The 72,089-nt window shown below is 33.4% G+C and overlaps 6 protein-coding genes across 6 annotated transcripts; 3 read left to right on the top strand and 3 right to left on the bottom strand.

Annotated features, from left to right (window-relative positions):
• Window positions 1-8,688: 8,688 nt before the first annotated feature.
• On the bottom strand, window positions 8,689-10,538 carry LOC149373191 (protein lethal(2)essential for life-like). Its single transcript, XM_089597706.1, has 3 exons — window positions 10,182-10,538; window positions 9,074-9,133; window positions 8,689-8,940 (listed from the first exon to the last, which is right to left on the bottom strand). The coding sequence occupies exons 1-3, from the start codon at window positions 10,362-10,364 to the stop codon at window positions 8,695-8,697; spliced, it is 489 nt and encodes a 162-aa protein (XP_089453832.1). The 5' UTR covers window positions 10,365-10,538; the 3' UTR covers window positions 8,689-8,694.
• Window positions 10,539-29,900: 19,362 nt separating this feature from the next.
• Window positions 29,901-31,750, bottom strand: LOC106645480 (protein lethal(2)essential for life-like). Its single transcript, XM_089597705.1, has 3 exons — window positions 31,394-31,750; window positions 30,286-30,345; window positions 29,901-30,152 (listed from the first exon to the last, which is right to left on the bottom strand). Exons 1-3 carry the CDS (start codon window positions 31,574-31,576, stop codon window positions 29,907-29,909), a joined length of 489 nt encoding a protein of 162 aa, XP_089453831.1. The 5' UTR covers window positions 31,577-31,750; the 3' UTR covers window positions 29,901-29,906.
• Window positions 31,751-42,115: 10,365 nt separating this feature from the next.
• On the bottom strand, window positions 42,116-43,287 carry LOC149373190 (uncharacterized). Its single transcript, XM_089597720.1, has 3 exons — window positions 43,012-43,287; window positions 42,876-42,935; window positions 42,116-42,342 (listed from the first exon to the last, which is right to left on the bottom strand). Exons 1-3 carry the CDS (start codon window positions 43,177-43,179, stop codon window positions 42,139-42,141), a joined length of 432 nt encoding a protein of 143 aa, XP_089453846.1. The 5' UTR covers window positions 43,180-43,287; the 3' UTR covers window positions 42,116-42,138.
• An 11,027-nt stretch (window positions 43,288-54,314) lies between these two features.
• LOC149373189 (uncharacterized) lies at window positions 54,315-55,981 on the top strand. Its single transcript, XM_089597758.1, has 2 exons — window positions 54,315-54,397; window positions 54,634-55,981. The coding sequence occupies exons 1-2, from the start codon at window positions 54,315-54,317 to the stop codon at window positions 55,979-55,981; spliced, it is 1,431 nt and encodes a 476-aa protein (XP_089453884.1).
• Window positions 55,982-56,014: 33 nt separating this feature from the next.
• Window positions 56,015-57,932, top strand: LOC149373188 (uncharacterized). Its single transcript, XM_089597757.1, has 3 exons — window positions 56,015-56,736; window positions 56,793-57,867; window positions 57,912-57,932. The coding sequence occupies exons 1-3, from the start codon at window positions 56,015-56,017 to the stop codon at window positions 57,930-57,932; spliced, it is 1,818 nt and encodes a 605-aa protein (XP_089453883.1).
• A 10-nt stretch (window positions 57,933-57,942) lies between these two features.
• LOC106640730 (uncharacterized) lies at window positions 57,943-59,931 on the top strand. The gene has a single exon (XM_014354854.2). It carries the CDS (start codon window positions 57,943-57,945, stop codon window positions 59,929-59,931), a length of 1,989 nt encoding a protein of 662 aa, XP_014210340.2.
• The last annotated feature ends 12,158 nt before the right edge of the window (window positions 59,932-72,089 follow it).

Genomic DNA, 72,089 nt, shown 5'->3' with positions numbered 1-72,089 from the left:
AGTAAGTTTTTTTTTTTATTGCCGTCTTAACGATTTAAATGATGAAAATTGTTTCGAAACAGCCGAAAACTAGTTTTACACCATCTAACTTTTAAACAGCACATTTTTAGACAAAGTGTTCAATATGAAAACTGTAGATCTACTAAAAATACATTTTTTTGCACTGACCAACTTTACTTATAGTGTTGTTACAAAGACACATATTATTAAAAAACGATCTAAAATGGCTGACAAAAAATTTGTCTGTTTAAATTTAAGATAGTGCATTAATACCAACACGAAGTCAAATATTGTAATGGGTTATCATTTTTAGAAGAAAAAATAAAATTTTTCTTTTTTTACGTAGCATTGTAAGCTATGGAATAAGCTTCGGAGGTCCAAGCATAAAGAAGATTCAAATGCTGATGTTTTCGAACTGACTAAAATAACAGTAAAGCCTCATGTTAGCAAAACCAATAAAGGTATTTTAGTTAAACCACGTGAGCACGCAAAATTACACGGCGTACAAAAAGTACTTCATTCCAAAAGTGATCGTTTACAACATTTGAAGGTATGAAGTAACATTTAAATAATTATGTGTATATTAGGACTTAAAAAATAGTGAAACACTCATTGCATTTGCGGCCTTTCTTGGCACCTTCATTTTATACATTAATAAATGATACTATGTGTTTACATCGATTAGAAAAAAAATAAAAATAAAAAAATTGATACAAACTGTATAAAATAATTTTTTTTTTATCATTACATTATTACTAATTCATACAGTTTTTATATAATATCTTGATAATATTACTTAGCTTACCATCGGTATGTGTCTCAAAAAAAAATTAAGATTTTCATTTTTCAATAAAACGTCCATAAAGTTAGAGATAGACTTTTAAACCTTTTTGTAATAGTTATGCTACCGGTTAATTTTGTATTATTCGTAATTTTATGGCTAATTGTCGTTTAATTTAAACTTTTAAAATCATTTTTTAATATCCTATGCCCTTATATACACCCTTATAAACTTTTCAAAAACGTATTCGTTAGTGCTGCTTCTGAGACAATTTTTTCACCCCATCTTTTTAGAAAGTTAAATAAGGTATTACGAAGCTTTTGATCGAATTTATCGGCGATCGATGTTTAACCGTCGGTGTGCATATATACGGTATTTTCGTTCTGATGAAATTTTTTTGCTAAAAACTTTTGACATAGCATTGTTTGTTTGAAAAAGATTTTCGGGAGATTCCTTTTAGCTATTAAAGCACTCAGAAATTTAATAACACACTATTAAAGAAGCGAAAATGTTATCAGAGTTTCTGATTTGATAAATCAAACCTTAACATTTTAAAAATTGTCTTTTCATTTTGGGTACAACTTATTTAAGGTGTCATTGTAACATTAATTTTCTCATTACATCACTAGTTATGATTTAACTAACAAATAATATACAGTCTTAATACAGTTTTACAATAACACTTCGAATCGTTCTTAATTCTAGATATAAAATGATCATTATATTTTCAGGTGTTACAGTTATTGCAATCAATAGAGAATCAAAGTTCGAATGAGAGTATTTGCAAACCAACCAAAGTGGCTTTACAGGCCCCATTGCCATACATAGAATAATATATTTTTTAAGTATAACTATTGAGACAAAACAATTTTCAAGTACTTAAAGTGTATATTCTTAATTGTTAATATTATATAGTACCAAAATTCTCATAATGTTATGCTGAGTACTTAAGTAACAAATGTACTGAGTTAATATGCACGTAAATAAATGACCAGAAATCAGAGTTATTTTGTTGAGGATGTGTTTTTTTTATTGTAACTGTCTTACATTTGTCACTTACAGCCTATTAGTGCTAAATTAAATTGCTTGAATTGTGTAAGTGTCATGGTGAAAGCATGTTGGTATTACTTATTATATTTGTTAATATATAACGATTAATAATAATGAAAAGAAATGTATGATATACGCACCTTCAATTAACTACAAGAGAATTTATTCGACTTGTTTATGTTTTAATTTGTGTAAAGTCTTTTCTTAATGAGTTATTTGACTTGTGTCGATAGATGAATAGACTTTATAATAAATCTCAAGGGCTCAGCTAGCTCACTGGTTTAAGTTCTTGTTTGGCTACCAATATCCGACTCAAGTGGCACCCAATGGTAGAATTTATGCAATAAAAAGAGAGGGTTTATATAAAGTTTAAAGTATCACTTTTAAATTTTGTCAACTTAGGTAATTACTCTTGTGACTCGAGACAAGATCCAGACGTCCACAATAAATCTAAGTTTTGAATAAGCGAAACTTACCTGGTTCCCTAGGTCACGTGCTGAGTCTGATAACGGCTGTAGGTACATCCCTCAAGCTGATCTGGCCATAGAATGAACCACTCGAAAAGGATACCGTGGGCTCCAGCAGCCAAAAGTCTTGCCTTGTTATTATCATTACAATGGCCAGAGACAATGAAACGTACATTGATTCTTGTAATTGTTAGCATCATCTCGTGGCAAAAAGTAGAAATGATTCATATTTCTACTTTATCTTTCTATACATATATTGCTGTTATCATTGGAAACATATAGCAGGGATACTAATTTGAGCATTGGCCGTTTGCTATGTCAATGCGATTAAAAAAGTGGTGTTATAGTTTGCCTAATGTTGAGGTCTGACAGCCCTTGATATTATAATAGTGTTGAAAAAAGTAACGGATAAAAATGCAAAAAACTCTGCTGCCAAATTTGATTAAGCAACCCTTAAGTAAATGTATAAATAAAAACATGGAGGCTTTTACGTCCAATTTTTATGAATAGATAAGACAGAAAAAAATAAAACAGAAAGTGATTTTAAAATTCCATCGAACGATATATGGATAACATTATCAATGCATAAGAAGAGAAGGAGAGAAAGATCAGTACTTGCACCATCATTCTCTACTGTCTCTTTAGGTAAGTATGTTCGTGTATGGCATTTCAGTTTATGTAAGACGCGACCTTGAAGAAACAAAAAAGAGGAGAAAGAAGAAAAAAAAAAATGTGTAGAGTGTAAAATTACCTTGCCTCTAAACATCTGCATTTGGTATGTCTTCGAACGAAACGAATAAAATATAATTGATCGAACAAACGAACTTACCTGTAAGTGATGTTCTATCGTTATTATATTAAAGAGTCTCATTCGAAGACGTACCAATCCCACCCATAAGTATGATGAAAGATCATTAGCTACAACCTAAAGAATTGGGCGAATTAAAAAAAAAAAAAAAAAACTAATTATTTCTAATAGAAATGACGTACCCCACAGGCGACCTATCAGTGCAGGGCCCTGGGGCCTTTGGTGGAAAAATTAAGTACTAACTCTAAAAATCGTGATGTATAGCAAGAAAAAAAGAAAAATGCATTTGGTATGTCGTTGAACGAGTCTCTGTAATATAATTACGATCGAACATCACTTACAGGTAAGTTCATTTGATTGATCAAAAATATGAGATCGGAAAATTTTCTACTAATTGTCAAACTAAAAAAAAAGTGTCTGTTGCTGTATATGTGTGTAAACGCTTCCGAAAAAAAAAAAGTCCTTCTATTACAAAAAGGGGGTGGAGAAAGAGTAGGTATCTTTGATACAAGATGGTCGCCCAGCCCCTTTTCAAGGAGCATTAGAGTGTGGTGAAAAAACTGTGTTCAAACATAAACAACCATCTTTCAGGATTTACTATATTAATTTCAATCTGCAAAACAAGAAGTCGACTATCTATTAACTACATATCTTAGATTTTTAAATTAATCGTTTGTTAATGTTCTGCTTATTATTTTACTGACATCCTCGAAATTTGTCATGTTTTCTGAAAAAAACGTTATTCTATATATTTAGACCTCAAATATTTTGTGAATGTGTACGAGAAGTACTCGAACAATACCGTGCAAAATGATTTTTTTCCATCAGTTTATAACTGACTTTAGTCACGTGAAGCATTGGTACTGTACACGTATATGTTAGAATTTTTCTGAAATAAAGGATACATTTATAGAGTTTTGACAAAAAATAAAGAAAACTACAAGCCTTCATGAATAACTTTAAATTATTTGATGAAGGTTTGATTATCATTGTTTATTTTCAATAGTAAATGTTTATCATTGTTTTTTAAAATTCAATTTTCATTCAATTACGTTAAATTACAGATTCAACTTTGTCTTATTAGTCTTACGTAATTAACCGATGGCCTTTGATCACAAGAAAAAAATTGAAATTTTACCCATTATTGCAATCAAAAACTTAGTTGAAAGTTTAAATGAAAGCTTTTTAATACGTATTGTATTGTAACAAAATATTTAAAATTTAAACATTTTTTAACCATTATAAATATTTAAATTTCAGTAACCTAAGTTTAATGCGGTTTAAGTTACTTTAAAATTCCGACCCCATAAAATTGGTCTGAGAAAATAAGAAAAAAAAAATTAAATTTTAAGTCTCTAAAAACCTTACACTAGTTAAAATATACATCACTTAATGGCAAAAGTATATGGTCTCAAGTAATTTTTTCGTTGAATTCCGCTTAGCTTTTATTGAGGGAGTTCTTTATTTCTCAGTCTATTCGTTGATTAATGTGTTAATTGCTTGCGTTCAACATATAACAGTAAGACCTGTTCCTTATAATTTGTTACCTTCTAGTCTTTCTCATTATACATAGAAAATAATTCATAAACCTCCTATCCTCATATCCAAATCGCAGAAATTTCTTTGAAAAATTTTGTTATCAATACATTCCTTTCGGTTATCACAGTTAGTTATTTTACAAATGATTTTTGAAGAGCAATAAAAGCAGCTCTACAGAATAGTTTGAATTTGTTTGATTCTTCATTATAAACTGGTTGAAAAAATAATATTCATTATACACTTATTAAAATTCAAAGTTACTTGAGCCGTTTACAATAAAAAAAATGATTATAAATAGATTAACTTTTGATTGTGGTTAAGGAAATGCTCCTGTCATGAATTGGTGGTGGAAAGATATCTAAGAATTTTTTTGCTGACTCTAGCTTTCCCTCAGGATCTCTGATCCAAATCCTCTATCTGTGTACATCACCGCATCATAAACGAATACCAACGATGCCGTATTGTTTTATTTTACGCTTTTGTAACGCCTTATCTGTGATTTAAAGCAATAAATTACAAATATACGATGGAATGTGTATGGGCCATTGTGCGTAATAGCATAGTAATTACTTTAAATTATTTATCAATTCAAAATTTTTCTTTATCGTCGTTGTGAGCAGTACCTCCAATTGGGTGCATGTGTGATTCTCCTACGTGTTTTCAAAGTAATAACTAAATATCGTAAATTTTTTTATCGCAAGAAACGCTAGTAGAAAGATAGTCTAAATGATAATATACAATTTTTAATTGATTATCATATTCAAGTCTCATTGCTTATACAAAAGCTGCTACTTTTTCGGAATTACTTATGTCTGTTGAATCGTTTATTGTTCATTCTTCTTCGAGCGATAATAAATATCTAGAAAATAATACTTTATACTTGTTAAGTACAGAGAACTCAATACATTTTTGTTTAAGAAAGGGCACTAGTCTTTGTACTTAATGGCAAAAGTGTTACTTCCAGAGCAAAAATCGTATTATACGATAAAATACGGACCACGATATTTATAACTAAAAAAACACGAAATAAACGAAGCCTTGTATAATATTCCGGCGTTTTACGCGAGACAAAAGTTCTTTACAATACCCACAATTACAGAGCAACGCTCACTTTAATTTTTAACGTTGAAGTAAATCAAGCGTAGATATAAACAGCTACTGCTATGCAACTCCTCCATACTCTTTAATAATGCGTACCTCTTCGTGTTAAAGATACAGAGTCACACCCAACGAATTTTCCACGACTGTGCTGCTCGAGGCACATGTCGTATTAAACGTCATATCTTTTTTCATCCAAAAAATATAGTCTTACTAGTATGACATCAAGGCTGTTTGCTCTATCTCTCACCGACAAAACAGTGCAGGTATCTTCTCCAACTGACCAACCCTGGCTTACTCATCTTTGACATCATTCTACACGTGTACGAAACAAGTTGGTTTCCACGTCATTATAGTCAGAGAACACAAGCGAGAAGAAAGACAAGTATTATATAATTAAAAACCAGCATTATCAGCTTCATTTATTATTTAAACAACACTATACCCTTGTACTCTCCCCACTTCACAGTGGACAGAACTAGATTCGAGCCATATACTTGGTGATTTTGCCTCGTTCTTCATCATAAATATTGTATACTTGTATAAGCGGTTTCTGGGTATACGAATGTTATTATTGAGTCTCTGGAGAATAAAAATATAGCCTTACTTATACTCTCTTGTTTCTGCTTGGATTCTATCACTTTCAAAATTGTATACTTAAAAGCTGATTACCATTTAAAACTGAAGTAAAACGATAATTTTTTATCTTGCTATGGCCCACTCGTTACAGCTTCCAAAAATACTAACCTTCTGCATTTTTATTCATAAAGCATACGATGACATTCAACATTTTTATCAACGTTTGATGACAATAGCCATGGTAAGAATTACTCTGTTCAGTTATTTTATAAAGTCCAGTCGTAAATGACTTTATTCACGATCTTTAGACGGAAAATACGTGTTTGTTTCATGAGTTTTGAGAGAAAATAAAATTAGATTTGAAAAGAATTACTTACGGTAATTCTTCAAATTGCAAAAAGTTTAAAGTATGGTGTTAGAATGACTAATATTAATGGCAAATACGGCCGATGACTATATAGCATATTGTTAGAGCCTACTTGATATTTTATACTAATTACAAAAAGTTCATGCATTTACTAAAATTTTTTGTGTATAAAAATGAAGTAATCTTTTGTTTAAGTTAAACCACCTGTGTACGCTAAATAACGACGTACATCAAATTCATATGATTTCCCAATGATTTAAATAATTTAAAATTGCAATTTTCTTTGAAGAAATCATCTTTTGTTTTTTGTTTCCGTACAATAAATTTCACAAGGTTCATCAGCCGATGAAAGAGTTTCAATTTGTAAAAAATAACTCCTTTTTCTTCCAAATATGCAGCCGATTTTTTAATGCAGTATAGAAGGTGACTGTCACCTAACGTTGGAAATCTAGCCACCAAAAAATCTAAAAATACCTCTGTATAATTTGTATATTTATATATAAAAGCTCTAGTTAAAAATGCATCTGGCAGTAAATCAGTATCGGGAGATCAACAACTGTACCCTTTACCCCTCATTTCTTAGAAACCTAACGTATGAAGTCTAGTAATGTTTTATTTTTTTTAGTTATTACAGCATTAATGATGACAAGAATAGTAATTATATGAATATTAAAAAAATATATTGTACGAGTAATATATATTTAAATGATAAAAATAATAATAACTAGTAATAATGTTGATAATCTTTCTCTCGGGTGTGCAAGACCTTGACGGAGATTCCGCTGCTGACAGCTTAGATCGTGTGAGGGGGCGTCAAACCAAATAGCATTCTACCCCACTTTGCTTAAGAAACAGTGACGTTTACAACTTTTCCACCAGAGCATTTACTACACTGACACACTACAATGACATATAATAGCTTTACTCACAAGCTGTTCTCTGGGGCTGGCCATGTGCATCGTTCCTTTCCAGCGCGGTGGTTTTGGTAAAACTGTCAAGACAGACTATGAGGCCTGAGTAATAGCAGGTAACCGTAACTCATGGGGCAGTACAATTCTATTAAAAACATATGAAGAAGAGTTGCGACTTCAGTCTAATCTAAGAAAGAGGGGACCTTATTGGCAACAGGAAGGCCACTGCACTGAAATACACCCTTTTCCGTTTTTTAATTGGACAAAAAAAGCACTGTCCTTTATCAAGTAGCGCGACACACATAGAATCACAAAAATCAATTATGGAAAATTTTAATCTATGGAAATCTGTCGTGCAAGAGGCATCAAAACCTTGAACCTCACCAATAGATTTGCTGGGGGGAGGACCGGCGTCGGCATTATGTAACCGCACAGATAGTGGTAGACAAGGCCATCCCTTGTCATGTTACATCCTTGTACCATAATATACATCTTATAATCTTGTGAAATTATTAAAATAATCTGACCTTGTTACCTCACTTAAAATTCAATGCTACACTTTCAACAAATAAGTTTAGACTACCTGTGCTGTTGACTTGTCATTTTTGCCTCAGGATATAATGTACGCATATTATTATATTTAAATGTAACAGAAAGATTGTATGAATTAGTTACTTTGTTATTGCTCGCCTTCATTTTTTTTCTCATGTAAAATATTATAATTAGTAATATTTTAGAAAAATATCTGTTGCCTATTTTTAGATAAATCTTTCAGTGACAAGTATTAGGAACGTGTGATAAACAATTTTTTTGCAACTACATGATTATGTCAAATATTATATACAAATGAAATCGGAAAGAAATTAGTCGTTTTGCTTTGCTAGAGGACTTATCAATACACACTATAAAATTTTACCATTTTATGGGAGTGTATTTATTGCATGAAAGTGTGTATACAAATGACATAATATGGTTATATATATATCAACAAAATAAAAAATATTAAATTCTTCTCGTAGTTTTTATCATTTATTTGAATTTTTAAAAAGATGAAGTTATGAAATACCATTAGAATATTATTCTTCTAACTGAAATTATATTTCTTCAGTTGGTTCATTGTTGTATGGACTTTTGATGGTACAGTTCTCATCCGCTAATGGCTCAACCTTACAAGGAATGTAGATAGTTAATGTACCGTCCAAGACTAAGGTTATTTTAGCATCATTCAAGTCGTAGTTTTCAGAGACGGGAAACGTCTTTGACAAATTTTTGTAGACATTACCGTGCTCATCTTGCAACTTTTTATGTATACCCTCGACTACGATTAATTTGTCTTCGACCTATAAATGAAACAAAATTTATTGAAAATATTTTTTGCTATTCATATTATGTCATTTTTATTAATAATTTTTTTTGTATTTTTATCCATCATTTAAATTATATGTATGACGAATAAAACTAAACGATACTTACGAATACGTAAATTTCTTCCAGAGCAAATCCTGTGCAGTCTACCTCTTTATAAAAATCTTCCTACAAAAATCATCGATCATTAAATTACAAAGAGTTCATTCTAAAAACCAGAGTGTAGGACTTGGAGTCCCTCTTTTTCTCGTGGGTTACGGTGGTATATTTATGTCTTTTCTGCACATTTTTTATGAATAAGAGGCTCAAGGAATTTTTTAAAATAACTTTTAAGGTTATTGTTAGGCAAAAAATGAGAAATAAATCCTACATATTTGTAAGAATTCTGCAAATATGCTTTAATTTTCTCACTATTTTTCCATCTTGATTTTATAAAAAAATATTTAGAGGCCGGATATTTTAGGTAATGTCTTTACATAACTCAACGCCTATTTTTTTGTGTGTCACAATGCTATTTTCCTCAAAAGAGACCCGTAAAACTCGATATTTTGGCTCTATCTTATTTCCTTTTGAAGATTTAGCGTATTTTGTAATATTGGTTGGTTATACTATTTAACAATTACTGATTTTATCAATACTGACTATATACATTGATCTGCCATTTATGCAACAATTTTTTAAAATGTTTTTTATTGGAATAATTTTATTAGATAGTGTATATAGTATTGCTATTTTTTATTTTACTAATTTTAATATTTTATTTCGCCACCAATTTTCTACTGGTAATGTGATTATAGCACCTGAGCTTAGACGGGTATAAGGGTCGTGTTGATGCATGTCAACCAGAAAAGTTCTCCTATTCATTTAAATAACATTCGGTTGCCAAAATTCTTATTGCATTTAATTCGTAATCACATTATCTTCAATTTATGTTTTTTTCTTCAGCCAGCAAAAATGGGAGTGCACGCTTTTTCCTTAATCTGTCTACGGCTACCCCTCTCTTTCTCTCTGAGTTACGTCTACCCTCTGTAAAAGTGCACCCCCTCTTTAGAAGTGCGTGATTTTTTCTTACACTTATTGCCTGATGAGTCTCCGTTTCCAACGATTCTTATACATAGGAAATACACGGGAAGTCCATATTATCCCATGGTAACCCGCGATAAAAAACTTCGTTCTAAAAAAACAGTAATAATTCAATATAGAAATGGTCTTTTACCTTGTGTGGCTTAACTTTGGAGGGACTGTTGTCACCGTAGCTCTGATTAATTGGTAAGATGAGGCTTTTATTATTAAAAGTTGCACGGGGAAGAGATCGTGGAGCCGTAAGTCCCCGTATACCTTCTTCAATGGATGCGAGTACTTTTTCGTCGGTATATGTCGGTATTTCCGCAAAAGTCATGATAATTTAGAACAAGAAATTCGAGTACAAATAATCGTTCAAACTGCCGCTTCAACAGAGTCGACAACGACGATTGAACAATATCGAACTGATTACTGTATAAATTTGATATGCGCTCTGTGTGCTACTTGTACAGCTGAAGGTGCAACAATCACTGCTTGTACTAATACTAAACGCTGTCGTTGCTTACTGCAGTTGGACTATTCGAGTTAATGACTAGCGCTGCGCGCACTGTTATGAAAGAGAATTGGTGGGGAATACTCCTCCAGGTACAGAAGAGCCATGCTATCATCGCTCTATTGTAGTGTCCCTTTTCCACCTAGTAGAGCTGCTATCTCACCGTAGACAAGCAGCTTCTCGAGAGTGTCAAGGGGCAGCTTTCCTTACTTATTAAGTTGGCTTGGGCGATTTTTATCAAAATGATTAATACTTCAAATTAATAAGGCACACTTTATTTACATGATTTCAAAATTTTAGAGACTTTTTTCTTTTAAATTAAGCTTTGACATTTATTTAGTTTTAATTTTTTTTTCTGTTACGAATGAACCGGTGACCTTCACGTGAGCCTAGTATTTTACGAGCTATTTCACTATTAACGAATCCTTTAAGGCTACTTCTGACTTTTTGTCATACTGTGGTTTGTAACTTAAGTTTAATTTACGATTCACTTTCTGTTTGTTTATTGGATCGGTTAGATAAAACGAATAATATCTGTTGGCATATTGATCAGTAAGTTAAAAAATATTCTAATCCAAACAAACCTTTTTTTAGTACCAGCCAATTTACACACACATACACACACAAACACACGCACTCATTTTATATGTATATTTATTAAAAAATGTTATTTAAGTTTTTTTTATTATCGTGATTACATAAATAATTCTTCATTAAATTTTTCAAAATTTTAGTTTTTTTTTCCAAGTATTTCGACGAAATTTTTTTAATAAATTATAATATTTAATATGTTCTACTCTCAAATCTTGTTAAAAGGTCTTCAGTACGGGGGTCTCTTACGAAACAATTTTTTAATAGCGTCTTATAAAAACTTTACCGTATAGATTAAAATATATCAAGTAAGGGTCTCAGATTTTGCAGAATATTTTTCAACTGTCACCTAAATAACTTTTTTATTTGGTAATATAAATGTGATACTACTTTAGAAAAGCATAATCCTATATTTCAAACTTTGTGTAACTAAATTATACAATGATAATTTTCGAGACTAAATTTAGACACAAATTGTTTCATTTAACAGAAATGTTACCTTTCAAAAAACTAGGCACCTGTCAAAATAATAACAATTAATTACCACATTTTGGCTCTTTTATAATATCTGAATAATCGTTGAAAAGCTTTATTAGCAAATTACGAGTGCTAAGGCCTTAATTCTTTACATTTTATGCTTTGTTTTCGTAGAGATATGTCTTAATGTTATTGATTATTCTCTGTGGAAAGCACAAAATTTTTACAAATGAAAATTAAAGTTTTCTTTTAGCCGTAATATAACAATGGATGCGAGCTGATCACGACATCACCTTAAAATTACGTAAGGGCGGGGGATAAAAAAATCGTGCTTTATATTTTATTACGTTAAACAATACAAAATACGATCAAAAGAAGGAGCACATTTATTTGATCTTTTTATTTTCCACTGACATATTGAGTTTATCACTGAGAGGTCTTAATTATATTAAAAATTTCAATGGGAGTTTCAAAAAGATGACGAGTATTTGAAAAGTCTCTGAAATTAATTCAGAAATGTATGATAAGACAATTAAGATTATAAATTTCATGAACCTAATGGTGTAAATTTAAAGAGAAAAATCAACAATTTCGAAAACTAAAGTTATTGTTGACACCAATATGAATGGTCGACTTTTGGAATGACTCGTCCATGTTATTGATTGTTTTCTGTGAAAAACTCAAAGTGCCCACCAATCAAAAGTCGATTTTTTGTTTTGTTGGTGAAAAAACAACCGCGTCATGCAATAATCAAGCCATCAAATTGACCTTGCGACAAAAATACGTTTGCTTGAACAAAACCATTTCTACTTGAGTATGCAAACGCGAGAAATCGATAAATGGCTTGGTCCTATACAATACATAGGCAGTGCCTGATTAAAAAAAAAAAATAAAAAGACAAAACGAATGTTAAACCGAAATATATACAAACTGGGTACGAATGGCTACGAATTACTTTTATGGATAGCTTTACCTCAAGGGGGTAAAATAATATTGCTGTTATACACATTCCGAGCATTATTTTTCTCATCTGTGACCAAGTAAGAGAATGACCCGTTTCTTGTTTTACCATAAGTTTTGTATATCACATGTAAAGTGATGAAAACTCTTATTCAAATTAAATCCTCAGCTTAGACTATTTTTGTAAGAAAAATTATAAGCAATTAGCAGTATGTAATATCTTTCCTTCTAAAGCCATTTTTCGTTTGCTCTGATATGAACGTACTTTTATGTGAACACCAACTTTTTCCGTCGCTTACATACATGAATATAATATATATTATTCTCATTGTAGATTTGTTTTCCTTAAATCGTAAATTATTCCATTATAAGATGTGGAACTGCAAAAATTTCTTAGAAATAATGTTTATCGTTAAGTGTTACTTAGATTTCCTCGGCTATTTATAATAAGTCAAGACGCAAATTGGAGTTGAATTGACTTTAATACACTTGTCTGCCTTTCAACTTCAAAATAGCACCTTCGCTGCTTAATTTGGGGCTCTCAGGCGAAAAAATATTATACAAAACTCGTTTGTAAAGGCTTCTTTATAAGCCTTGTTACGGTCTTCACTTTCAGCTCGTGCCGTGAACCTCTCGATTCGTAAATCAAAGCCTTGCAAACGCGTACGTAATATACTATTTTATCATACTCTGATGGCAAAATCGCATTTCCGTCCTGATTTCAGGCTGGGAAATTATGCATTCCTGACCAGCCCGGGAATTTTTTTTGTTGTAGACTAACGTTATGCGCAACTTTCCCCCAGTTACTTTACCGTGTCAGTCGTCAACTACGTATGTGTATATAGCTATAGTTAACAATGAACTATACTCAGCTGACGAAAACTAAAGCAATCGAATCATAACCTCAATACTTATGCCATGCGAATATGTAGATTGCAGAGTGTTAAATTAATGATTTCAGCCACTAAGTAGTGTTGTACTTAACAATTGAAAATAATTAATTATTTAGTCTCTGTACGTCTGAGTACTCGAAGTGATTCTGTGACTATATAAATGAATTTCAGAAGCTTATGTATTTGGTGGCATACCTATAGGTCAGTTTTGTTTCCAAGTACATTTATAAACTATTATCGTTTCCATAGTGCTGGTATAAAAATACACGTAAACGGAAATGTTTTACTTCCCTGCCTCGTCACGTAATATACTAATTCTTGTTTTTAAGGAAAGCTGAGAGTGTTTTCCCTTTGTGGGCCTGAGCCTCTGCTTGCTGCTTATCGGCAACGCAACTGCAACACCCTAAACGCCTGGCCTTTGCTGTCTAACTCTATTGCTCATCGTTAACTGTTTCGCCTATACCTACATGAGACCATAGTTTATAGCCTTACTCGTTGCTATGCAGTTTCGGTGTCTTGATACTCGTGTCGACATTGTACGTGACGTAAGTATCCGGTCAAATATATTTATATTTTTTGAAATACTTCAATACATTTTTGTAAGGATATGATTTTTTAAAATCATGATGTACAAATTGTGCTAGGAACAAAGTTAATTGATCTGGTGTTATAAAAATAAATGAAAAACACTTTTATCATTACAAATCATTAATCATATAAAACAAGGAAATCTTTGTTGTGAAAGGTATAAATTAAAGAAAAAAATTTTTTCTGCAGTCTGGATCTTTCTCTGAAACTCAATGTTACACATTAAATCTTTTTTGATAGATAATAAAACATTTTGTACAACCGTATAATGTACTAAAAAATTCTTATAGTAACACATCAAAAGAGTAAAATGATTAAATAGATTTCTAACCAACAAAGATGTTGGTAATACACTAATTGCTTAAGAAATTTTTTATCATTTATTTTTGTAGCTTTACTTGGTAGTTTCAATTAAATAATTAAATTAAATGTAACAAAACGTTTATTCCAGAATTGTTAGAAGTGTTATGTTTTTTACATATATTAGTTTTGAATATTGATGCGTGCATTAATTGTGATCACTTCTAACTCCAACTACAGTCACAATGCGTATTTTTCTTACTTTTCGACAATATTTTTAACTTATTTTTTTAGCTTTCTTTACCTTAAAGGTAATTAAATTTAAAAAACATAAATACCAAATAACGAGAAATATGTTGAACTTGAACAAAAATAGTTTATAAAAAGAAATCAACAATATTAATTGTAGTGTTAGCATAAAGAAAAATTTTAACAATATATGAAACAAGATGTGTTTAAAGTGCTCTGCTTCGCATAACTGGCCTTTGTTTCTAAATTGAATTCGTTTTTCTTTAATCTAAATATAATGTTATTACAACGGGAACCTAATGGAGAGCATCAAACAAATATTTTCTACTGTAGAAATGGATAATGTTATTTTCATGTGCTGAAAACTTAAAAGAGTCATCAAAACTTATTAGTTATAGCAGTACATTGGTTGTAAGAACTCAAATTGTATACTTTAATTTACAGTTGCTAACAAGCTAATATGGATAAGAAAAAAAAGTTTCTTCATTTTATTAACGTTATTATTTAAAACTTTTTAGGATCATGGAAGTAAAAGTACTTTTTTAAGTTTGTCTAAATTATTTTACGTACTCCGTAGTATAGTTCTAGTACACCGACGATAGTTTCTGTACGTGTACATTCCAAACAGTTTTTGTTTGCATAAGTTTTATCGGATGTTTTTTCAACATCAATAAAAGTTTCTTAAATACGTTTTCTATTTGTTACATCTATAATTTCAATTTTGTAACAATCTAATGAAAAATTACATCAAGATTTTAAAGTAGATCGAGTTTTAACAACTATCTGTATGAGAACCAAAACATGAGTTTTGTCGATTCTTTGATGTGAATTAAAAAACAACAGGTTTTGAAGATCTGTATATATTTTTTTTTTTTTTTTTTTTTTTTTTTCATAAAAATCTTTGTTCTAACACGTCAAGATTCATTGGAAAATAACTCTTCAATCCATAAAATATTTTACCCTTTTATTGTATACCCTATGTACGTAGAAACATACATAGACGCATACAAATTTATTTATACACATACCTTTTCGTACATTTCATTTTATACACGTAGTACTGCTTGCTCTGTCGAAAAAGTACATTGGTCAAGCTTCAAAATTTATTATTAAGTACTGCAATATATTATTCACGAGAATCGATACAATTCATAATTCAACACGTGGCCACTGCTCTTCCCCAATCCTAACAATCCTGGTACATGAATATCCGATCAAGCAGTCGAGCGAAGGACTTCTTACAGTTCACAGGAATCAAAACAAGTCAATAAAAAATATTGTCCTAAAATTTAAATACAATTGACAAGTATCTTAGTTTGAAGACTCCACTATCTTACAACTCGTTTTTGCAGTACAGTCTTTCAGCTGCAATATTAAAAATACATCAATTCCTGTTAATCTTTGTTTTCATCATTACGGATTAAAAATGGTCTCACCAACGTTTTTAGTTTTCATTCTTTCGGTTGTTTCGTTAGTTTCTAGTTATGATTCAACAAGTGATATAAATAATTATTCGAATTTAGTAATGGACGTAAAAGAACTTTACAAAACCAACAGTGTTGTGATCGTGTATTATGGTTTCGAAAGTAAGTAAAAATATATTGATTATTAAAATGATATCAAGCATGGAATTTTTCTTTATTTTTTATTTAATAGGTATGCATGTTGCAACGGGCATGATGAGGCAACTTTCAAAAAATCACTATTATTCCATGGCAGTCGCAGGATTAGACTTAAGAATAAAGTATTACAGTATGTGGAAGAGTTCAAAGTTACTATTCGTCATTATGCTAAAAACCGAAGATGATTTTGAAAATTTCATGAATTTTACAACGAATGAGATTATTGACTCTCACGTCTGGTTATTACTATTTGATACATCGATGTCGGAGTCATTGAGTATTTTCTGCCAAAATCCTCAAGATAATCGACTGGGCTTGAATTATCTTGTAGAAATGTTAGTGAAATGTGGGAATGACTCCGACATAAAGGAATGGTTTTCCACAGGATCGAATAGTAACACGATTCAGGTACGCGAATACCTTCAGTGGAATCCAACGACTCGTCTTAATGTCAAAGATAAACACATTTTGTTTGAGAGGAGAAAAAATTTGACCGATGTTTCGCTGAAAGTGATATTTAAAAAAGTATGAAAAGTACAGGTTTTAATTTTTGAATAGTTTGTTTTATGTTTTAACACATTTTTTTGTTCATAACACATCAGGACAAATCCCATCCAAAACAATCAAATTATATCTACAATTACGATTTACCATCAAGAATTATGGATGAATTGACGTCCGTGATGAATATAACTACAGAGCACCTGCAACTGTTACGAGGTAGTGAAGCTAAGAATAAAAAAACTGCAGCAAGCAAGGGAAATTCTTCTTTTACTAATACGTCAATAGCTACGAGTTTTGATGTTATTGCCATAGAGGCATTTATGGACCAAACTTTTTTAAAAGAATTTGATCTTACGATTCCTATCGAGTCCCAATTGCACTGTTTGTTTATCAAAATGCCGGACAATTCATTCATACCTTGGAACGCATACTTAAAGGTAAGAAATTTTTTCTCTCTGTATTCTAAATATTGACAAGTGTCTTGTTTTGTTTAGTAAACAAAATTCTTACTAGAGAATAAAAAGAAAAATAAAAATAAAAAAAATAAAAAATCAGAGTGAGGGACTCCAAAACCCTCGGTAAGAACAGGTTTTTCGCGTGTATGTAGAAATTACGTGTATATTGTAAAATGTAAGGTTCGTAAATACATGCGAGTTCAATATGTATTTTTTTTGCGGGTTACAGTGGTATACGTATGTCTTACCTATGCATTTATCATGTATGAAAGGCCCGGGAACTTTTCGTTTTCCATTGACATTATGAGTTTATCACTGCGACGTCTTAACTATATAAAAAATTTCAATAGGAGTTTTGAAAAGATTACGAGTATTGAAATAGTCCCTGGAATTAATTCTGAATTATATGATAAGATAATTTAGTTTACAAATTTTATAAACCTTATTGTATAAATTTAAAGAGAAAAATCAACAATTTCGAAAACTAAAGTTATTGTTGACACAAATATGAATAGTCGACTTTTGGAATGACTCGTCCATGGTATTGATTATTTTCTGTGAAAAACTCAAAGTGACCACCAATCAAAGTTCGATTTTTTGTTTTGTTGGTGAAAAAACAACCGCGTCATGCAATAATCAAGCCATCAAATTGACCTTGCGACAAAAATACGTTTGCTTGAACAAAACCATTTCTACTTTAGTATGCAAACGCGAGAAATCGATAAATGGCTTGGTCCTATACAATACATAGGCAGTGCCTGATTAAAAAAAACAGATAAAAAGAAAAAACGAATGTCAAACCAAAATATGTACAAACTGGATACGAATGGCTTCTACGAATTACTCTTACGGATAGCTATACCTCAAGGGGGTAAAATAATATTGCTGTTATATAGATTCCGAGCAGTACTTATCTCACAATAAACATTTGAATGTTAAAAAAAGCCTGTGTCAGGAAATAAGATCTAATTTTAAACAAATATCTCTTTTTAGTGGTGATAACCGGGAAAACAGAATACTCAGACTGCACGTACGGCACTCGTGCTGGCTTTGTTCGTAATGATTGTAAGCATGTGGTCTTGAAAATTCTATACCCTTTCTTTCTATATGGGTGCAAGGATGCGCAATTTACTATGTGACTTGAAAATAAGCGACAATCATAACATCTTTAAGGCTGAGATTTTTGTTTGATTTTTTTGAGCAAAGTAAAAGTTAACGTACTTATTAATTGAATTTACTTACCACGTTAATTATTATATTATTTCTTCATAACATAAGATTTATTTTTGAATACAAAAGTACGTATAAAAGATTTTATAATTATTATCGACGTAACGAACGTTGTCGTTGTCGTCGTCGTTGTCATATCTTAATTTGGAATATATACTCTTATAATAATTGATCTTTTATATATATAAATTTTTTAAATCTTTTCAATAATACACTCTTTTACACACAAAAACAATGTTAATTTTTCTAAATTGGTTACGGTCAAAAGTTAGTCTACTTTATTATATGTAATATTGTTATAATTGTTATAGACAGATTTTTTAAAATTATATGTATTTTAAATGTTTAAATTTTTATAGAGAAAAAGAAAACGTAGGTGGTACGTTGAAAGTGTGACACTCTATATAGTACTTGGTCATATACAAATATAAACATAAAAAAATCTTATTCATCATTAAAATGTGAAAGTAAGAATGGATAACTGAAGTCTTTGGAAATTAGATTTTCAGCAAAGGTGCATGGATTAAGCTAGCTATTACTGTAGTTATTTTGACAATTACATTGTCTTTCATTAACATGAAATTGCAAGACAGAACACGTTCAAGATATGCCATTTTGTTGGAAAATTGTACACAAATATGGGGCGTATTCTGCCAGCAAGGGTTGTCAGGTGAATTTTGAGTACCAAAATTTGCGACTGATTCTCAAACGATTATGAATTTCATAAATATAAATTTTTCAATTTATAGATGCTTATGTTAACCGTACGTCATTAAAGTTGGTTTACTTGATAGTACTATTTTGTGCATTAGTCATCTACGCGGTTTATTGTGGATCTTTGACAAGTTACTTGACAGTTGGACTACCCACAATGCCATTTAATGATATATCTGAGTTCACGGAAGATGGTAGTTACCAACCTATTGCTGTAAATGGCTCCGGTTCCTATGAATTTATTTTGGTAAAAAAAATACAAGTTTAACTGACAATAATGTTAGAATTTCATTTCATACATTTGTTCTGTATATTTCAAGGCATCATCTGAAGATCCCGTTTATAATAAAATAAGCCAAATGATTAAAAATTCAAACAACTTGCTGGAAAATATTGATGCAGCTCTCGAGCAGGTACATTTTGGAAGTCTTGTTTGAGTGTATGTATGTAAATGTATATATATATTAGTAGCGATATTAAGTCATCCTTACTGAAAAAATTGTTGAACGCCTACACAGTTTCTTGCTCTATTGTTGAGTGGCGATAAAAATCGTAGAGAGCAAATTTCGTGTTAATAGTAAGACGAAAAAAAAAAAAAGATAAAAATAATATTTTTAATAGTTTAACTTGTTTATGATCCTCCAGATCTTTACACATCTCCTTCGTCTATCAGGGATAAAAATTTGCAGTCTCTGTATTAAACTGTATTGTTTTTAAATTTCAGGTCTGCTCCAAAAAAGTAGCCTTGTTTGCACTATCATCAATGTTGGATTATATAGACAAGGAGCCACCATGCAAACTAGCAAGTGTTCCTCTGGGCAGTAAGGCGTATGGAAGTCTAAGAACAAAGAAACATCATCCAATCACTAAATTCCTTAATCATCAGTACGTTTGATACAATAATTATAATAATGACAACAATAAAAATATGACTAATACTCACAATTGTGGAAACAATAATAACGACAATACTGACCATGACGATTACTTTAATAAATAGTACTTGTATTTGTATGCTAACAAACTTTGTTTAGTATCCACAGGTTTAAGGAAACTGGCATCATGCAAAGAATATTTGCTAACTACAGGACCAAAATTCCTGATGAAAAAAATGCATTTCATTTCATTGGTTTACAAGATGTATTTCCTCTATATGCCATTTTAATTTGTGGATACATCCTAACTCTTATTATACTACTGTTTGAAAACCTTCATTTTGGATGTTACCACAAAAATGGTACAAATCTTGTGCGTCAACGACGTGCCCATATTAATCCACGACGCAGACGCAATGTACATCACCACCGAAGCAGTGATTCGAAACCTTTGCAGGTATGAAGCTTCTTTTCCTTGACTGTGTGTGATAAGACCTATATGAAAGTGAGACACTATAAAATTTTGGCTATTAAACATCCCTATGATACTATAATAATAACCTACTATTACGGATCTTTGTAGAATTAAAATAAAGGTAGAGAATGTGTGTATTGGATCGTAACATTAATTTACTATAGCATTTTAGGCACGACCAATGTATTATAGTGCTTTTCAATTTTGTCAGAGCAAAAAGTAAAACCACTAATGAATTGTCTATTTCTAGTACAAAACAAATTCTCAACCCAGTACGAGGGTGATTTCAGTTGGTCATGAAGTGTATGTGTGTACGTCATTAGGTTTTTCAACTAAGTATAGTAACTATGATTACAATGGGCTGGAATTTTGTTCGTAACTTCAATTTGGATGTCTAAGCTGATTGCTTATATTTAGACAAGTCTCATTTAATTAAAGAGTTTTGACAGAAAATTTTTAGAGTAGCGCTCTAAGACGCAGAAATCAGTTTTTCAATAATATATCTTATCACATACACTTTTTACCCTTCGGCTTTTAAAGACAAAGTTGTAGAACTTGTTAAAATACAAATTTTTGGTAGTTTACCTTGCTCAATACCGTAACGATGCTCCATAGATCAAAATATATGAAAAAACAGCAAAAGAATCGCTTTTCGCCTGTTACAGAAAATTCTAATTTTACTAAAAAATTTTCAATACAAAAGATGTAGAGTTCATTAAATTAAAACTTTTTCGTACAGTAAGTTTTTTTTTTTATTGCCGTCTTAACGATTTAAATGATGAAAATTGTTTCGAAACAGCCGAAAACTAGTTTTACACCATCTAACTTTTAAACAGCACATTTTTAGACAAAGTGTTCAATATGAAAACTGTAGATCTACTAAAAATACATTTTTTTGCACTGACCAACTTTACTTATAGTGTTGTTACAAAGACACATATTATTAAAAAACGATCTAAAATGGCTGACAAAAAATTTGTCTGTTTAAATTTAAGATAGTGCATTAATACCAACACGAAGTCAAATATTGTAATGGGTTATCATTTTTAGAAGAAAAAATAAAATTTTTCTTTTTTTACGTAGCATTGTAAGCTATGGAATAAGCTTCGGAGGTCCAAGCATAAAGAAGATTCAAATGCTGATGTTTTCGAACTGACTAAAATAACAGTAAAGCCTCATGTTAGCAAAACCAATAAAGGTATTTTAGTTAAACCACGTGAGCACGCAAAATTACACGGCGTACAAAAAGTACTTCATTCCAAAAGTGATCGTTTACAACATTTGAAGGTATGAAGTAACATTTAAATAATTATGTGTATATTAGGACTTAAAAAATAGTGAAACACTCATTGCATTTGCGGCCTTTCTTGGCACCTTCATTTTATACATTAATAAATGATACTATGTGTTTACATCGATTAGAAAAAAAATAAAAATAAAAAAATTGATACAAACTGTATAAAATAATTTTTTTTTTATCATTACATTATTACTAATTCATACAGTTTTTATATAATATCTTGATAATATTACTTAGCTTACCATCGGTATGTGTCTCAAAAAAAAATTAAGATTTTCATTTTTCAATAAAACGTCCATAAAGTTAGAGATAGACTTTTAAACCTTTTTGTAATAGTTATGCTACCGGTTAATTTTGTATTATTCGTAATTTTATGGCTAATTGTCGTTTAATTTAAACTTTTAAAATCATTTTTTAATATCCTATGCCCTTATATACACCCTTATAAACTTTTCAAAAACGTATTCGTTAGTGCTGCTTCTGAGACAATTTTTTCACCCCATCTTTTTAGAAAGTTAAATAAGGTATTACGAAGCTTTTGATCGAATTTATCGGCGATCGATGTTTAACCGTCGGTGTGCATATATACGGTATTTTCGTTCTGATAAAATTTTTTTGCTAAAAACTTTTGACATAGCATTGTTTGTTTAAAAAAGATTTTCAGGAGATTCCTTTTAGCTATTGAAGCACTCAGAAATTTAATAACACACTATTAAAGAAGCGAAAATGTTATCAGAGTTTCTGATTTGATAAATCAAACCTTAACATTTTAAAAATTGTCTTTTCATTTTGGGTACAACTTATTTAAGGTGTCATTGTAACATTAATTTTCTCATTACATCACTAGTTATGATTTAACTAACAAATAATATACAGTCTTAATACAGTTTTACAATAACACTTCGAATCGTTCTTAATTCTAGATATAAAATGATCATTATATTTTCAGGTGTTACAGTTATTGCAATCAATAGAGAATCAAAGTTCGAATGAGAGTATTTGCAAACCAACCAAAGTGGCTTTACAGGCCCCATTGCCATACATAGAATAATATATTTTTTAAGTATAACTATTGAGACAAAACAATTTTCAAGTACTTAAAGTGTATATTCTTAATTGTTAATATTATATAGTACCAAAATTCTCATAATGTTATGCTGAGTACTTAAGTAACAAATGTACTGAGTTAATATGCACGTAAATAAATTACCAGAAATCAGAGTTATTTTGTTGAGGATGTGTTTTTTTTATTGTAACTGTCTTACATTTGTCACTTACAGCCTATTAGTGCTAAATTAAATTGCTTGAATTGTGTAAGTGTCATGGTGAAAGCATGTTGGTATTACTTATTATATTTGTTAATATATAACGATTAATAATAATGAAAAGAAATGTATGATATACGCACCTTCAATTAACTACAAGAGAATTTATTCGACTTGTTTATGTTTTAATTTGTGTAAAGTCTTTTCTTAATGAGTTATTTGACTTGTGTCGATAGATGAATAGACTTTATAATAAATCTCAAGGGCTCAGCTAGCTCACTGGTTTAAGTTCTTGTTTGGCTACCAATATCCGACTCAAGTGGCACTCAATGGTAGAATTTATGCAATAAAAAGAGAGGGTTTATATAAAGTTTAAAGTATCACTTTTAAATTTTGTCAACTTAGGTAATTACTCTTGTGACTCGAGACAAGATCCAGACGTCCACAATAAATCTAAGTTTTGAATAAGCGAAACTTACCTGGTTCCCTAGGTCACGTGCTGAGTCTGATAACGGCTGTAGGTACATCCCTCAAGCTGATCTGGCCATAGAATGAACCACTCGAAAAGGATACCGTGGGCTCCAGCAGCCAAAAGTCTTGCCTTGTTATTATCATTACAATGGCCAGAGACAATGAAACGTACATTGATTCTTGTAATTGTTAGCATCATCTCGTGGCAAAAAGTAGAAATGATTCATATTTCTACTTTATCTTTCTATACATATATTGCTGTTATCATTGGAAACATATAGCAGGGATACTAATTTGAGCATTGGCCGTTTGCTATGTCAATGCGATTAAGAAAGTGGTGTTATAGTTTGCCTAATGTTGAGGTCTGACAGCCCTTGATATTATAATAGTGTTGAAAAAAGTAACGGATAAAAATGCAAAAAACTCTGCTGCCAAATTTGATTAAGCAACCCTTAAGTAAATGTATAAATAAAAACATGGAGGCTTTTACGTCCAATTTTTATGAATAGATAAGACAGAAAAAAATAAAACAGAAAGTGATTTTAAAATTCCATCGAACGATATATGGATAACATTATCAATGCATAAGAAGAGAAGGAGAGAAAGATCAGTACTTGCACCATCATTCTCTACTGTCTCTTTAGGTAAGTATGTTCGTGTATGGCATTTCAGTTTATGTAAGACGCGACCTTGAAGAAACAAAAAAGAGGAGAAAGAAGAAAAAAAAAAAATGTGTAGAGTGTAAAATTACCTTGCCTCTAAACATCTGCATTTGGTATGTCTTCGAACGAAACGAATAAAATATAATTGATCGAACAAACGAACTTACCTGTAAGTGATGTTCTATCGTTATTATATTAAAGAGTCTCATTCGAAGACGTACCAATCCCACCCATAAGTATGATGAAAGATCATTAGCTACAACCTAAAGAATTGGGCGAATTAAAAAAAAAAAAAAAAAACTAATTATTTCTAATAGAAATGACGTACCCCACAGGCGACCTATCAGTGCAGGGCCCTGGGGCCTTTGGTGGAAAAATTAAGTACTAACTCTAAAAATCGTGATGTATAGCAAGAAAAAAAGAAAAATGCATTTGGTATGTCGTTGAACGAGTCTCTGTAATATAATTACGATCGAACATCACTTACAGGTAAGTTCATTTGATTGATCAAAAATATGAGATCGGAAAATTTTCTACTAATTGTCAAACTAAAAAAAAAGTGTCTGTTGCTGTATATGTGTGTAAACGCTTCCGAAAAAAAAAAAGTCCTTCTATTACAAAAAGGGGGTGGAGAAAGAGTAGGTATCTTTGATACAAGATGGTCGCCCAGCCCCTTTTCAAGGAGCATTAGAGTGTGGTGAAAAAACTGTGTTCAAACATAAACAACCATCTTTCAGGATTTACTATATTAATTTCAATCTGCAAAACAAGAAGTCGACTATCTATTAACTACATATCTTAGATTTTTAAATTAATCGTTTGTTAATGTTCTGCTTATTATTTTACTGACATCCTCGAAATTTGTCATGTTTTCTGAAAAAAACGTTATTCTATATATTTAGACCTTAAATATTTTGTGAATGTGTACGAGAAGTACTCGAACAATACCGTGCAAAATGATTTTTTTCCATCAGTTTATAACTGACTTTAGTCACGTGAAGCATTGGTACTGTACACGTATATGTTAGAATTTTTCTGAAATAAAGGATACATTTATAGAGTTTTGACAAAAAATAAAGAAAACTACAAGCCTTCATGAATAACTTTAAATTATTTGATGAAGGTTTGATTATCATTGTTTATTTTCAATAGTAAATGTTTATCATTGTTTTTTAAAATTCAATTTTCATTCAATTACGTTAAATTACAGATTCAACTTTGTCTTATTAGTCTTACGTAATTAACCGATGGCCTTTGATCACAAGAAAAAAATTGAAATTTTACCCATTATTGCAATCAAAAACTTAGTTGAAAGTTTAAATGAAAGCTTTTTAATACGTATTGTATTGTAACAAAATATTAAAAATTTAAACATTTTTTAACCATTATAAATATTTAAATTTCAGTAACCTAAGTTTAATGCGGTTTAAGTTACTTTAAAATTCCGACCCCATAAAATTGGTCTGAGAAAATAAGAAAAAAAAAATTAAATTTTAAGTCTCTAAAAACCTTACACTAGTTAAAATATACATCACTTAATGGCAAAAGTATATGGTCTCAAGTAATTTTTTCGTTGAATTCCGCTTAGCTTTTATTGAGGGAGTTCTTTATTTCTCAGTCTATTCGTTGATTAATGTGTTAATTGCTTGCGTTCAACATATAACAGTAAGACCTGTTCCTTATAATTTGTTACCTTCTAGTCTTTCTCATTATACATAGAAAATAATTCATAAACCTCCTATCCTCATATCCAAATCGCAGAAATTTCTTTGAAAAATTTTGTTATCAATACATTCCTTTCGGTTATCACAGTTAGTTATTTTACAAATGATTTTTGAAGAGCAATAAAAGCAGCTCTACAGAATAGTTTGAATTTGTTTGATTCTTCATTATAAACTGGTTGAAAAAATAATATTCATTATACACTTATTAAAATTCAAAGTTACTTGAGCCGTTTACAATAAAAAAAATGATTATAAATAGATTAACTTTTGATTGTGGTTAAGGAAATGCTCCTGTCATGAATTGGTGGTGGAAAGATATCTAAGAATTTTTTTGCTGACTCTAGCTTTCCCTCAGGATCTCTGATCCAAATCCTCTATCTGTGTACATCACCGCATCATAAACGAATACCAACGATGCCGTATTGTTTTATTTTACGCTTTTGTAACGCCTTATCTGTGATTTAAAGCAATAAATTACAAATATACGATGGAATGTGTATGGGCCATTGTGCGTAATAGCATAGTAATTACTTTAAATTATTTATCAATTCAAAATTTTTCTTTATCGTCGTTGTGAGCAGTACCTCCAATTGGGTGCATGTGTGATTCTCCTACGTGTTTTCAAAGTAATAACTAAATATCGTAAATTTTTTTATCGCAAGAAACGCTAGTAGAAAGATAGTCTAAATGATAATATACAATTTTTAATTGATTATCATATTCAAGTCTCATTGCTTATACAAAAGCTGCTACTTTTTCGGAATTACTTATGTCTGTTGAATCGTTTATTGTTCATTCTTCTTCGAGCGATAATAAATATCTAGAAAATAATACTTTATACTTGTTAAGTACAGAGAACTCAATACATTTTTGTTTAAGAAAGGGCACTAGTCTTTGTACTTAATGGCAAAAGTGTTACTTCCAGAGCAAAAATCGTATTATACGATAAAATACGGACCACGATATTTATAACTAAAAAAACACGAAATAAACGAAGCCTTGTATAATATTCCGGCGTTTTACGCGAGACAAAAGTTCTTTACAATACCCACAATTACAGAGCAACGCTCACTTTAATTTTTAACGTTGAAGTAAATCAAGCGTAGATATAAACAGCTACTGCTATGCAACTCCTCCATACTCTTTAATAATGCGTACCTCTTCGTGTTAAAGATACAGAGTCACACCCAACGAATTTTCCACGACTGTGCTGCTCGAGGCACATGTCGTATTAAACGTCATATCTTTTTTCATCCAAAAAATATAGTCTTACTAGTATGACATCAAGGCTGTTTGCTCTATCTCTCACCGACAAAACAGTGCAGGTATCTTCTCCAACTGACCAACCCTGGCTTACTCATCTTTGACATCATTCTACACGTGTACGAAACAAGTTGGTTTCCACGTCATTATAGTCAGAGAACACAAGCGAGAAGAAAGACAAGTATTATATAATTAAAAACCAGCATTATCAGCTTCATTTATTATTTAAACAACACTATACCCTTGTACTCTCCCCACTTCACAGTGGACAGAACTAGATTCGAGCCATATACTTGGTGATTTTGCCTCGTTCTTCATCATAAATATTGTATACTTGTATAAGCGGTTTCTGGGTATACGAATGTTATTATTGAGTCTCTGGAGAATAAAAATATAGCCTTACTTATACTCTCTTGTTTCTGCTTGGATTCTATCACTTTCAAAATTGTATACTTAAAAGCTGATTACCATTTAAAACTGAAGTAAAACGATAATTTTTTATCTTGCTATGGCCCACTCGTTACAGCTTCCAAAAATACTAACCTTCTGCATTTTTATTCATAAAGCATACGATGACATTCAACATTTTTATCAACGTTTGATGACAATAGCCATGGTAAGAATTACTCTGTTCAGTTATTTTATAAAGTCCAGTCGTAAATGACTTTATTCACGATCTTTAGACGGAAAATACGTGTTTGTTTCATGAGTTTTGAGAGAAAATAAAATTAGATTTGAAAAGAATTACTTACGGTAATTCTTCAAATTGCAAAAAGTTTAAAGTATGGTGTTAGAATGACTAATATTAATGGCAAATACGGCCGATGACTATATAGCATATTGTTAGAGCCTACTTGATATTTTATACTAATTACAAAAAGTTCATGCATTTACTAAAATTTTTTGTGTATAAAAATGAAGTAATCTTTTGTTTAAGTTAAACCACCTGTGTACGCTAAATAACGACGTACATCAAATTCATATGATTTCCCAATGATTTAAATAATTTAAAATTGCAATTTTCTTTGAAGAAATCATCTTTTGTTTTTTGTTTCCGTACAATAAATTTCACAAGGTTCATCAGCCGATGAAAGAGTTTCAATTTGTAAAAAATAACTCCTTTTTCTTCCAAATATGCAGCCGATTTTTTAATGCAGTATAGAAGGTGACTGTCACCTAACGTTGGAAATCTAGCCACCAAAAAATCTAAAAATACCTCTGTATAATTTGTATATTTATATATAAAAGCTCTAGTTAAAAATGCATCTGGCAGTAAATCAGTATCGGGAGATCAACAACTGTACCCTTTACCCCTCATTTCTTAGAAACCTAACGTATGAAGTCTAGTAATGTTTTATTTTTTTTAGTTATTACAGCATTAATGATGACAAGAATAGTAATTATATGAATATTAAAAAAATATATTGTACGAGTAATATATATTTAAATGATAAAAATAATAATAACTAGTAATAATGTTGATAATCTTTCTCTCGGGTGTGCAAGACCTTGACGGAGATTCCGCTGCTGACAGCTTAGATCGTGTGAGGGGGCGTCAAACCAAATAGCATTCTACCCCACTTTGCTTAAGAAACAGTGACGTTTACAACTTTTCCACCAGAGCATTTACTACACTGACACACTACAATGACATATAATAGCTTTACTCACAAGCTGTTCTCTGGGGCTGGCCATGTGCATCGTTCCTTTCCAGCGCGGTGGTTTTGGTAAAACTGTCAAGACAGACTATGAGGCCTGAGTAATAGCAGGTAACCGTAACTCATGGGGCAGTACAATTCTATTAAAAACATATGAAGAAGAGTTGCGACTTCAGTCTAATCTAAGAAAGAGGGGACCTTATTGGCAACAGGAAGGCCACTGCACTGAAATACACCCTTTTCCGTTTTTTAATTGGACAAAAAAAGCACTGTCCTTTATCAAGTAGCGCGACACACATAGAATCACAAAAATCAATTATGGAAAATTTTAATCTATGGAAATCTGTCGTGCAAGAGGCATCAAAACCTTGAACCTCACCAATAGATTTGCTGGGGGGAGGACCGGCGTCGGCATTATGTAACCGCACAGATAGTGGTAGACAAGGCCATCCCTTGTCATGTTACATCCTTGTACCATAATATACATCTTATAATCTTGTGAAATTATTAAAATAATCTGACCTTGTTACCTCACTTAAAATTCAATGCTACACTTTCAACAAATAAGTTTAGACTACCTGTGCTGTTGACTTGTCATTTTTGCCTCAGGATATAATGTACGCATATTATTATATTTAAATGTAACAGAAAGATTGTATGAATTAGTTACTTTGTTATTGCTCGCCTTCATTTCTTTTCTCATGTAAAATATTATAATTAGTAATATTTTAGAAAAATATCTGTTGCCTATTTTTAGATAAAGCTTTCAGTGACAAGTATTAGGAACGTGTGATAAACAATTTTTTTGCAACTACATGATTATGTCAAATATTATATACAAATGAAATCGGAAAGAAATTAGTCGTTTTGCTTTGCTAGAGGACTTATCAATACACACTATAAAATTTTACCATTTTATGGGAGTGTATTTATTGCATGAAAGTGTGTATACAAATGACATAATATGGTTATATATATATCAACAAAATAAAAAATATTAAATTCTTCTCGTAGTTTTTATCATTTATTTGAATTTTTAAAAAGATGAAGTTATGAAATACCATTAGAATATTATTCTTCTAACTGAAATTATATTTCTTCAGTTGGTTCATTGTTGTATGGACTTTTGATGGTACAGTTCTCATCCGCTAATGGCTCAACCTTACAAGGAATGTAGATAGTTAATGTACCGTCCAAGACTAAGGTTATTTTAGCATCATTCAAGTCGTAGTTTTCAGAGACGGGAAACGTCTTTGACAAATTTTTGTAGACATTACCGTGCTCATCTTGCAACTTTTTATGTATACCCTCGACTACGATTAATTTGTCTTCGACCTATAGTTGAAACAAAATTTATTGAAAATATTTTTTGCTATTCATATTATGTCATTTTTATTAATAATTTTTTTTGTATTTTTATCTATCATTTAAATTATATGTATGACGAATAAAACTAAACGATACTTACGAATACGTAAATTTCTTCCAGAGCAAATCCTGTGCAGTCTACCTCTTTATAAAAATCTTCCTACAAAAATCATCGATCATTAAATTACAAAGAGTTCATTCTAAAAACCAGAGTGTAGGACTTGGAGTCCCTCTTTTTCTCGTGGGTTACGGTGGTATATTTATGTCTTTTCTGCACATTTTTTATGAATAAGAGGCTCAAGGAATTTTTTAAAATAACTTTTAAGGTTATTGTTAGGCAAAAAATGAGAAATAAATCCTACATATTTGTAAGAATTCTGCAAATATGCTTTAATTTTCTCACTATTTTTCCATCTTGATTTTATAAAAAAATATTTAGAGGCCGGATATTTTAGGTAATGTCTTTACATAACTCAACGCCTTTTTTTTTGTGTGTCACAATGCTATTTTCCTCAAAAGAGACCCGTAAAACTCGATATTTTGGCTCTATCTTATTTCCTTTTGAAGATTTAGCGTATTTTGTAATATTGGTTGGTTATACTATTTAACAATTACTGATTTTATCAATACTGACTATATACATTGATCTGCCATTTATGCAACAATTTTTTAAAATGTTTTTTATTGGAATAATTTTATTAGATAGTGTATATAGTATTGCTATTTTTTATTTTACTAATTTTAATATTTTATTTCGCCACCAATTTTCTACTGGTAATGTGATTATAGCACCTGAGCTTAGACGGGTATAAGGGTCGTGTTGATGCATGTCAACCAGAAAAGTTCTCCTATTCATTTAAATAACATTCGGTTGCCAAAATTCTTATTGCATTTAATTCGTAATCACATTATCTTCAATTTATGTTTTTTTCTTCAGCCAGCAAAAATGGGAGTGCACGCTTTTTCCTTAATCTGTCTACGGCTACCCCTCTCTTTCTCTCTGAGTTACGTCTACCCTCTGTAAAAGTGCACCCCCTCTTTAGAAGTGCGTGATTTTTTCTTACACTTATTGCCTGATGAGTCTCCGTTTCCAACCATTCTTATACATAGGAAATACACGGGAAGTCCATATTATCCCATGGTAACCCGCGATAAAAAACTTCGTTCTAAAAAAACAGTAATAATTCAATATAGAAATGGTCTTTTACCTTGTGTGGCTTAACTTTGGAGGGACTGTTGTCACCGTAGCTCTGATTAATTGGTAAGATGAGGCTTTTATTATTAAAAGTTGCACGGGGAAGAGATCGTGGAGCCGTAAGTCCCCGTATACCTTCTTCAATGGATGCGAGTACTTTTTCGTCGGTATATGTCGGTATTTCCGCAAAAGTCATGATAATTTAGAACAAGAAATTCGAGTACAAATAATCGTTCAAACTGCCGCTTCAACAGAGTCGACAACGACGATTGAACAATATCGAACTGATTACTGTATAAATTTGATATGCGCTCTGTGTGCTACTTGTACAGCTGAAGGTGCAACAATCACTGCTTGTACTAATACTAAACGCTGTCGTTGCTTACTGCAGTTGGACTATTCGAGTTAATGACTAGCGCTGCGCGCACTGTTATGAAAGAGAATTGGTGGGGAATACTCCTCCAGGTACAGAAGAGCCATGCTATCATCGCTCTATTGTAGTGTCCCTTTTCCACCTAGTAGAGCTGCTATCTCACCGTAGACAAGCAGCTTCTCGAGAGTGTCAAGGGGCAGCTTTCCTTACTTATTAAGTTGGCTTGGGCGATTTTTATCAAAATGATTAATACTTCAAATTAATAAGGCACACTTTATTTACATGATTTCAAAATTTTAGAGACTTTTTTCTTTTAAATTAAGCTTTGACATTTATTTAGTTTTAATTTTTTTTTCTGTTACGAATGAACCGGTGACCTTCACGTGAGCCTAGTATTTTACGAGCTATTTCACTATTAACGAATCCTTTAAGGCTACTTCTGACTTTTTGTCATACTGTGGTTTGTAACTTAAGTTTAATTTACGATTCACTTTCTGTTTGTTTATTGGATCGGTTAGATAAAACGAATAATATCTGTTGGCATATTGATCAGTAAGTTAAAAAATATTCTAATCCAAACAAACCTTTTTTTAGTACCAGCCAATTTACACACACATACACACACAAACACACGCACTCATTTTATATGTATATTTATTAAAAAATGTTATTTAAGTTTTTTTTATTATCGTGATTACATAAATAATTCTTCATTAAATTTTTCAAAATTTTAGTTTTTTTTTCCAAGTATTTCGACGAAATTTTTTTAATAAATTATAATATTTAATATGTTCTACTCTCAAATCTTGTTAAAAGGTCTTCAGTACGGGGGTCTCTTACGAAACAATTTTTTAATAGCGTCTTATAAAAACTTTACCGTATAGATTAAAATATATCAAGTAAGGGTCTCAGATTTTGCAGAATATTTTTCAACTGTCACCTAAATAACTTTTTTATTTGGTAATATAAATGTGATACTACTTTAGAAAAGCATAATCCTATATTTCAAACTTTGTGTAACTAAATTATACAATGATAATTTTCGAGACTAAATTTAGACACAAATTGTTTCATTTAACAGAAATGTTACCTTTCAAAAAACTAGGCACCTGTCAAAATAATAACAATTAATTACCACATTTTGGCTCTTTTATAATATCTGAATAATCTGAATGAGAGGATTCATTTATAAACTGTCGGACGGTTTTTTAAATGTATGGCGAATGTTTGTACATCAGGAGTTTACAGGTAAACAGTCAACGAAGATTTTTCCGAAAATACAGTAGACAGATTTATATTACGTTATTTATATCATATTATACAAAACTATTATGATGATTCACTTCTCATGTTTGTTATTTCTCTAGTAATTTTTAAATACATATGATTGATTAGTTGGTTACTCTAGAAACGAAGATGTTTGTACCTACTTTGGTAAAAAGTAATGCTTGTATTCGTGATTAAATACGAATATGAGACAATTGACGCACTGCTCACCACCAACTAATTCAATTTTTATTTCTTCTTTTGAGATAGCCATTGTCATAATTATAATTTTTTTTTTTACTTACTGCGGTGACATCTTGCATCACCTGATACTTTTTGTGATTATATATTCTTATGGTTTTGACGTTTGGTTTCTTTACATTAGTAGTTCATTAATGTGAATACAAACATGTACTAATGTTAAATTATTTATACCATACTATACAATATTTTTTTGTTTGTGCGTATGTAACAGATTAATACACGGTTGGAATAAGTCTAATGAAATTTAAATATGCTCGAATCAAGCTTTGTTGATAATTTTTCTTAAAATAAGTGAATACACTGCATATTTATTAGTAGCTGTATAAGAAGCATGTATTATGTCTTCTTTTAAAAAGTTCAAGTTACCATCAGTTTCTTTAAATTCCTCCGTAATACAGTGCATTTTAATTTTGATTTCTATTTTTACTGCTTTCCATAATTCAATGAACTTGAATAAGTTATGCTTCAATACATAAAATATACTGTTAAAATACGACGTGAATAATTCAACACTTGTTGTTTAAGAGACTGATACATTTATCTTCTTATTAACTTCATGAAATGAGAATAGATAAATAGAGTCTGAATCAGTAAAAATATAGAAATATTAAAAATTGCATCTTATGTACTGATTCGAATACACTTAGCGTTGACTGCATTGACAGCATTGAACATGTGTTTATATGTGTTAGTAGAAAAAACCAATTTAGAATTTGTCCCCCTTCATCGATAAAATTTTTATGCTTGCAATATCATGTACGGCGAGGGAAAAATAGTAAACATAGGTTTCAGTCATTAATTTGACACTGTTTTACAAAATGATAAAATAAGCCTTATATCAAAGGTGTGCCTCAAAAAAAATTAAAAAAAAATCTTATGAACTTTTAAAATTGGAGGATGTTTTTATTCAAATTTACATCTTGTTATAGTCGTAAGTTAAAAAAACTTTTAAGAAATTCAATAAGATAATTTTTAAGTTTAACATAATTATTACCAAAATATATTAACCTCCAACAGAAAGTGATGATCCTTACCCCTCCGTCGAAAGTAAATAATTGATTTTTAAAGAATTATAAAATTAAATTTAATATCACCAATAAATTGAATAAAACATGATTTTATTTGAAAAGCCAAAATATTAAAGTTTCGCTGTCCTGGTGCTTGCCCTGGTGACGTGCGCCACCAGATACAAAAACAACTATTCGTTATAGTGCTATTTAACCACGCAAGTCGTACTTGGTGACCTAACTATGGAATGTACTTAATTTCTGCCTCGACGTTTCTTGAGTTTCGCAATTTTTTTTGAATAAATGTACTTTCATAACACCTTTGGCATAAAAAAGTATTTTCTACATAAGCACCATCGAACCGACCTAGACATTAACATTAAAGGGAAGAACGCTTAGAATCTTGGGGTGAAAATATCTATTTAAATTTTACCTTACATGTTTGAAAAGTATAAATTAAGCTTTTTTGTATACACAAAGAACAATTTTATTTATTGAAACAAATAATAGTTCTTGTTGTACAAGCGTAATTATGCTTGGGGCTATTTTACAACCTGTGAGACCTGCAAAGTGGATCTAAGGGACCGTAAAAATGCCCAGGTTGGATGGCGACCGTGTGACAAATGCTATTTTTTTACCGAAGGCGCTGTAACTGTCCAAATGTCACGGTTGTTGTATATTTGTGCCCAAGTCACGTATATAGCTTTTACTTACCTAGGGTGCAAAACGAAATTTTATGCCCGTAAGAATACTTTGCACCTAGTTAATTACTTTAGGCCCATAGTAATCAAAAGTGCACAAAGTATGGCTCGAAGGCGCAAAGCAGCAATTGCACTTTGTGTCGAAGGTAAGAAATGTTAAGTTTTCGTCACAAACGCGCCAACACCCCTAGGGCTGTTTTGGAGCCTGAGGGTCTTGCAAAGCAGGCTCAAGGAACCGTAAGGTAGCCCTAGATGTATGGCACTTTCGTGCCGAACACTGTTTATCCTTATACTAAGGAACGAAATAATAGTTACGTAGTACAAGCGCCATTATCAGTGGGGCTATTTTGTGGGCCATACGGTAGCTTCAGTTAGATAGTTGGATGGCGAGTGTGTGGCAAATGTATTTTTTTCTACCAGAAGCTCTGTAAACGTTTAAATGTCACAAAAAGGTTCTAAAAGTATTTTCATCTAGCAGCGCCCAAAGAAAAAAAAGTAATTCGAAACAATATTGATAACTGTTACTTCACTCTTTGCATCAACACATAGTACTGTTGCACAAGTGAAACCAAAATAATTAAATTTGACTGTACCTATCAATTTTTCTATGAACGTTGATTAAAATATTTTTATGACTTTTTTGCTAAAAAATACTAAACCCCTGCAGAAGATCTAAAGTTTAAAGACAAACGCTCCAAAAAAAAGCGTCTAAGACAAGTTAAAAAAGGTTAAAATTTTTTTGAAAAATCCAGTGTTTGATAGTCTTTTAAAGAGTTGAGAAAAAGGTTTTCGCCCCAACCAAGCAAAACAATTTTTCTATACGTTACATGCACGCTATACTTCTATCTATGCAGACATTTTGATTTTTCTATACCATTTATGGAAACTTAAATTTAAACAATTTGAAAATTATGGATAATTATTCAAGTTCACATGGTTTATAACTTTGCACTTGTAAGATCATCATACACTATCTAATTTAATTTAAGAACCGTAAGAATTTAAGAACATGTATAATGAGATTGCCTGACTAAACTTACATTATTTAAAAATTTACAGATTTACAATTCAATTCCGTATCATCAAAGATGGCGAGACTATCGCTATATCTGACAGCATTTATTATTATTTCAATGTACGCAGGCTGTTTTACAAGCTTTGCTACAGTTTCGATACCACACATTCCATTTAAAAATGGGCGTGGATTTCTAGAGGATAAAACATATCAATTGATCATCATAAAAAATCTAGACACTTTAACGTTTTTTTCGGTAATTTCATAAAGTTGCGACTAAATACATCATTTTTATTATAATTTAAAACTTTATTTTATAACATTTTTTTTAAAGCTCCATGAATGATGTGAATGATAAACTGAAAATGTTTTTGAAGGATGATAATAGTTTACCTATAACTTCAGAAGATGCTTTAAAGCAGGTAATTTAAAGTTTTCAGTTTTTGTATTAACTATTTAAAAAAAATCAATAATCCATTACCTTTCACCAAAGCATCTAAAAATTATTTCTAACACTTTTTTTTATATCATTTTGAAAATGTTTCTTAAACGGTGATAAAAATGTTTTTCATAGGAAAGTTATTTAATATTTTATTTTAATAAAACGTTTTTTTATCACGAAGGTAAGTTTTATGCAAGTCATTTAAAAATATCTCAAATATTTTACTTAAAAAGCAGTACTGCGAAGACGGTATTAAGTTTTAGAACGTCATTTTTAGATTTTTGCAGATGGTTAAATCAATTCTTCTAACATACGTAACAATGCGTGTGTGTGCTTGTGTGAAAGTTGTTGTTGGTTACAAGCTGACAGTCTTATTCTGAACAGTTGTAAAAATATCTCAATAGCTACAAAGATTTAATAAAATGAAATGGATTGTTTTTTAACGCACCAATCATTTCAAGTTTTTTTTTTTCCATTTTAGGTATGCAATAAAAGGGTTGTTTATAATACATATGATACGTTGAGACGTCCAGCAATTTTCAAGTCTCATTGCAAAATCTTAGCTATTCCACTACGCAACACTAGAAGAAAAAGCATTGCTTTGAACAAAGGAAATCCACTTCTCGAATTTTTAAATCATCAGTAAGTACTTGTTTCTAATTACTGCCTTAAACTGTTACTTAATTTTTTTTTTTTTTTTTCAGCATCCAGAAGTATCGAGAGAATGGAATAATATCTCGAATTAGGGAGGAAAGACTTCGCACTACTAGCATTAAAAAACAAGTTTCGTTTACGTCATTAGGTATTACTGAGGTTGCCCCACTGTTTGTATTTTTAATCAGTGGATTCATCCTTAGTTTCATCATATTTTTGTATGAGAAATGTCACAGACGGATTGTACTGTATTTTGTAAGAAAACCATGTAGGAGAATTAAGAAACTTAGAAAACCAAAGAAAACCAACCGTTTGTATAATGATGGGAAGCCATTTTTAGTTTATTCTCAGTACAGAGAGCCGCAGCCGCGCCCTTTGTGGCCTTATACTCCATAAAAAAAATAAACTGATACACTAAATCACAAAAATAGTACTTTTACGTCATTAAGGCATAAAACACAAACGTGAGTGCTCGTAGGGTATGGTTGTTGTATGTTTTTGCTTGAATCGAGTATATGGTTTATCTAACCAAAGGCGAAAAGTGCAATTTTTGCTTGTGGACACACTTTGCGCCAAGTAAATCTCTAGAGGAGCTACCTCAGCCACGAAGTTACCGAATATATTCCGTTCCAACTTTGTACACTTAATGCTTTAGAAATATAAAATACACCGTTGAATTTTTGTTGCCGTGAGCTAGTTAGTTAAAGAGAAAAATGTAACATGCACTTTTATGGAAAAAGTGGAGTTTATGGACATATTTATAAATATCTCGGAAGTTCCCCAACAGATCTTAATGAAAATTGAAAAGAATGTAAATAAACATATGACGAAAAGTATAGTAAAAAAATTAAGCAATAAGCTCACGTCTGAATTTAATGATCAATCAATTATTCATGACACTCGCGGGACTTGTTGACTTTTTATGCCATATTGCGTTTGTATTGTTGGCGGGAAATACGAACGAAATTTCAAAAAATTTGGCTCGGCAAAACATAAATTTTTTTTCGTCATAAACTACAAAAATTATAGACTATTAAAGACTTGAGCGTTAATACTACTTCCTTATCAATCAAGTATTCGGTCAAATAATTCTTTTATAAAAGTATTCACCCTGCTTATTTTATGTTGTGATTTAGTTACACGAATCAGTCCTTTTTAATTTTCTTATAACAACTCTTTAATACCTTTTAAATTATCATTAATGTTATTAATATATTCATCTATAATATCCGAGAATGAGATATTAGCATTTCAAAATTTTTTTTTCAATAAAAACTCATGTCATGTTTACATATGACACCTGCTCTTATGATCGTACGCCACACGTCACCTACGCATCTCATCGAAACATTTATATAGCGCTAAGATTGGTAGGAAAGTATACTGACATTTTTCTAGTAACGTTTTTCAGAAATTTCTAGGTTGGTACTCTATGGCTGAGGTACCTCCTTAAGTAAGTACTGTGAGCCTGAAAAGCGCTGAAATATATTTTTCTTGTTGGTCCAAAGTGATTACAAGGCCGCTAAGTGTGGCCCGAGGGTGCAATGCAGTAGATGCATTGTGCTTGTGTTAAAGAAAACTAATTTCAAGACAATATACTTTTAATGAAAGAATTTTTCAGCAATACAAATGTATAAGCATTTAGTTAGATGTACACTAATGAAAATTAGCAAAAACGTAATTACATGTAAAAAATGGTAGTTTTTGTACCTCGAACGCAAAGAAAAAAAATAACGCCTGGAAGTCAGGGGAGTTTGGTAGTTTGGTGTGTAAGTGCCCAATTTGTAAGAGTCGTTTTTCTTTTCGACAGGGCAAAAAGAATTTGCACCCATAAAAAGAAAATTACTTTGTACTGACCTATTCTACTGTATACATGCATCTGTATGGCTTCGTTACAACTTTTTTAAGTGATAATGAAAAAAACTAACAGTGTTTACTATTTCGATGTTTACAAATTATCTACAGTAATCATTCCGTACCAACCTATGTGTAACCAAAAATATTTCTTTTCATTATTTCTCAGAAAACATAAGGTTAGACCTCCTAACATTTTTGTAATTTTTTTTTTAGTAATCTAAAGAGTGTCATAGTTTCTTAACAAATTTAAAAAAGAAACGTAACATGCCATTAATGTTCTTAAAACTTATTCTGCAAAACTAAGACTGTAACCTTAAACTGTCAATAGGATACCTATCATTGTTATATAATTCGTTATAAATCTGAGTAGACGGTTGCAAATAAAAAGTCAATAATATGATATCGTATATAAGCTAAGAACTGAGAAATATGCTGGTAATGAATGACAGCAAAGTAAATTAAAATTTGGATTATTGGTTAAATCATTGTAATACTTAGTAATGTTAGTGTAAAGTAAGATTGTTTTTGCGTTTTGCTAGAAATTACGATGTCGAGCGTAAAATTTACGTAAAACTTTAAGTGTAAAGTGTAAAGATTGCGAGTTCTTACGTGGAAGAAATGTTGTGCTTTTGTCCCCGCAATCGAAGAAGAAACGTCATGATTCAGTAGGGGTATGGTGGAATGTTTTATGTTCATTTTTAATCGCAAAGAGCCATATTGCAGTTTGAACAAATTCAACCACCTTGGATATTTTTATATGTTGTTAATTGAAATAAAGTGCATTAAATCTGGGCCTAAAAACTTAAAATTTAAAACAAAAATTATCTAAACATATTTTTTATAGCCAAAAGTATAGAAATATAATTTATACTTAATCACAGCCAAATTTGCAAATTTTTTTATTTTAAAATTTGACTGTAAATTCTCTATAGCTTCTGCAATGAAACACACATAAATTTATTTACATGCATACTTACAACGATATTCCTCTGAAGGGTTTTAAAAATATAATGTTACATACATTTGTCTTACTTAACTGCATGTATCCATGGAACTGGTTTTATCAACTACTCCTACGCTTATATGATGCCAAAATTTTGAAATACTCCCCTGTAAGCACGCCATTAGCCTAGCATGTTTTTGAAGTCTTTAGTTTTTGCTCGAAAAAAACTTCTTCATGTTTAGCCATCACGTGTATTTAGGTTTAGCTAGAACATGTCCATGGTTGATTAAGGTCCGTAGATAACCAACGTTTTTAACATTTCTTGTGATTTTTTTAAAAAAAAACTGGATATAAATTAATGCTGAAATTCTTGATTAAGTCATTTTTTTCCATAAAATCCATAGGGTTGAGAAACATTTACCAAGGAAATGTTTCTGACTAAAATAACGCAAATATGAAGAAATTAAAAATTATGACATTGCATTCATTTGAATCGATTTTCTCGAACTGATGATCGTCAAAACAATTAAATTTATTTAATTTACAGCCCCTAGATAGTGCATGTCATCTGAAATCTAGTTGACTATTATTTGTTTTATTATTTTTTTGTCAGACTATGTCCAATTCACACAAAAATTTCGCACATTTTTATTAAGATAAAATTTTTGTACATACTATACCGTGCACAAGCTCATGAATAAAAACCACTAAATATTTTATACTTATTTTAATTTCCATGCTCACACCGTAAAATCCGCTAAAATCCGCTAATTCAGTCACAAGTGCCATGCACAAACAAATTAAAAAAAATGACATTGGCATGTGGTCAATATCACGTGCTTGAACATTTTTGCACAACAAAATTATGCACAAATCTTGTTTACACTGGGCCTACTTTGCCAACCCACCCACCAAGGACTTAAAAATATTAAAAATGTCAAAGTGACCTTTCATTTTTGTTGTGTAGTATTTTTTGACCAAACAGTGTCTTTAGAACAATTAAAGAGACTTGGATACAACAAGCTTGGTGTCCAATGATTTTTACGATCATCCCAATTTCGATATTTATGTGAGATTCTCTTAGAAGCAGGATTTTGTCTTTGAAAATGGTTAAAATTAAAAATACAACATTTATCAACACCTGTCACTGGTAAATTATTCTTTCAAAATTACTTGGTCCAAAAGTACTACAGAAATGAATTCAATTTCCTTTAAGAGTTTTTATGTTGACGTTACTCTCGGTATCTAGTTGTCGGTTAACACCTTAAGAACGGTTGAATTTTTAAAATATTTGAAAAGAATCTATTACAAACATGCAAGTAAACTGTGAGTATTTAATCATAAAAATAATAAAATTTAAACGTTCAAACTTTTAGTTTGAAACATTGGTCAATTTCTCTATCATTAAAAAAATCAAAAACCTTTTTATAAATTTTTGTACAAAAATATATTTTTTTTTTTTTTCGTTTTCGAATAAGGGTTTATTCCGTTCTTAAACTAATTCACGCCGTTCCAATCACATACGTTAATAAAATATTCAAGATATTGTGTTTTGTATATTACAAATCGTTTTTTGCGATTGAAAATAAGAAAAGGTTATTGTTAAAGGTTCTTTTTATACCATGGTATAGACGAAATATTGTGATTTGCAGAAAACAATAAAAAAGATTCCCTACTGCAATGTTAGCATATTACATTTTCAATTTAAAAGCTCATTCCTGCGATAGTAAAGTCTTGCTTTACAACGGGATGAAAAGCATTTCATTTCTCTACAAAAAAATTACTTATCTTTATAGTTGAGATTATCTACTTACAATTGTACCAATTTTCGTATTTCTTACGTGTACAGTGGCTTTTCTAAATTTAATTTAAAACTCTTTAATCTTAGACATTCTTCTAGTATACCTTGCATCTTGCATCATAGATATTTTTGTCGTAGACTCTTAAACTGTAAGTGTCCGTATAACGTGTTAAATCAAAAAGTTTTACTGAGCAGTTATGTATCGGAGATTGTATAAGCGTATAATTAACTTATATTATTAAACGTTCAACTTGTAAATTTTACCTTTGTAATATTGTTCTTAGAAATGTAAGATCTCAAAAGGCTTTAATTAATTATTCGTAAAAAAAAAAGAAAAGGTAATGCAGTGACATCATTTATTCTTTTTTTTTTTATACATTTTCTTTTGTTAACTAAGATCATGACCAAGCAGATATTTTTAATCTTAGTCACAGTCTATTGATCGACGACTGTCTCACGTTTCAGAGGCACAGATATATACAAGATCTTGTCTTCGCTTATCCATACCTCAACTTTTTCCATAACACAGTTTTCTGGCATTTTACACGGGATATCAGTGATAATATCGCATGAGACATTTCCGTCCTTATTTTGTTGATCTGTCTTGGTGCCCGTAACTAAAATGGTGTTATTACGTACCTAAAAAATACACATTTTACATGATTAACATATTTTTTTATATTTAAACAGCTGCATACATATGAGTTACATGGGACTAGGGGCGTTGCCCCTGCCCGCTTTTCGCACGACATTCCTCGCATTCAATAACCAATCTTTAATTTTTCGATTTTGTTACAACAACTAAATAATTTAAAACCAAACAGAAAACAGTTTTGATTTTTATTTAATTTCAAAATTTCAACTACTGATTGTTGGATCTTATTCTCAAATTTAAGCGCCCAAGACTAGTCTCGACCAATCACAGAACGAATAAACCGACGACAATAACAATTTATTTATAAGTATGATATAAGTATAACATAGGTAAGATTATGAGACTTCTGGCAGGTAAAGTTTTTATTCATACTAATTATCTAATAAAAATTGTTGACGAAGCAGAACATAATGAGCCAAACTTTTTAGAGCTTAATTTAAGCGTTAAACACAAGAAAGATTAAGAATTTAAAAAGTTCAACTAGAAAAAGACTTAGACAAAGAACTTCCATACTTACGGTGGCGCTGATTGAAGCCAGGGAAAATTGTTCACAATCTATCTTCATTTGATAGACTCCCTATAAATACATTACTATCATAAATTCGTAAGAACCAAAAATAAATATTTTTTTATACCATTGCTCATCACTTTACCTTATTCTTCATGGATGGTAAGGGAGAATAACCGCCAGCTATCTTTAAAAGGTCTAACTGTCTCTCCTCTGTAGCCATGTTGCTGAAAGACTCAATCCGACGACACGACGTTTCCATTTCACTGGGTGGATATCCTGCTCTATCGCCATCATCATAATCTTCCGACATTCTAATAAAAATACTAGTATTACGGGGCTTCCTCAAGTAATGAAAAAAAAAAGGATTGTGTCTAAAGTTTCTAGACAAGAACCTCTTATTAGTAGCGAAAGAAGTGCGTGCCTGTTTGTCTTGAGGCAGAGAATATAGAATTCAACGCTTTATATAAGCTGATTACTTAAACCACGTTTTCATGTATGCTTTTCGAAGCTCCATCCAAATAATTGATACATCGAAAATTTAAAAATTTTTCTCGAACATTTCTTGACTGCAAATGATTAGAATTTTTCATTTTTTTTAATTTTTTAGAAAAGTTTGCCAATTACCAATGTATCGTTTATTTCGGTAGAACCCCATACCTTTTGGTGCGAATGAGACAGTGTGGCTGAAGTGTCTGTAATTTCCTGATATATATATAGATATATAATTTTTTTTTGCAATTGGACGTGCTGATTACGATGAAAACAGTTAAACTATTTTTTGCGTGGTAGATTAATGTTAAAATCACATTTGAATTACATTTTCATTACATTTTAGCAACGGTAAGAGCTACAGTAAAAATTAAAAAATACCAGCGTGTAGAGCAGAAAATTTGCCATCAGTTGAGTTTATTTTTAAATTTTGGACGAGTAGGAAATTTTGAAAAAAAAAATTAATGTAAGTTCAATATATTTTATTCTATCCAGAAAACTATATTTGTTGTCACTAGACTAGTGTTGTTACAATCCGAAGACAATACCGAAAATTAATCCAAGCATCCATGTCTAAATATCAATCACTATTGCGACTTCCAATTAAAAAATGATGAACGCGTATAGCCGTAAAAAAAAAAAAAAGAAAAAGTTTCTTCAGTAAAGTAACTTTTTATCTGAAATCTTTAGTTTTCAGAAAATATTGTTAAAAATATAGGATTTTATAAGACTCGTGAATTTTGTGTTGATCAACGAAAAAAAAAAACTTTGATATAATTAATATTGGGGTAATTTTTGGTGAGAAGTATTCCAAATTATTGTTGAAAAAATAATACAATGAACGCGCCATTTTGCCTCAGTATCCATTGTCGAGAACACTTGTATTTTTTGAATAAATTGTATATCCTTAACATCTGTAGGTAAAGACCCAACTTTTTTTGCATAAATATAAAAATTTAAAAAAGATATTTATTTAAATAACGACATCCCAAATTTCATACCTAAATTAAAGTTGTTAGATAAAGTCTCGAAAACATTCGAATCATTCTAAACTACGACATTGTTTCGGGGAAAAAAAATGCTTTGATACTGTTAAATCATGACAAAGGGTAAGTATAGCCATTGCAAGGAAACTAATAATTATGTATAGATTTATGATTTAAAGAACACATAGTCTTTAATTGGTAGCTCAAACTGAGCCACTTTTTTAATGTTAATTTTCTGAAGCCTGAGCTCTGTGATAACGTATCTTATATATGGATTTGCATTTATGTGTTGGAAGTATTTAAACGAGCAAAAAAATTTTGTAATGTGCAGTAAGTCAAAGGTTATACTAATATTTGACGCGTTATTGTTCATGACTTCATGATATACTTTACTTATCTATTGCGTATGTGATTTTCCCTGTCGGTTGGCTGAAATTGTTCTCTGCATACGTCCGTCAATTTAGACATTTATAAACCTTTTTGCAATAACTTTCACATGACAAAATTATTTTTGAGTTTAATGCATACTCAAGTACAAGTAAAATTGTAAAATTGAAAAATAGTACCAGCGCTTGCTTGTCCGTAAATACACGAACAAACGCAGTCATAAGGAATTCTTATATTCATACATGTGTAGAATCTCACCCAACATATCACTTGCCCTTTGCTTCTGCGGTTAATATATTATTATAACGGCCCCTACGCCTTTAGAAACGTTTCCCAGAGCTTGTCCCTATCGACGTCCAAAATGTCCGATAGCTCATTTGTACTTTACGGCATAAAACAAAGTAGTGACGTTATATATATACAGAGTCGAGCCGAGAAAGAATACTTGATTTTCCCATAAATCGTGTGTCAGAACTGATACGTTCAATGTGCATAACAATTCAATTCAACCACCTTCTACTGGGCAGCTCTGATAATAATATATTTATGATTGTCTGTATACTTACGTCCTTCACCTGTTTTTGTTTCATGTTTATTTTTTTTAATAATGTGTTTATTAGATCAAGCACTTACCCATTTGTAAGTACATTGTGTTATTGATTGAACACTTCCTTTTGGGTATTTGTGTATAATCACTAGCCAATCATTCATTTGTATGTGTTCTTTTTTATATTTTTAAACATTATTGTTACATTTTGCACTGAATCAAACTGGAGGAAATATCTTTTAACACAATTCTTGGTGAGTGTACTTTTTTAAATATTTGATGCTATTTTAGTGATTTGACGAAAACATGGCTATTTCTATGGTGAGGAAAAACTAAAAAAATCAAAGTATTATATTGACCGTAAGCTTAAAATAAGCACGAAAATACCTACTTATTTTGTACAGTACACACGAAATAAAAGTAAAGAATATATCCTTTGTTACAATTCTGATATTGAAAAAAATGTTTATGCATGTATCACAATTGGAGTTTTATTTTCAACTAAATATCATCTCAATAATAAAACAGCAATTTCTTGTTGCAACAGCTAAATGTTACTTTTTTCTATGGTACCAGATTTGTTACTGGTTTTTTATATTTATTTTTCATTATTATTATTATTTATTATTATTTTTGTTTTTTGCTGATTAAAACAGTAATAATAACATCCAGAAATTAATTTTCGATGTAGAAAATGTGGGCATTAAATAATATTAATACGATCCGTTATACGAGTGCAAGTTCTTTAAGTGGGTTCTCGTTACTCGTTATAAAAAATTTCAATTTGACATCTTACCGATTGTAGAATAAGTAATTTTTTATTTTTTTATGCGTCTTTCCTAAATCTAAGAAATTCGAAGTACTTTTCCCTTTTGTAGCTTAGCTTTTTATTGGTTCTCTGCAGCGTAGAACGAAAAATATTCCATAAAATAAACCAACGTAGGTGCCCGAGATCTAAAATATTAATACCTTAGTATGAAATAAATAATATATTGGGCTATTTCCAACATCAGGACTACCACCACCACATCGGGTTAATTCTCCGTCGAAGCACATAGCTCCAACCAATACAATCATAGGTAGGGGTAAACGGTAGAAATATTGGTGCCACGTATTTTCTTAAAGCAAATCAGAGCTACTTTCACTCCTACTCTTTGAATATCACGGCCAATCTACTAAAACTCAATAGCGTTTTCCTCCCCCCCTACGTGTGTTAACGCAACCTCGACCAAGTGCCTTTTTCCCCTGCGACCGCAACGTTTGGATATTTTTGGACTCTTCAATTATTTTTATAAATTTTCGAACGGTATGAAATTATTTGACGATAAAATGATTTTTTGCAGAGGGTTTAAAAAAAATGAACAATTAGTGCAGAAATGCAAATATACCTACGAATTATGGAAACCAATCTTATTATGTTTGCATATTGGGTAGTACTTAACATACAAAAGGAAAATTTTTGTTGGAGATGATAGACATCTTACTGTTTCAAATGTTTACAAAAGTTAAATTCTGAGGGATAAATAGTTTTAGAAAAGTCAAAAGTTCCAAGATCTTATTGAGACTCTGAAGTTGTTTGGGATATTAAATAGCTATATAAAAAGAATCTATTTGATCGATGAGTTTTTACTAATATGTTAGTAGAAATTTCATCAGATACTTCACATACTCGATGGCACGAGAAAAAAATCTAGTTGCATCACTTCAAATTTAGGGACGTGTTTTTGGTGTTGGTATAATTTCTGTGGTAACAGGATACATATAGATATTGTAAAGTATGATAATTTTATAATACCACAGGAGTTATCCTTTTTCTAAGTTTCTTTTGCGAATTGTGATTAAGATTTAAAAAAGTGTATCTTATTTGGAAAAAAAAAAATTAATATAAATCTTGAATAATCCTAGCATTTTAAGAAATTCTGTAGCATCCACTTATCAAAACTCATCTATGCCATTTTTTGAAGCATCAACATTTAAAAAAAAAAAAAAAAAAAAAAATGAAAGAAAAATAAGCGTATTGAAACCTTTTTCATGCACGAAACATTTAGTTAATTTTGTAACGTACAATTGGTAATATTATATCAAAATCACCATTAATTTTTTCTGCATCGATTTTTTTCATTGGATTCTATCTTTGATGGTTATTGAATTGTTAAAATTTATTAAAAATGGTATTGTTTTGTGTACAAATAAACAGAATATGTAACTTAATATTATGAAGCTTGTTATATTTTTACTTATAACTAAATGTATGAAAATTGGATAGCTGTTACAAGAAAAATTACTTAGTCTATCGACCTGATGAGCGACGAAAATTACCCGTGCCTCGTACAACTGCCGAAAATGTGGGTGTCATAGCATATAACATATACAGTAAGAGCTAACGCCAAAATTGCCTTTACTCAAGTTTTTAGTCTGAGTAATCGTAAAAAAACGTTTGGCAAAGTGGTAGCAACTTTTTTTTTGTAAAGGGGTATAGCTATTTGAATGTCAATTTTTGGGTAGTAGATAAGCATCAATTTTCAAGCTTGTGCCCAATATTATTTGTATCACACATTAATCCAGGCCACCGTCGGTAACTCTCTCTTTTTGTCCCTGTTCCGGTGTATAGTCAATTCGAGCTTGGAATCTCTACTACCTCGACCAAATCCAATACAATAAGCCAGTGAAGGTTGTTTGCGGGGTAAAAGTGGGTAATTTCTAGCCTGCTGCTCTTTCCTAAAAACATCATCATTAACGGGTACGTCGACGCCGAGGGCTTCAATGTGTCAGGTGTTAAGAGAGTCCTTCTTTTTTGACGCGTTAATGGATGTATTATGCAGGAACTACCTGTTCGTGTGAAATGGGTCGGAAAGCCACGAGACTAAATCGATAACTTGGGAGGGTAGTATTGTTCTCGATTGCTATACCACCCGATAAAGTAGCGCGATAACTTATTGGCTCACTTTTTTTAAACTAGTCGATTGTCCTTTCAGTTATTCTTACGATTTTTTCTGATTTTCTCAATTTGATCCATTGATTCGGATAATAGTCTCTAGCAGAAGTCTGGAACGTTTTTGAGTATACGAAAGCCAACTGCATTAAGTATATGGCCTGAAGGAATTGTAGGATAACGGTTTAATGCACTGCGGATCATTAAGTTAATAAATAATAAATCAAAGGTCTTAAAATTTCCCAAAAGTTTTTCTTTATTATGAGGTATGCAGTAAGTTCGACATTTATCTGAAATTATGAAACCGCAAGTCATTCTATTAAAAGTAGTACGAGTCCAAGTATAATCAGACATAGGCAGATTTTTTTTTAATTAATTTTTCCGAGTATTGAACACCTATTTACATGTTGTTCCTAAAAATGTAGAATTTATATAGAAAAAAAAACTTTAATGAGTTCAATGTCATTGACACGACTCTGCCTATCGTGTGAGTTTCTCTGCGGTCTCGAGTCTGAGACTAATCACTGCGAGTAGGTCTTGAGAGCATGCATCGTCTGTGTGGATCCAAGACCATGCGCTGACTTATTTACTATCGAAAAATCTACAAGTAATGTTTGGAACGCTGTGGGAGCACGAGATAGATGCAGCTACGACGAAGCGTTGGTCCGCAAACTCAAGAGGACGATTTTACGTCCAAGAATTTACTTTTATAGTCGATGGCGTTCGATCAATAACATGATGTACTTACTTATGGGTTAGCGCTAGATTCTTAAAACATATCATAAAAAAAATAAACGTGAAACAAAAGCAGGTGCAGGACATACACGAATAATTGTAAATATATTATGAGCAGAGCTGCGTAGTAAAAGGTGGTGAAACTGAATTGTCATGCACATTGAACGATCAGTCCTGACACGCGATATTTAAGATAATAAACTATTCTTCTTCGGCTCAACTCTGTATATATATATAGTGTTGCTACTTTGTTTTATGCTGGAAAGAACAGATAAACTATAGAATATTTTGGACGTTGGAAGAAAAAACTCGGGGAAACGTTACTGGAAGCGTAGGGGCCGTTATAATTATATATGTTCGTGACCACACGATAAAAATGTGGGTGCGTTGGGAAAATTTCCTGTACAATGTTTATAACGTTTGTTACTGTATTCACAACCAAGTGGGTGTTGGCACTTTTCTTTAATTTTACTCATACTGATGATTGATAGCTTAGAAAATTTTTGCGGCATGACAGCTGTTGCAGAAAGATACATAAATATTTGAAAAGGCACTTTGCTGGCAACAGTTTCAGCTAACTGACACGTAAGATCGCATACGAAATCTATAAGAAAAGCATATTATAGAGTCATGAACAATAACACGTCGAATATAAGTGTCACTTTTTATTGAACCCTTATTTTAAAATTATTTTGCTTGTTAAAATAGTTGCTACACGCACCCAAACATTAGTGTATGAAATTTATTTTCACACAGTGTAGGCTACTGAAAATTAATATAAAAAAAAATTTTACTACAAGCTACGGACCGAAGACCACATTCACTATAGACCGTAATTCTATACATAATTATTAGTTTCTTTGTAATATGTATACCCATATACTGTTCATTAAGATTTGATAGTATAGAAGTACAAACTTTTTCTCAAACAACATCACAGATTGTATAATCCTGAAACTCATAAGAGGTTAAATTGATTCCTTCTCCAGTATATAAGTCTAGAATTTTAACTGATTATGACTTTTAAAAAATACTGCTCTTTTATAAAACAATAAATTTTTGACTTGTACTACCTCATTTTAAGATACATTTTCTTGGAAGATTATTATTTTAAATTCTATAGCTTTACATAAAAAATAATACCTGAAAGACAGAAAAGCTTGAAAAATTGCTTTACAGCATTTTGCTTCGTAAGAAAATACTTTTTATATCTGACGTCAACCAAAGTAATCCATACAAATACTCACCAGAATTTCAACTTATACTGAAGCAAAATATACTGTAATAACAGTAACTACTCTCAATCATGTTTTTCGCAGAGTACAAATTATCTGGTATTTTTATTTAAAAAAAAATCGAATTTTGTTAACTACCATAAATTTCAAACATTCGTAAGATCAAGTACAAATAATACTAATCGGATTAAAAGACAGTTAGTTCTTTATTTTCATGTTGCGTGGGAAATATATGATAGAAAGCGTAAAAAACATGTAATGTACAATTTATAAAAAAAAGAACTTGTTTAGTTTGAGAAGAGCCCAATTAAATGCTGAGTAATAATACAATATAAAGCACTAATGACACATAAATTGGTCAGAACAACTATTAAAATACATGATTAATATTAATTAGAGGACTAAGGATAATTAGTATTTGCTTGATAAAGGCGCAATTGTACAATCAGTTTAGTCCGCTAAAGATACATAAAATTTTTTAACAATTAGAAATGAACAAATAAAAATGTAACCAATAAACTGATGAAAATAAATTAGCAAATTATTTAATAAGTAACGTTAGACACTAAATTTTTGCGTTACTCGAAAACTTAAAGAGTTAAATATTTTAAAACGTGGCAATATATATTGTTCAAAAGTTACAGGTTACAAATATTTAATCTCCAATAGAAATTAGTTTGAAGCCTATATGATGCATTGCTTTAAAATTTTGTCATGTATTGTTTTCTTTCCAATCTGTCCTACGCGGATTGGCTTCTGTTTTGTTTGTTTTGGGAAATACAAATAAAATGAGGAGAAGTTGGAAAGGGGTTGACTGTGTCGATGGGCGTGACTGTTTTCCCACTTTATGGCCAGGAAATTTTGGTAGTGGGAAAGGGGATTCCAAGCCCTTCAAGGCACAGCCCTTACACGTCACTGTCTCGCAGTGCGTCAGCTAGACAACACCTCAACCCAAAGTGATCACTGTGTTCTACGTTTCTGATACAGTTTGTCAAAGGACTTTAGTGCTCAAATCGATATTCGTTTGTGAAAATTGTCCTGTGCAATTCGAGAACCAATACTTCCAGCATCCAAAGCGTGTCCATTCCAGCCGTGCCCAGCTTCATCCAAGGAGTTTTTGGACGTTATTGTTTGCGCCACGAGAATCAAGTTAACAAGTAAGTACATGCATTAATCCTCCCTTTTGCAGAAATAAATTTGTCTTACTTTTAGCAAAATCATCTTGTTTCGTTCCAAGTGCAGTACTATTTTGATACAAAACAAGGAAAGTCATGGGTAATATTTAATAAGAAAATAGATTTATTTTTTTTGCTATCATTTTTTTGCTTATAACAATCATTCTTTTTAGTATGCCTCAAAAAAAATACACATAAAACTTCTTCTTTCTTCATTCTAAGCTGTTAAAAAAAAAAATATTTGACAAAAATTCTCATTAATAAAATTCATTATTATCAAACAATTGCTTAAATTTTTCTACATGTGAGGGCAGGAAAGGCGTACACATTAAAGCATAAATTTATAATAAAAATTACTTCAAAATCATTTTTTTTTTTTCATTTACAAAACTAGTGCTGAACATTTGTGAAAACCACGCTGACTTAATTCATTTTGACTTAACTTAACAAGCAATTGTTTAAAACACTATTTTTCACAATCTAAAGTATGTTTCTACTTTCTTCATATTTCATGAAAAAAACGTACATGTTTTTTGTAAATATTTTAATTATAATTGCGACGTGAAAAGAAACGTTTCTGGATGTTTTCGCTTGCTACGTCTCTGAACATTTTCCATGCAAAATATTGGCTTAATTTTATAATTTATTTAAGATTAAAAAGAAAACTGAATTAAATTCAATGAGTGATGGCATAACATACATTTAAAACAAGAATGAAGAAATAGGCCTGTTATAATTTTTATCTCATTTAATTTCAAACGATGAAATAAATATAGTACTGTTGTACAAACACTGTTATTAAATAAAATTTGATACATTTTTTACTATGTGTTAGTTATATTACTGATATAAAAGACTTACTTTCACTAACTTATGTAAAAAACGTTGTTATAACAATTTTATTTAGTTCAGTGAGCAAACATGTATATTTTTTGAAATTATTTTTAGCCAAAAATGATGAAGCTAACCAGCCTCGTTGTAATATTAGCCGTTGTTTTATTCATGCCATGTGATTCAGCAAAAAACATGGAAAGTCAAGTTCCTGTCATTTTGGATGTACAAAACTTCTATGCGACCACCAGCATAGGAATTATTTATAGGAGCAATGAAGGTGAGTAAAAGTAGAGCATTTATTAAAAAAATATTAATTTTCAACTACAAAAATTATTTGTTCTCAAATCCACAGACATACATTCCGTGGTTAACATGGTTAAAGCATTTTCACGTAAAATGGTGTATTTCGTAGCTTCGACGATACTGGACCTTCCAGCGAAGTACCCAAAAATAAGAAATTACTCAAAAACCCTTTTCGTGGTGTTTTTAAATACTGACAATGATTTCGAAAAATTTACACGTTTCTCGAGGCATCATAATCTGTCGCCTCATGTATGGCTTTTGTTATTCCGGCCTGCCATTACCGAACAAATTGACAGCACTTGCCGTTATCCTGAAAAGAATCATCTTCACTTGAATATAAGAAGTGAAGTTTTAACTAAATGTGGCAACAATAAAAACATTAATGAATGGTTTGCTGTTGGCCCCCAGAGTGAATTACAATTTAATAAATTATTTAAATGGAGCAAGGAAAGAGGATTATCTATTACAGACAAGCGAACTTTAGTCCAGAGACGAAAGAATTTAAGTGGTTGCTCTGCCACAATTACTGCTAAGGTAACAAATTTGTTCAATAATTAAATTGGTTTATTTTGACATAACAAAATTATTGCATCTAAACAAATTTTATTGTTTTATGGATTCGTTCGTAGTCTCCTCGTGTTTATTCTACAGTAATTCAAGATTTTGCTTCAACAACAGGATTAGCACTTGAGTATAATAATAATTCCCATATCAAAGGGGAACCAAATGAAAGTGTCAAGAATGCATCAATTAATCCCACAAATTTATTAAATGAGAGTATTATTATTCCTTACAAGTTTTTAACGAACAAAAATTTAGATAAGTATGACTTAACGATTGAAATCATGGATTATAAAGATGCGTTATATTATGAATTACCGGATACTTTGGATATTCCATGGGATGCCTATTTTGAGGTTAAAAAATTTGAATTGTCAAATATTTACGCCTAAACTTTTCTGTAACGTTTAATATCCTTATTATTGAACAAGTTTTCAGCAAGCAAATGTGGATTTTCTTGATTATACTGGTAGTTTTTTCTTCGATATTATTTGCAGTAATTTTAGTATTACATGGAGATAGGAGAGGATTCATTTATAAACTGTCGGACGGTTTTTTAAATGTATGGCGAATGTTTGTACATCAGGAGTTTACAGGTAAACAGTCAACGAAGATTTTTTCGAAAATACAGTAGACAGATTTATATTACGTTATTTATATCATATTATACAAAACGATTATGATGATTCACTTCTCATGTTTGTTATTTCTCTAGTAATTTTTAAATACATATGATTGATTAGTTCTGTGCAAGATTTGTCTTGCGCGCCCATGCCCTCCCCTCACCCTCTTTCTGCTCAAAGAAGAGGGAGCTGCTGCTCGCTTGGTCTCTGCTGGCGCGAGCGAACTGAGCTCACGAGTGGAACTAACGTGTGTGCACGCCTCGACCTCCTGCTTCGCTGGGGACTCTCGAACCGGACCTCCACGTCGATCTGCCTACTCTAAAATATCTGTTACGGCTGATCTGCCGATCTTGTATTTACTCGACGTCCTAATAAAGAACAATTCAAACATTGGTCCTTCGAGCCGGATAGCGTGACTGGGACAGACAACCGCCAGAACCTCATCGAGCCCAGGACAGCCAGAACCACTGTGCTACGCGAAGCAATGTAAGTAGGACGATATGAGATGCGATCATGCGAAAATACATTCTCTACGTCCGAGAACGTATCGAGACATTGGGCCTCTGTTGCAAGTGATGCAATCGTGCAGAGCCGCGCCACGTGGTAGAGCGATCTGAGGTTATGATAGCCTTAACAAGATGCGACAGGCGAGAGACGCTCCACCGCGACTGCCGTGCAGTCCGCGTCGTGGACCTCGCGTGCGACCGCGATTACTCAGTCAGTGAGGCTGTCGAGAGGTTTTGGGTTGCAGATTACAGGCTGCTTCATGCTTAAACCGCGGGATTTACTAGTTCACGTCATCCCGCGGCTGGTCGGGTTGACAGATTCATTTGCGATTCCTCACGCCCTTTTTCTCAATATTCTACGTAGACTCATTTGGCACGCACGATTACACCACAAGTAACAAGGCGCCGTTTGAGAGACAAGCGTCGAGCTCAGCGCGTGACTAATTTACAGGGATAACGAAGGCTGGCCCTCGTTGCTGGAATCGCAGCAAGCCCTGCTAGAGGTTCTCGCGGAATTCACTCAATCCGCCAAGAGCGTCGAAGTATGGAGCATGGGTCTCGTCGACGCCAGGTTCGAGCTACTCGCTGATTATTGGAATGACTTCCAAGCCAATCATAAGGATCTGATTCAGGGCGCACCTGTGGATAAAGTTGCCTCCTTGAGAGCCCTGTACAGGTCCGCAGAGGGATACTACCTCGACGCTAAGGCGTGCCTGTATGACGCTAGGAGTCGGCTGCTCCCGGCCATGCCAGGAGGTGGTGGCCAGTTACCTCTCCCCAGACCGCTCCCTGGACCGCACTCGGGCCCTCGCCTGCCGAGCATCAATATCCCGCTCTTCTCTGGCCGTCGCGAGGATTGGCAGTCTTTCCGCGACCTGTTCCAGGCGCTCATTCACCAGGATGCTCGGCTCACCGACGTCGAGAGGCCTTACTACCTGAAGGCAAACGTACAGGGTGAGGCAAAAGCAGTTCTGGACACCTTGCAGCTCGTTGGCTCCAATTATTCCACGGCCTGGAGTCTCCTTGTCTCGCGGTTCGAGCATCGCCGCCTCCTTGTGCAGGACCACGTCATGGCACTCCGAACGCTCAAGCCTCTGCGCGAGGAGTCCGCTGCTGGTCTGCAGGGCTTGCTCGATGCCTTAGAAAAGCACCGTGATCAACTGCGAGCGCTCAATCAGCCGGTGGAACATTGGGATGTGTGGATGGTCTCTTTTGCCTCGACCGCCATGGACCCCTCGACTCGGAGAGCCTGGGAAGACGAGCTCAAGAAGTTAGAGGCAGCCAGCTCTGCACAAGAGGAAGCGGCCTCCTTCGCCACTTTGTCCAGCTTTCTGCGGAGGCGCGGCCGCTCTCTGACTTCAATGGAAGCCTCGCGCCCTCCCCGATCGACGAACGATCCTGTACGCTCGACCGGCAGTCGCCCTCCCGCGCCGACGCCACTCAGCCGCAACCACCGATCTTTAGCCACCCACGCAGTCAACGATGACTGCCCTGCTTGCCACGCGCCGCACTACGTAGGTCACTGTAGCCGTTTCCTGGAACTGGACGCGCTTGGGCGAAGGGGTTTCGGCGCTCAGCACAAGCTGTGCTTTAACTGCCTGAAGCCGGGCCACATGGCAACTGTCTGCCCTTCCCAAGGCGTATGCCAATATTGCAAGGCGCGGCATCACAGCCTCATCCATGATGGTGGTCGCAAGCGCAGGGCCGCGCCCGACCCAGCACCAGCTGAGGCAAAGCAGTGTCTCTTCACCTCGGACTCCAAGGACGGGATCGACGCGGCAGCTGCTTCACCGTTGTGACTAGCCGTCTTGCCCACGCTCAAGGTTCAGCTCATGGGCCCCGGGGGGCGGACAGTCACAGCAAGAGCACTCGTCGACGCTTGTTCGGAGATTTCAATCACGTCTACTGCCCTTGCTCGAAAGCTTGGCGCCAGTCCCGAGCCAGCTGTCACGAGCATATCTGGCGTCGGAGGCGCTGTCTTTATGCGCTCCCCAACGATTGCAAGTTTGCAGCTCCAAACCCGGAACTCAACCCGGACGTTGCGGCTGACTGCGCACTGCTTGCCCCAAATGGGACTCCGCACCCCCTCCGGACCGTTACAACCAGCCGTCATCGAACTCTGGAACGATTTACCAGATCTTTCAGACCCGACCTTTGGAATACCGGGCGGCGATATCCTACGGCCAGGGCAGTTATTCCGTGGAGATATCGTCGGACAGCTCACCGTTGCCGGCTGGATGCTCGCTGGTCACGCACCGGGCCAAGCGACCTCGTCCTCGCCGGCTGCTTGCATGACGACACAGGACACCTCAGCTCCGCCTTGGCACGAGCAGCTAATCGCACTGATGCAACGGTTTTGGGAATTGGAGGACGTGCCACGGGTAATTCGTCAATCTCCTGATGACATCGAGTGCGAGGTCATCTTTGCCGAACATCATCGGGCTGCCGACGGGCGCTATGTCGTCCGCCTCCCGCTCAAGCGCGACGGAATTGAGCGACTAGGAGAGAGCTTAACCGGCGCTAGAGCATCCCTTCGTTCGCTACAGCGCAGATTGCGGGGTGCCCCGGAGATGGCCATCGAATATGCACGCTTTATGGACGAATTCTTAGGTGCGGGCACATGCGGTTACTGACCGACGTGGAGCTACGCGAGTCGTCGGGCCTCGTGCATTATATCCCGCACCATGGCATCTGGCAAGCTGGCGACCACCGGAAGAAACTGCGCGTCGTATTCAACGCATCGCGACCGACATCCACTGGCTATAGCCTCAACGATATCCTGCACGCCGGACCGAAGCTCCAAGCCTGCTTGCCGACTGTCTTGCTCCGCTGGAGAAGGCATCGGATTGCTTTCTGCGCGGACATCCAGATGATGTTTCGGCAGATCTGGATCGACAAGCGTGACGTGGACCTCCAGCGTATCCTGTGGAGCACTGATGACTCTAGCCCGCCGAAGCACTATCAGTTGCTCACTGTGACCTACGGTGAAGCTAGTGCTCCCTATCTCTCTCTACGGACGATTTCCCAGCTATGCGAGGATGAAGGCCATGCTTGGCCCGAGGCCGTGCCTGTCGTCAAACAAGATCGATACGTCGATGATATTCTCTCTGGCGCTGACGACGTTGAGACGGCTCGACTTCGCCGCGACCAGCTGATCGGCTTGTTGCAAGCTGGGGGCTTCCCTCTGAGGAAGTGGGTGGCCAACGATCCGGAGCTGTTGCGTGATCTCTCTCCAGATGCCCGACTAAGGCCAACCTGGCGACAGCTCAGCGCAGACGGTCTTGTCAGCGAACTCGGCGTCAGCTGGGACCCGATTGACGATTGCTTCCACCTCACACCGCCTACCCTACAGCCACGGCCGACCAAGCGCGCGATGCTTGCCGCTCTAGCACGACTCTTTGATCCCTGTGGATGGATCGCGCCCGTTGTCTTAACTGCCAAAATGATCATCCAGGATCTCTGGCGAGCGCGACTCGAATGGGATGAGCCCGCGCCTGCTGCCATGGCCCAATGCTGGAGCGGATTTCTGACTCAACTGCAGAATGTCCCTAGCATTGCTATTCCTCGCTGGATCAGCTGCAGTCCCGCCACTAGTTTGCAACTCCACGCATTTGCAGACGCGAGCCGGCGCGCGATGGCTGCTGTCGTGTACTCGCGCTCTGAGAACCCAGCCGATGGTGTCTGCGTGAGTATTTTGATGTCCAGGACCAAGTTGACCCCCATCAAAAGCTTGCAGCCAGACGCCACTAGTCCAACACGTATGACGATCCCTCGATTGGAGCTACGAGCGGCACTGCTCGCAGCGAGGCTGCTACGCAAGGTTGCCGAGGAATATGCTGTGAGCGTTGAGCACTGTCACGCCTGGAGCGACTCCCAGATCGTGCTTCACTGGCTCCGATCATCGGAGCCGACAAACAACTCATTGATCGACAATTACGTGGCTCACATCCAGGAGCTTCTGCCCTCCCACGTATGGAGATATGTTCCGACGGACTCTGATCCAGCGGATGTGGCGTCCCGGGGCACGGATCTGTTCATGCTTCAGCAAATGCGTGCTTGGTGGGAAGGCCCTTCTTGGCTCGCGGGCCCTCTTGACTTGTGGCCAGCCGAAAACGCAAAGTTGCCTAGCTCCTGCAACCCAGTCAACGACGGCGCCCTCCAATCTTGTTGTGCTGTTCAATGCACTACGCCAAATCTGCTCGAGAAGTTCTCAGACCTTGGCCGTCTCCTACGCTTCCTCGCTCGACTGCGTCGCTGGATCCGTCGTCGGCTACGTCGAGATCCCGCTCCCTCGCCTTTCACCCTTCTGACGACGATTGAGCTGCGCGATGCCTACCTCGCCTGCGTCCGCCTCAGCCAGCGACAATTCTTCGCGCTAGAGATTGCGAGCTTGCAAAAGGGCGGCCGTGTCCCTGCGAAAAATCCACTGCTGTCTCTAGACCCGATCTTTTCCGATGACGTCCTTCGAGTTGGCGGTCGTCTCCAACATTCTGCGCTCACCTTCGATGAGCAGCATCCGCCAATCCTCGACAGCCGATGCAGCCTCGCTCGGCTCATTATCCAGTGGGCTCATTCTCGTGCTCTTCACGGAGGAGTCAGAGTCACCAGCGCCTATGTGGCTCGCAAGGCCTGGATTGTTGGCGGGCGGCGGCGAATCAAAAGTATTCTCCAGGGATGCGTGGTCTGCGCCCGACTGCAGGCGCGGCCCGCCACTCAACACATGGCACCTCTACCGGCCGCACGGGTCACTCCTGCTCGAGCTTTCTCTCGCACTGGAGTTGACTACGCTGGCCCATTCAACATTTTGTCTGCTAAGGGCCGAGGCATCCGCACAAGTAAGGGCTACGTCGCGATCTTCGTCTGCATGACCACCAAGGCGTCACACCTTGAGCCCGTTGGTGATCTCTCCACCGAGTCATTCATTGGAGCGCTCACAAGATTCTGCGCCAGGCGCGGTCGGCCCTTAGAGATCTGGAGTGATAACGCCACCTGCTTCCGCGCAGCAGACCGTGAAATGCGCGAGGCTCTCCAGGATGCCAAAATAAAGTGGGAGCGTGTTGCTGGCTCACTGGCTGAACAAGGCGTCACGTGGCACTTCATTCCTCCACGGGCGCCCCACTTCGGCGGACTATGGGAGGCCGGTGTCAAAGCAATGAAACATCATCTCCGTCGTGCCCTTGGACCGCGCAACCTCACCTACGAGGAGTTTTCCACCGTTTTGGCCAGCATCGAGGCGGTCCTCAATAGCCGCCCTCTCACTCCATTCACCGGAGGCTTAGATGACCTGGACATCCTCACCCTTGGACACTTCCTCGTCGGTGGCCCGCTGAATTCTGTGCTTGAGGCCAGTACCCCGCCCGAGAAGCTCGATCACCTCAGTCACTGGAAGCTGGTCCGGGGAATCCTAAACCAGTTCTGGAGCCGCTGGAGCCGCGAGTACTTGAACACGCTCCAACAACGACCCAAGTGGAAGGTCCCACGTCGTAATTTTCAGGTTGATGACGTCGTCGCCGTGGTGGACGCCACGCTCCTCCAGTCTAGCGGCACGTGGCCGCTCGGTCGCATCATCTCGGTTCATCCCGGACCCGACGGGCTCGTTCGCGCCGCCACCATCCGGACCACCACTGGTGAATACACCCGTCCCATCAGCAAGCTCTCTCTACTGCCTGTCCGATTGCCTAGTGCCGGCGACGCCGCCTCCAAAGACCCTGTGGCCGAATCTGACCCAGGTACGGCGGGCGGAGACTGAGATCGTTCACGGAACAAGGCGGGCGGGTTGTGCAAGATTTGTCTTGCGCGCCCATGCCCTTCCCTCACCCTCTTTCTGCTCAAAGAAGAGGGAGCTGCTGCTCGCTTGGTCTCTGCTGGCGCGAGCGAACTGAGCTCACGAGTGGAACCAACGTGTGTGCACGCCTCGACCTCCTGCTTCGCTGGGGACTCTCGAACCAGACCTCCACGTCGATCTGCCTACTCTAAAATATCTGTTACGGCTGATCTGCCGATCTTGTATTTACTCGACGTCCTAATAAAGAATAATTCAAACAAGTATAGTGAAATTTGTTCTCGTGGCCCACAACGATGATCCTACGAAACAACTGATTGTATCCTTTCTTGATCAACATGAAGACCATCAAAAAAATTTTGTATCACTTTACCAATAACCTTTGGAATGATATCTTTATATTTTAAAGATGAAAATAAAATAAAAAACTTTCACAAACATAAGTAATAGCAGATCAAGTGGCTTTGTTTCTCGTATAGCGATGGTTTATCGAAAATCAAACTTGTACGTAACAACGTCAACGGCACTCAAGGCCGCCAATACTTTCGTAATTGTGCAGCGCTCGCTTGTGTGTTTACTTCGAGTCCTGTTTGCGTGTACCTGTGATTCTTATTTTCCACCGTAATTTTTTTCGCATGTTTAAAAATATCGCAAAACTTTATGGGAGTCATCAGAGAAAATTAACTTGGTCTTTGAAACGCACTTTTTTATTATTTAATAAATAAACTACGGGACTCCTCGTTCCAAAAGTATCATGCAATGGTCGTCAGATAGTTTAATAATGGACACGTGAAGTATTTTTTCAACGTCATGGAAGTTGGGAGAGTTTTGGTGTGTAAGCGCCCAACTTGAAAGAGTCGTTTTTCTTTCTGAGAAAAATAAAAATTTCACTTTGAAAATTTTCATGTTAACATTATTCGAGGTATGCGGAAGTCGGTTAACGCCTCAAATACTGTTGCAATTTTTAATTATTCAAAGACAACGAATTTGATACATGTGAGTAAATTTATGTGTATTTAATCACATACATAATACACAATTAACAGTCAAATTTTAAGTTTAAAACATTGGCAAATTTTTCTCTCATAAAAAAATATCATAAGCTGATTATAAATTTGAATGCAAACAATATTCATTTAACTATTTTTGTTCTGACGTAAGTGCTTTTTTACACCAAAACCAATTCACTTAATTTCGATCACATGCATCAAAAATAACAGCCAAGATATTGTATTATGTACATTACAAATCGTTTTTTGCAATTGAAAAAGAGAAAAATTTTTTTTTTTAAGTTTTTGTTTAATATCATGATATAGAAATAATGGTGCTTTGCATCGAACAGAAAAAAAGTATTTCATATTACAATCTTACCATGTGACATTTGAAATTTCAATGCTTATTTAAACCATAACTTAGTCATACTTTGCAACAGGACGAAAAACATTATGTTTGCCTACAAAAAAATTACTTACTTTTATAGTTTACTTAAAATTATATATTTACAATTGTACCGCTAATTTTTATTTATTTCTTGAATGTACAGTGGTTATTTTAAAGTTAATTTTAAACTCTTTATTCTAAGACGTTCTTCTAGTATACCTTCTATCTTGCATCATAGGTATTTTTGCAGTGAACTATTAAACAGTAAGTATCTGTCTTAAATGTAAATCAAAAAATTGTACTTATCATTAGTGGATCGACAAGTATATAAGCGTATTAATTAACTTGTTTTATAAATCGTTTGTTTTATAAATTTTTATCTTTGTATTAATTTAATTGAAAATATAATATCTCAAATGGCTTTGGTTAATTATTCGTATAAAAAAAGATGAGGTAATACAGTGACATCACTTATTCTTTTACTTCATACATTTTCTTTTGTTAATTGTGACCGTGAATAAGCTGATATTTTAGTCTTAGTTAACATGTTTTTTAACGTTAAAATAAGCTGCATTCATATAAGTTGAACAGTACTAGATGCTCCACCCTGCTCGCTTATTGACCAACTCCCTGACAGTTGATAACAAATATTTAATTTCTTGATTTTTTATAACAACTGGATAATTTGCAACTATATAATATGCAGTTTTCATTTTTGTTGAATCCAGAAATTTTAACTACTGATTATTTAATCTTATTTTCAAATTTAAGCGCCCAAGACTAGTCTCGACCAATCACAGAACGAATAAACTGACGACGGCAAAAATTTGTTTATAAGTATTATATGGGTAGGATTATGAGACTTTTAACAGGTCAAGATATTTATTCATACTAATTATCTGATCAAAATTGTTGAGAAAGCAGAACATACAATCAGCACATCCGTTTGAAAACTCATTTTGAGCGTTTAACACGAAGACAATTAAATATTTAAAAAGTAAAACTAGAAAAAGACTGAGACAAAGAACTTCCACACTAACGGTGGCGCTTATTGAATTCAGGAAAAATTTTGTACAATCCATTATCTTCTGATGGACTTCCTACAAATACACCACTATCATGAATTCGTAATAAAAACAAAAAGAAATGTATTCGTTCACAATTGCTCATGGCTTTACCTCATTTTTGTCGGATGAGAAGGGAGAATCACTACCACGTATCTTTGTAGGGGGCTAACTGTTTTTCCTCTGTAGATGTGTTGTTGATAGACACAATCTGATGACCCGACACATCCTGATAGTCGGGCCGTGGAGGTTCTAAATTGAGTCCATCTTCTTCTTGCCTTGCTGGAAGTTCTTGAAACATTTTGATGAAATTACTAATATTTCGCCGTTTTCTTGATAAGTAAATGAAAGCAAAGAATTTTGTTTTTGGTTAAATTTACTCGATTGTAACCTCTTATCAGTAATGGAAGACGCGAGTGTCTTTCGGTCTCGTGGCAGAGAATATAGAATGAAACTCTTTATATAAGCCCACTACTTTACCAACGATATCGATATGTATGTCGATATGCAAAACAGATGTAGGATATTTTTGTCAGGTAAGAACGGAAAATAACTGTCAGATTACCTCCATTGGTTTAACTGTCTCTCCTCTGTAGACGTGTTGCTAGAAGACGCAATCTGATGACCCGATATGTCCATTATACTGGGTGGAATTCCTGCATTTTTACCGTCCAAAGTTTCTAATCGAACATTCTAATGAAAATACCAGTATTACGGGGCTTTTTTGGTTGATGAAAAAAAAAAAAGATGAATTGTGGTTAATGTTACTATACAATAACCTCTTATCAGTAATGGGAAAAGTGCGTGTCTGTTAGTCTTGAATCAGAGAATATAGAATTCAACGCTTTATATAAGCTGATTACTTAAACCACGTTTTCATGTATGCTTCCCAAAGCTCTATCCAAATAATCGATGTATCAAAAATTTAAAAGTTTTTCTCGAACATTACTTGACTGCGCATGCAAAACCTTTTTTTTGGGGATTTTCGAGAGAAATTTGCAAATTCCGAGTGTATCGTTTATCTTTGTAGAACCTCATACCTTTTGGTCCAAATAAGGGAGTGTAGCTGAAGTGCCTAAAAGTCACTGATTGGCTCTGCCGTTTTCGGGACTAACTGAGAGAACAACAAGCCAATAAGCGGAGATGTGTATATGTATGCGCGTAAATTTCTGTTTTCCTCTTCAAGTCTCCAAGTCTCCACCACTTTTCTCGAAGATACGGTCCCGATAATATGGCGTCTTCAGCCTCACTCTAAAGGTTCTTCTTTCTAGCGCCTTCTGAGTTGTTGCCAACTTGCTACTCTTGCTATCCCCATTAGTCTCCTGCCCAGAGATATAGACCAACCGAAAAACTTCTGAACTAAAAATTTGTTAGAGAAGAAGGCCTTTTTGATCTTTTATATAATTTGACGTGCTGATTACGATAAAAATAGTTGAACTATTTTTGTGAGTGGTGGATCAATGTTAAAATCACATTTAAATTTTATTTTGCTTACATCTAAGTAACGTTAAGAGCTGCAGTAAAAATAAAAACACGAGCGTGTAGAGCGGAAAATTTACTATCGATTTAGTTTATTTCAATGGTTTGGACAAGCACAAAACTTTCAGAAAAAAAATTAATGTAAGTTCTACATATTTTTTACTATCTAGAATACTATATTTTTTGTAATTAGACTAGTGTTGTTACCATCCGAAGACAATACCGAAAATTAATCCAAGCATATATTTCTATACATCAATTTGTTGAGTAAAGTAACATTTTATCTTTAAGTTTTTTGCAACCTTAATTTTCCAGAAAAAAGTTAAAAATAAAGGATATCATGAGACTTTGTTAAGCAAAACATTATAATAAATGCGGCACTTTGTCTCATTATCCGTTGTCGAGAACACATATATTTTTTTAACAAATTGAATATCCTTAACATTTGTACGTAAAGATCCAACTTTTTTTGTATAATCATAAAAATTTAATATTTTTTTTTTTAATAACGGCATCTCAATATGTATATCTATGTATAAGTTGGTAGGTAAAGTCTCGAAAATATTCGAATCATTCTAAACTATGACATTAATTCGGGAAAATGGTGGGCTTCGATACTATTAAATCATGATAAAGAGTAAGTATGGACATAACAAGGAAATTTATTATTATGTATAGATTTATTATTTAAAGTACACATGGTCTTCGGTTTATAGCTCCAACTCAGCCATTTTTTAACCTTAATTTTCCAAAGTCCAAGCTCTGTGATAACGTATTTTATATATTGATTTGTATTTATGTGTTTTAAGTATTTAAACAAGCAAAATAATTTGAAAATGACTTTCATCCGAAATGATCGACCAAATTGAGGAAATGAAAAAAAAGTTAAAATCACTGAAAGAACAATTGACTAGTTACAAAAAATGAGCCAAAGAGTTATCACGCTATTTCATCGAGTGATATGGCAATCAAAATCGAAACTACCCTCTCTAGTTATTAATGCGGTCTTGTAGCTCTTCAACCCCCTTTACGCCGTGGCGTCGGTAGGTATACCTATACCTATTATAGTACCTGCATAATACACAGCGTGTCAAACAAAAAGACCCTCCCATAACACCTGACACATTGAAGCCCTCGTCATCGACGTACCTGCTAATGATATATTTTCTGAGAGACAGCAGCTGGTGAGGAATCACCCACTTTTACCTTTCAAACATAATTTTGAGCACAAGTGAAATCGAAGCATTTCGGGATTGCAAGTTGGATTCCGAGCTCAAAACAACTGTTTGCATTGTAAAGAAAAACAAAAAAAAATGAAAAATTGTTCTTGACTTTACTCTACTATCCTTTACCGGCGAACGAAAAAACAAAACCAGAGTAATATGAGTCAACGACAAAAAGCACAACGTCCTTCCATTCCATCGAAAAGTGGTGCGAGCAATAAATATTTTTTTGAGAGCCTATAGGTGCCTACGCACGTTTTTATAGAGGAAGAACTATCCTGTTTATTTCGAGGTGTCGTTTTTTTAGCATTGCGAGAGAAAACAGCAACATAGTGAACCAGGTAAAACTTAAGATAAATCTCATCTAAAGGTTTACCTATATTTAGAAAAATGTTCGACGCAACAGGCGTCTGGCCTTGCATTTTCAATACTACAAATCAATAAGCCTATAGGAAAAAAAAACACATGTGGTCTACTTGAAAAAAGCTGTACCTACGTAGAGGAAACTCTATCCCTATACTAGCTGTTTTTTCTTCTTGCAATGTCTTATGTATCACGGATGTGTGAATGTATGCATAAATAAAATATGAATCTTAATCTATAAACTCGGCAGTTCATCTTCCTCCAATTCCATGGATTATAGCTCAGCTGTGGTGTATTGTTTTGCTTTTAGTCGAGCTGTAGCATCGATTTTTATCATGTGTACCTCCTGTGCATAGAAAAAACTCGTTTCTGATGCAGAGTCAACACGACAGCTTGGTCTGACAAAAAAAAAATTTTAAAAGCATCTTCATAAAACAACATGGTAGAAAAAAAAAAATAAATAATATAAGCATAATTAATAACACATTTTGTATACTGTTATGTTGGCACAAAATATAAAAAAATTTAATTAATTGTATTCGATGTTTAACAGTTTTATTTTTTTTTAATTTTATATAACTAGATATAAATGGTACCTACGTCCTAATTTTAAATCGATAATGTAAGTCAGTAAAAATGGTATTAATTATTCCTTCGACGTAAATTATTTTTTATTATTATTTAATGAGTACATCACAAAAATCGAGTCAATTTTTTGACTGACCTTTTACAAATCAGTTGTTATTGATAAAGCTTTCATTACATAGTAAAAAAACGATTACAAACAATAAAATGTTTCTACATCAGTGATTAAAATGTATCTAGAAAAAAGAAATCGATGCAAAAAAAAGTCAACGAAACTTTTGTATGATATTAACTTGTTTCCCTCAAGTGAAAGATACCTGTTGAAAATTTAATAAATATTTCGTAAACAATTGAAGTTTCAATGCTTCAATCCTGCCTTTCCTTGTTTCTTTTTTTTTTTTTGTGTGTGAAAAATAAAATTTTTTACGCAACACAAAATTTACATCACATCGATGGATTTTTGTAAGAAGGTACAACAGAATTCTTCCAATTACTAGAATTCTTAGAAATTAAAACCACAAATATTCATAATATTAAAATTTTAGCGATCAAAAAAAGCCCAGCTCAGTTTATTTAGTCATTCAATCATTTGGTTTGTATTGCAGCATGTTAGGGGAGACTTAGTGTAATCCCAAAAATTCAAATAACTACTACTTCTTGTACATAATTTTGTAAAAACAATTTAAAAAATAAAAAAGCAAAAGAACAATAAAGTAAAACGTATTTACTATTACTTGCTATTTATTAGTTCTACTCTGTAACTCGTATTCGTGAAAGTTGCCGTACAAATTATTTTTACAGCGCTTAAGAAGACACACGCACTGCAACAACACTTGATGGAGAACTGAGATGATTTTTCGACATCTGTAAAATAAATAGTTTCTCAAAAGTTATCTTACATACGACGAGCTCGAGATCAATACACAGCTTTAATACTCATAAAAATAATAGCTGAAGAGGACAAATTATCCAACACTTATGGTCGTAGGGGAAAAAAGGCACTCTGTCGAGCTTGCGTTAACACACGTGGGGTGGGAGGAAAAAGCTCTTGAGTTTAAGAAGATTGACCGTGATATTCAAAGGGTAGAAGTGAAAGTAGCTCTGATTTGCTTCCAGAAAATACGTGGCACCAATAACTGTACCGTTTACCCCTTCCTAGGAATATACTTGTTGGAGCTATGTGCATGAGCAACGGTGGATTAACCCGGTGTGGTGGTGGTAGTCCTGATGTTGGAAATGGCCCAATATATTATTTATTTTATACTTAGGTATTAATTTTTCAAATCTTGGGCACCTACGTTGGTTTATTTTATGAAATATTCTTTGTTCTACGCAGAGAACTTATAAAAAAAATGAGGTACAAAAGAAAAAACTAGGACAATTTTTTTTATTACAAGTAAATATGATTCATTTAAATCTCTTGCACATGAGTAACTAATTATTTGAGAGCTATTTGAGATTTACTTCTTCCAGACCTATTAGTTAACATCTAGACTGAATTGTTATTATTTTCATCTTTAAAAAAGTACAGTTTTGGTTTTTGCCATAATACTACTCTGGCATTATGTATTAAAAAAAGTACTCACACCAACAAATATCTGGCTTGTGATTTCATACAAACACCCAAAAGAAAGCGTTCGATCAATAACATAATGTACTTACCAATGGCTTAGTGCTTGATCCCAAAAACATATCATAAAAAAAAATGAACGTGAAACAAAAACACGCGCAGGACATATACGAACTATTGTTAATATATTATGAGCAGAGCTGCGAAGTAGAAGGTGGTAAAACTGAATTGTCATCATTCACATTGAACGTATGAGACCTGACACGCGATATTTGAGGGAAATAAACTATTCTTCTTCGGCTCAACTATATATATAGTGTTGCTACTTTGCCTTATGCTGAAAAGTACAGATGAACTATAGGGAGCTTTGGACGTTGAAAGGGAAAAATTCGGGGAAACGTTTCTGGGAGCGTAGGGGCCGTTATAATTATATATGTTCGTGACCACACGATAAAAATGCTGTTGCGTTGGGAGAATTTCCTGTACAATATTTATAACGTTTGTCACTGAATTTACAACTTAGTGAGGGTTGGCACTTTTTGTTAATTTTACTTATACTTATAGTTTGAAGCTTAGAAAATTTTTGTGGCGTGACAGCTGATGCAAGGAGATACATAAATATTCGTATTGATCGATCAAAGCGCATTGCTGACAACAATTTCAGCCAACCGGCATGTGAAGTCTCATACATAATTGATAATTGAAATATATCATGGAGTCATGAGAAATAACGCTTTAAATTTTAATGATTTAACCCTTATTATAAAATTATTTTTCTCGTTAAAGCACTTGCTGCACGCGTACATGCACATTTATAAAATACATTATGAATACTATTAAATACTGAATGTAGACTACTGAAAAATATTAAATGAAAAGTATCTTTTTAGAAGCTACTGACCTAAGATCACGTTAACTTTATAGCGTAAATCTATATACAATTACATTAGTTTCCTTCTAACATATGAACCTATACTTACGAAGAGAGTGGATTTTATTTCTCCTGGAGTACATATGTCTAAATTTTTCACTGATTATGACTTTTGGAAAATACTATCCTTTTAAAATATGAAAATATTTCTACTTGTGCTACCTCATATCAAGATAAATTTTCTTGAAAGATTATTATTTTAAGTTTTATAGCTTTGTGGAACAAATAATACACAATAATATGTTGATTAAGTAGTGCTTCGTAAGAAAATACTTTTTACGTCTGACGTCAGCCAAGGTATTCTGTACTATTACTCAACAGGATTCCAACTTATACTACAGCAAAATATACAACAATGACAGTAATTACTCCTCAACGTTTTTCCGCACGGTACAAATTATCTGTCATTCTTATAAAAAAAACTTGAATTTTAATAACTAACATAAATTTTAAATATCCTTAAGTTTAAGTACAAATGATACTGATCGGATTAGGAGACAGTCTTTACTTACTCTACGATGTTTTGTAAAAATAAAAAAAATAATAGTGTACACTAACCTACATTTATGTTTTATAAATAAAAATTACAATTCATGTTTTATAAAATAAAACTTACGACCATGTTAATACGTGCAGCGATAATTGAACATCAAATTTCTAAAACACATAAAAAACACAAAAATCATGATACTTAACAAATTTTGTTAATTTTTAAATTCCACCTTAATTAGTAGATCTATGATTTAGAGCGTAAAAGAAGTGTAATGTACAATTTATAGAAAAATAATTTAGTTACTTAAGAAAGAACCGCATTAAGTACCAAGTTATGATCCAATATCAAGCACTAATTACACATAAGTTGGTCAGAAAAACTACTAAAATATATAGTTTATATTATTTAGTGAACTGAGAATAATTAGTATTTATTTGATATAATATTTACGATAGTTTAAGGTGTTTGGTTCACTAAAAATACAAAACAGTATTCAAAAATTAGAAACACAAACAAATTAAAGTGTATCTAATAAACTGCTGTAAATAAACTAGTGAATTTTTTGATAAGTAACTTTAAATACTAACTGATTTTTTGCGTTACTAAAATATTCAAATAGTTAAAAATTTTAAAATGTGGCTATATATGTTGTTAAAAAGTTACTGGTTACAAATATTGAATCTCCAATGGAAAATATCTTCAAGCTTATGATGCATTGCTTTGAAGTTTTATCTTGTATTGATTTCTTTGCAACTTGTCCTACGTGGATTGGCTTTTGATTTGTTTTTTTTTGAGGGGGGGAGGAAATATAAATAAAAAGAGGGGAAGTTAGGAAGGGGTTGACTCAATATCGATGGGCGTGACTTTTCCCCACTTTATGGCCAGGAAATTTTGGAAGTGGAAAAGGGGATTCCAAGCTCTTCAAGGCATAGCCATACCACGTCACTGTCTCGCAGCCCGTCAACTAGACAACACCTCAACCCAAAGTGATCACTGTGTTCTACGTTTCCGATACAGTTTGACAAAGGAGTTTAGTGCTCAAATCGATATTTGTTTGTGAAAAGTGTCTTGTGAAACTTTAGACGTCACAACTCCCAGCATCCAAAGATCCTCCATTCAAGCCGTGCCCAGCTTCATCGGAGGAGTTTCTGAAAGTCGTTGTTTGCGTCACGAGAATAAAGTTAACAAGTAAGTACGTGACTTAATCCTCTCTCTTGCAGATGTACATTTATCTTGCTTTTATTATAATCATCTTATTACCTCTTAAATAAAGTACTTTTTTGATACAAAAGAAGCAAAAAAAGCACAATATAAAACTAAAAGCTATCATTGACGGAATACAAAAAAGTAAATGATTTTTCTGTTGTTATCATTTCTTTGCTTATTATTATCATTACAATGGTCCCCTTAAAAAAAATTACAAGTAAAATTACCCCTGTCTTCTTCATAAGCTGTGTCAAAAAAATATTTGACATAAATTTTTATTAATAAAATGCAGTATAGTCAAAAAATAGCTTGAATTTCATTTGTGTGGAAGGACAAAACAGGCAGTTTAGTACATGTTAAAGTAAACATTTTCAATAAAAATTACTTCAAAATTATTTATTTTTATTTTTTTTTATTTTTTATAAAACTAGCGCTGAACCTTTATAAAAATCACGCTGACTTAATTCATCTTGCTTCAATTCAACTATAATTACCAAACTTTTTTTTATCGAGTAATTCTACAAAAAACGAGAAAAATGTTACTTATGGCTACGCTGACTTAAATAAATACTTTATCATTTTTTTTAATTCTTAAGAATAAGTTTCGAAACAGTTTTTTTTCTACTATTTTCATTATAGATTTATATTTATTCCATAAAATAGAAATTAAAAAGGTGATAAAAAGTACTTTGAAATTTAGTATTCCAACTAATACAATTCAAATGTTTAAAAAATCTAAAAAATTCAACTTTACTTACATTTCATACATTTTGCAGTTTACAATTTCTGTAACATTTTCAAGCTTAGCTTATGAACTTTATCTTTTTTCCTTAAGTAGTTTTCCATAACCTTTTAGTATAAAATTACTAGTATAATAACGTTAGAACTTTAATAATAATAAATCATTAATATTATTACTATTTTCATCATATCAGTCTCCTAGAAAGTTAAAAGGGATTTGACATTCCAGTTTTTAGGCCAACTTAATTTTAGATTACGCAATAAAAATATTAATCATGTAAAAATATTAAAATTTAACTAAATTTAATGTTTATTTTACTATATGATTGTAGTTGCACTCACTTAAAATAATCTCGCTTTCACTAGCTCCGATAGAGAACGTTTATATAATAATTTATTTAATTCTATGATCAATCGTTTGAATTCTCTTTACATATTTTTAGCCAAAAATGATAAAGCTAACCAGATTCGTTGTAACATTTGCCGTTGTTTTATTCATGCCATGTGATTCAGCAAAAAACATGGAAAGTCAAGTTCCTGTAGTTTTGGATGTACAAAAGATCTATGCGACCACCAGCATAGGAATTATTTACAGGAGCAACGAAGGTAAGCAAAAGCAAAGCAATTTTTACAAAAGGTATAAATACGTAATAACAACAATTTTTCTCTTAAAACCACAGATATACATTCAGTAGTTAACATGGTGAAAGAATTTTCGCGAAAAATGGTATATTCCGTAGCTGCGACTATATCAGATCTTCCAGAAAAGTATCCAAAACTAAGAAATTACTCGAAAACCCTTTTCGTTGTGTTTTTAAATTCTGACAATGATTTCGAAAAATTCACACACTTCTCGAGGCATCACAATCTATCGCCTCACGTATGGCTCTTGTTATTCCGGCCGGCCGTTACTGAAAAAATTGATAACACTTGCCGATATCCTAAAAAGAATTACCTTCACTTGAATATAAGAAGTGAAGTTTTGATAAAATGCGGAAACAATAAAAACATTTATGAATGGTTTGCTGTCGGCTCCCAGAATAAATTACAAGTTAATAAATTATTTGAGTAGAGCAAGGAAAAAGGATTA

The sequence above is a fragment of the Copidosoma floridanum genome, unplaced genomic scaffold (genome assembly GCF_036245765.1).
Source record: "Copidosoma floridanum isolate Cflo_tuat_1 unplaced genomic scaffold, Cflo_Japanese_pri ptg000035l, whole genome shotgun sequence".
NCBI classification, from domain to species: domain Eukaryota; kingdom Metazoa; phylum Arthropoda; class Insecta; order Hymenoptera; family Encyrtidae; genus Copidosoma; species Copidosoma floridanum.
This window is presented reverse-complemented; position numbering and strand designations above follow the sequence as displayed.

Excerpts from the sequence above, each read along its gene's own strand:
- LOC149373191 (XM_089597706.1), bottom strand. The coding sequence starts at position 10,364 with ATGACTTTTGCGGAAATACCGACATATACCGACGAAAAAGTACTCGCA. Across the intron at positions 9,134-10,181 it reads CCAAAGTTAAGCCACACAAG|GAAGATTTTTATAAAGAGGT; the intron begins GTAAAAGACCAT and ends TGATTTTTGTAG. Across the intron at positions 8,941-9,073 it reads TGGAAGAAATTTACGTATTC|GTCGAAGACAAATTAATCGT; the intron begins GTAAGTATCGTT and ends TTTCATTTATAG.
- LOC106645480 (XM_089597705.1), bottom strand. The coding sequence starts at position 31,576 with ATGACTTTTGCGGAAATACCGACATATACCGACGAAAAAGTACTCGCA. Across the intron at positions 30,346-31,393 it reads CCAAAGTTAAGCCACACAAG|GAAGATTTTTATAAAGAGGT; the intron begins GTAAAAGACCAT and ends TGATTTTTGTAG. Across the intron at positions 30,153-30,285 it reads TGGAAGAAATTTACGTATTC|GTCGAAGACAAATTAATCGT; the intron begins GTAAGTATCGTT and ends TTTCAACTATAG.
- LOC149373190 (XM_089597720.1), bottom strand. The coding sequence starts at position 43,179 with ATGTCGGAAGATTATGATGATGGCGATAGAGCAGGATATCCACCCAGT. Across the intron at positions 42,936-43,011 it reads TACCATCCATGAAGAATAAG|GGAGTCTATCAAATGAAGAT; the intron begins GTAAAGTGATGA and ends ATGTATTTATAG. Across the intron at positions 42,343-42,875 it reads TGGCTTCAATCAGCGCCACC|GTACGTAATAACACCATTTT; the intron begins GTAAGTATGGAA and ends TGTATTTTTTAG.
- LOC149373189 (XM_089597758.1), top strand. The coding sequence starts at position 54,315 with ATGCGACAGGCGAGAGACGCTCCACCGCGACTGCCGTGCAGTCCGCGT. Across the intron at positions 54,398-54,633 it reads CGACCGCGATTACTCAGTCA|GGATAACGAAGGCTGGCCCT; the intron begins GTGAGGCTGTCG and ends ACTAATTTACAG.
- LOC149373188 (XM_089597757.1), top strand. The coding sequence starts at position 56,015 with ATGGGCCCCGGGGGGCGGACAGTCACAGCAAGAGCACTCGTCGACGCT. Across the intron at positions 56,737-56,792 it reads CGTTCGCTACAGCGCAGATT|GTGCGGGCACATGCGGTTAC; the intron begins GCGGGGTGCCCC and ends ACGAATTCTTAG. Across the intron at positions 57,868-57,911 it reads ACCCAGCCGATGGTGTCTGC|CTTGCAGCCAGACGCCACTA; the intron begins GTGAGTATTTTG and ends CCCCATCAAAAG.
- LOC106640730 (XM_014354854.2), top strand. The coding sequence starts at position 57,943 with ATGACGATCCCTCGATTGGAGCTACGAGCGGCACTGCTCGCAGCGAGG.